General features: G+C 46.0%; 1 long non-coding RNA gene across 1 annotated transcript; it reads left to right on the forward strand.

The window, feature by feature from the left end:
• Window positions 1-31,335: 31,335 nt before the first annotated feature.
• Window positions 31,336-37,981, forward strand: LOC130310210 (uncharacterized). Its single transcript, XR_008858756.1, has 3 exons — window positions 31,336-31,468; window positions 35,792-35,913; window positions 37,793-37,981. It is a non-coding gene; the product is annotated as an uncharacterized LOC130310210 (long non-coding RNA).
• The last annotated feature ends 34,108 nt before the right edge of the window (window positions 37,982-72,089 follow it).

Consider the following 72,089-nt stretch of genomic DNA (forward strand, 5'->3'; position numbering starts at 1 on the left):
GGCCCTTTAAGTCTCAGGGAGCTGGCGCGCGCGCGCCCTAGAGAGCGGAGCCGCGCGCGCCAGCACATGACAGCAGGGGACGGGAACGGGTAAGTGACCTGGGATGCGATTCGCGAGCGGGCGCGTCCCGCTGTGCGAATCGCATCCCCAACGGCCATGACAGAGCAGCGCTCCCGGTCAGCGGGACTGACCGGGGAGCTGCAGGGAGAAAGACGCCGTGAGCGCTCCGGGGAGGAGCGGGGACCCGGAGCGCTAGGCGTAACAACTATGTGTTGAGAAAAAGAGGCACAGAACACCAACATCAAAACCTCATCCCAACTGTGAAGAATGGTGGTGGGGGCATCATGGTTTGGGGCTGCTTTGCTGCGTCAGGGCCTGGACGGATTGCTATCATCAAAGGAAAAATGAATTCCCAAGTTTATCAAAACATTTTGCCAGAGAACTTAAGGCCATCTGTCCACCAGCTGGGTTCACATACTTTTTCCACCTTCACTGTGAATGTTTACATGGTGTGTTTAATAAAACATGGTAACATTTAATTCTTTGTGTGTTATTAGTTTAAGCAGACTGTGATTGTCGATTGTTGTGACTTAGATGAAGATCAGATCACATTTTACGACCAATTTTTGCAGAAATCCATATAATTCCAAAGGGTTCACATACTTTTTCTTGCAACTTTAGTGTCCAAATAATTACACCGTATAAGCAGTCTAATAACACCAACAGTGCCATCCTTTGTATAAATAATACTGCCATACAGTGAGTGCCCATATAATACTATCTTTCAGTAGCAATATACTACAGTGCTTCTGCTACAACCTCAAGCACAAAGACTCTACCCAGTTGTTGAGGAGGTTGTTTATACAGTTATAAACTGCACAGACCCTTCTCTGACTGCACCAGTATTAATGGGGTTTTCCAACATATGGGGATTTTACTAATAACCTTACAGACAGAAATAGACATGCTTACCAAGGATTTGTGCTTGCGTTGGTGATAAATTGCCGTGTCCTTTGTCCCCAATCACACTGCTTGTTTGGTTGGAACTGGCATTTCCATTTTCTGTGCCCTCCCTCCAACTACAATCTCCAGGATCCCTTGTTTCTAGGTGTGAGGTGACCTATCTCCCACCAACACATCAACCACCCTACCCTTTTTTTACGCCGAGCGCTCCGGGTCCCTGCTCCTCCCCGAAGTGCTCGCGGCGTTTCTCTCCCTGCAGCGCCCCGGTCAGACCCGCTGACCGGGAGCGCTGTACTGACATGGCCGGCGGGGATGCGATTCGCATAGCGGGCGCGCGCGCGCCATCGCTCTGAGATTTAAAGGGCCAGTGCACCAATGATGGTGCCTGGCCCAATCACCTTGATTAGCTTGCACCTGTTCCTTGCCCTACTTATACCTCACTTCCCCTGCACTCCCCTGCCGGATCTTGTTGCCTTAGTGCCTTGAGAAAGCTATTACTGTGTTTACCCATACTGTGTTCCTGACCTCCTGCTATTGCCATATTGACTACGAACCTTGCCGCCTGCCCCGACCTTCTGCTACGTCTGACCTTGTCTCTGCCTAGTCCTTCTGTCCCACGCCTTCTCAGCAGTCAGCGAGGTTGAGCCGTTGCTAGTGGATACGACCTGGTTGCTACCGCCGCAGCAAGACCATCCCGCTTTGCGGCGGGCTCTGGTGAATACCAGTAGCATCTTAGAACCGGTCCACCGGCACGGTCCACGCCAATCCCTCGCTGACACAGAGGATCCACAACCAGCTAGCCGAATCGTGACAGTAGATCCGGCCATGGATTCCGCTGACGTGCCGCTGCCAAGTATCGCTGATATATCCACGCTGGTCGCCCAGCAATCCCAACTGATCGCCCAACAAGAAAACCAGTTGTCGTACTTGACCACCATGACACAGCAACTTCAGCCACAGCTACAGCAACTTCAGTCACAGTTACAGCAGCTGCAACAGCAACAACCATCTCCTCCGCCGGCTCCTGCACCTCCTCCGCAGCGAGCGGCCGCTCCTAACCTCCGCTTGTCCCTGCCGGACAAATTTGATGGGGACTCTAGACTCTGCCGTGGTTTTCTGTCACAATGTTCCCTACATTTGGAGATGTTGTCGGACCAATTTCCTACAGAACGGTCGAAGGTGGCTTTCGTGGTCAGTCTCCTGTCTGGGAAGGCTTTGTCTTGGGCCACACCGCTCTGGGACTGCGATGACCCTGTCACCGCCTCTGTACACTCCTTCTTCTCTGAGGTTCGCAGTGTCTTCGAGGAACCAGCCCGAGCTTCTTCTGCCGAGACTGCCCTGCTGAACCTGGTCCAGGGTAATTCTTCAGTAGGCGAGTACGCCATCCGATTTCGTACTCTCGCTTCCGAATTATCTTGGAACAACGAGGCTCTCTGCGCGACCTTTAAAAAAGGCCTATCCAGTAACATCAAAGATGTGCTGGCCGCACGAGAGATTCCTGCCAACCTGCATGAACTTATCCATTTGGCCACCCGCATTGACATGCGTTTTTCGGAAAGACACCAGGAACTCCGCCAGGAAAAAAACCTTAATCCCTGGGCACCTCTCTCTCGGTATCCCTTGCAATCTACCCCTGTGCCTCCCGCCGAGGAGCCTATGCAAGTAGATCAGTCTCGCCTGACTATTGAAGAGAGGTCTCGCCGTAGGGATAAAAATCTATGTCTGTACTGCGCTAGTACCGAACATTTCTTGGTGAATTGCCCTATTCGTCCTCCACGTCTGGAAAATGCACGCACGCAACCTGCTCATGTGGGCCTGGCGTCTCTGGGTACGGAGTCTGCTTCTCCATCTCTCTCTGTGCCCGTACGGATTTCTCCTTCTGCCAACTCCTCCTTCTCTGCTGTGGCCGTCTTGGACTCTGGTTCTTCTGGAAATTTTATTCTGGCCTCTTTGCTTGATACGTACTGCATCCCGGTGACCCGTCTCATCAAGCCGCTCTATATTTCTTCGGTCAACGGGGTCAAGCTGCACTGTGCGTTATCGCACAGTGCCCCTGCTTATGAACATTGGACCGCATCTCGAGGAAATTGAATTTTTGGTTTTGCCCGGCTGTACCTCTGAAATCCTCCTCGGTCTGCCATGGCTCCAGCACCATTCTCCCACCCTTGACTGGACCACCGGGGAGATCAAGAATTGGGGTCCTGCTTGCCGCAAGGAGTACCTCACGTCTGCTCCCAGCCCCGTCTGTTGGTCCTCAGTGTCTCCTCCTGTGCCTGGTCTCCCCAAGGCCTGTCAGGACTGTGCCGTGCCCCCTCATAGTCCCCGTCCTGGTGACACTCTGCCCCGTGTCAAGCCTCACCCTCTGCCCCCCCTCCCCATTCCCACTCCTTCTGGACTGTCTGCCATGCATGGGCATACCCAGGACTTTGCTGTCCCCTGGAGGGAGACTCTACAGTCGCTCCCGATGTCCTCGTCCTCTGTGGAGCGACATCCCGACAAAAAGAGGGGGAGACCTAAGGGGGGAGGGGTACTGTTACGCCGAGCGCTCCGGGTCCCTGCTCCTCCCCGAAGCGCTCGCGGCGTTTCTCTCCCTGCAGCGCCCCGGTCAGACCCGCTGACCGGGAGCGCTGTACTGACATGGCCGGCGGGGATGCGATTCGCATAGCGGGACGCGCCCGCCCGCGAATCGCATCCCAGGTCACTTACCTGTCCCAGTCCCCGGCTGTCATGCTCTGGCGCGCGCGGCTCCGCTCTCTAGGGCGCGCGCGTGCCAGCGCTCTGAGATTTAAAGGGCCAGTGCACCAATGATGGTGCCTGGCCCAATCACCTTGATTAGCTTGCACCTGTTCCTTGCCCTACTTATACCTCACTTCCCCTGCACTCCCCTGCCGGATCTTGTTGCCTTAGTGCCTTGAGAAAGCTATTACTGTGTTTACCCATACTGTGTTCCTGACCTCCTGCTATTGCCATATTGACTACGATCCTTGCCGCCTGCCCCGACCTTCTGCTACGTCTGACCTTGTCTCTGCCTAGTCCTTCTGTCCCACGCCTTCTCAGCAGTCAGCGAGGTTGAGCCGTTGCTAGTGGATACGACCTGGTTGCTACCGCCGCAGCAAGACCATCCCGCTTTGCGGCGGGCTCTGGTGAATACCAGTAGCATCTTAGAACCGGTCCACCGACACGGTCCACGCCAATCCCTCGCTGACACAGAGGATCCACAACCAGCTAGCCAAATCGTGACACCTTTGATGCGCAGCAACAATTCCCTGTATCCCTGTGGAGAATGACCTCCCTCCCACTCAGCGATCACTCCACCCATTGAAGCACAGACAGACTTCCTTTCAACACCTGACTAGCAATATAATGTCTCAGGCTGCACTGCAACGCTGTGCAGCTTTTAGTCTGTGCAGCAGCTTTCAGTGAGACTCTTTGCAGCTGTCAATGAAGCTCAGTGCAGAGAAACACTTCCTGAGTTTGGTCTCCTGCCATTACAAGCAGGAGACCAAAATCTGAGATTTTGAACAGACGAAATGTGTTTCGGCCAAGAAAGGAGACCCCTGGTAGCCAGAAGTATACAGCAGAAAAACTAACATAATTATTATTATTTTTTTTTTTATGGAAGCCAGTTACAAAAGTTATTTATTTGGCATAAGGAATCAAATATTAAAAATCATGTTTAATGACAGTGCCCATTTAAGCATGGACTACAGACAAATGTGTATCCCAGGCAGCATCATAATATGGTGTAATAATACATTAGTATTATGCCAATGTATTACTCTCTTATAGGGCCCACCTAGCTCTGACACCATGGCCTCTTCAAACAGCAAACAGCAGGGGAGTCTGACGGACCTGAAAGACTCCAGCTTTTTCTGCGTTGGCCTGTGCACTACTTCAACTCTTTTCCCAGATACATATTTTGTGAGAGAGATTAATGACTTGTTGTTGTTTTCATACTTGGTATGCAGAGGGGCAGCTGTGTTGAGTGAAACCATTATGGTCTGCAGACACATGGAATCATCGAACAAGTCATTTTTCATATGTCTTTTTCAAGAGTAAAGTAAAAACGTTAGTTATATATGCGATAATGAGCAGCCAACAAGTAGATGGATTTTGTTTTATTTTTTTTATTCAGCTAGTGGGGCTTGTTTGTTGTTTGTAACCAACAGGTTCTCACACATCTGACATTGTCATTGCAGCTTAGCCGACACTCACATACTTTTTTCTGTTCAGTTATAAAGCTAGAATATTTGAATGCATACAAAATGAAAAGCTTAGGGTTCGTGGTAGCAGAACCATTTGTCAGCATTGCCTCAGCATGCCTATCCCCTAGGCTATATGATGATAAATACCGAACATGAAAACTAGGATTAAATATTTTTTTTTTTTACATTTGTAATGTTCTTACTTTATTTCTCAAATCATTTATAGCAAAAAAATATTGGGGGAGATTTATCAAAACCAGTGCAAAGGAAAAGTTGCCCAGTTGCCCATAGCAACCAATCAGCTCGCTTCTTTCATTTTTAACAAGGCTCTTCAAAATTAAAGAAGCGATCTGATTAGTGGCTATGGGCAACTGGGCAAATTTTCCTCTGGACAGGTTTTGATAAATGTCCCCCAATAATTTTAACCCCTTAACGACCATGGACGTTTATACACGTCCAAGCAGGATGAACGTTCCCGCACCAGGACGTGTATACTCGCCCATGGTTCTCGTGGGTGCTGCCCAGTGCACCCACGAGATCGCAGCAGGGACTCGGCTGTAACACACAGCCGGGACCCTGCGGCAATGCCGGGACCGAAGTAAACTTCGGTCCCGGCAGCTTAACCCTTACAGCTGCAGTCGGAAGTGACCGCGGTCTGTAAGTGCTATGACAGAAGGAGGGAGCTCCCTCTGTCCCCCCTGCAGCACCCCGCAGCGTGATCGCGGGGTGCTGTGTGTAATCCCCGGCGGGCGGGGACTTGCCGCACTGCCGGGATCGAAGAAAACTTTGTTCCCGGCAGTTTAACCCTTACAGCTGCGGTCGGAAGCGACCGCGAGCTGTAAGGAGTTTTGACAGAGGGAGGGGGCTCCCTCTGTCTCTCTCCTGTAGCAACCCGCAAGGATCGCGGGGTGCTGCTGCTTACCTGGGCAGCCGGGGGTCTTTACAAAGACCCCCAGGTCTGCCCTGGATATTGCCGGCCAGGATGTGCCAGAGGCACGTCCTGATATGCTGTCTGCTAGTGTAAAACTAGCAGACAGCATATATCTGCAATGCTTTGGAATACTAAGTATTCCAAAGCATTAAAAAAAGTTTAAAAAAAATTAAATAAATAAAAGTGTATAAAAACAATAAGTATAAAAAAGTGTAAAGAAAAAGTAAAAAAAAAGTGTAAAAAAATAAAATGTAAAAAGTGTTAAAAATTATAAAACATATTTATTAAATAAATATAATAAAAATGTATAATGTGTAGTATCACAAGGCGCACATCCGCAAGCATATTACATCATATTACAGCATATGCCCGCTGTTACGCCGAGCGCTCCGGGTCCCCGCTCCTCCCCGGAGCGCTCGCTACACTCTCGCTACTGCAGCGCTCCGGTCAGATCCTCTGACCCGGTGCGCTGCGATACCGCCTCCAGCCGGGATGCGATTCGCGATGCGGGTGGCGCCCGCTCGCGATGCGCACCCCGGCTCCCGTACCTGACTCGCTCTCCGTCGGTCCTGTCTCGGCGCGCGCGGCCCCGCTCCCTAGGGCGCGCGCGCGCCGGGTCTCTGCGATTTAAAGGGCCACTGCGCCGCTGATTGGCGCAGTGGTTCTACTTAGTGTGTTCACCTGTGCACTCCCTATTTATACCTCACTTCCCCTGCACTCCCTCGCCGGATCTTGTTGCCATTGTGCCAGTGAAAGCGTTTCCTTGTGTGTTCCTAGCCTGTGTTCCAGACCTCCTGCCGTTGCCCCTGACTACGATCCTTGCTGCCTGCCCCGACCTTCTGCTACGTCCGACCTTGCTTCTGTCTACTCCCTTGTACCGCGCCTATCTTCAGCAGTCAGAGAGGTTGAGCCGTTGCTAGTGGATACGACCTGGTCACTACCGCCGCAGCAAGACCATCCCGCTTTGCGGCGGGCTCTGGTGAAAACCAGTAGTGACTTAGAACCGGTCCACTAGCACGGTCCACGCCAATCCCTCTCTGGCACAGAGGATCCACCTCTTGCCAGCCAGCATCGTGACAGTAGATCCGGCCATGGATCCCGCTGAAGTTCCTCTGCCAGTTGTCGCCGACCTCACCACGGTGGTCGCCCAGCAGTCACAATAGATAGCGCAACAAGGCCACCAGCTGTCTCAACTGACCGTGATGCTACAGCAGCTACTACCACAGCTTCAGCAATCATCTCCTCCGCCAGCTCCTGCACCTCCTCCGCAGCGAGTGGCCGCTCCAGGCCTACGACTATCCTTGCCGGATAAATTTGATGGGGACTCTAAATTTTGCCGTGGTTTTCTTTCCCAATGTTCCCTGCACTTGGAGATGATGTCGGACCAGTTTCCTACTGAAAGGTCTAAGGTGGCTTTCGTAGTCAGCCTTCTGTCTGGAAAAGCTCTGTCATGGGCCACACCGCTCTGGGACCGCAATGACCCCGTCACTGCCTCTGTACACTCCTTCTTCTCAGAAATTCGAAGTGTCTTTGAGGAACCTGCCCGAGCCTCTTCTGCTGAGACTGCCCTGTTGAACCTGGTCCAGGGTAATTCTTCCGTTGGCGAGTACGCCGTACAATTCCGTACTCTTGCTTCAGAACTATCCTGGAATAATGAGGCCCTCTGCGCGACCTTTAAAAAAGGCCTATCCAGCAACATTAAAGATGTTCTGGCCGCACGAGAAATCCCTGCTAACCTACATGAACTCATTCATCTAGCCACTCGCATTGACATGCGTTTTTCCGAAAGGCGTCAGGAGCTCCGCCAGGATATGGACTTTGTTCGCACGAGGCGTTTTCTCTCCCCGGCTCCTCTCTCCTCTGGTCCCCTGCAATCCGTTCCTGTGCCTCCCGCCGTGGAGGCTATGCAGGTCGACCGGTCTCGCCTGACACCTCAAGAGAGGACACGACGCCGCATGGAGAATCTCTGCCTGTACTGTGCCGGTACCGAACACTTCCTGAAGGATTGTCCTATCCGTCCTCCCCGCCTGGAAAGACGTACGCTGACTCCGCACAAAGGTGAGACAGTCCTTGATGTCAACTCTGCTTCTCCACGTCTTACTGTGCCTGTGCGTATATCTGCCTCTACCTTCTCCTTCTCTACTATGGCCTTCTTGGATTCCGGATCTGCAGGAAATTTTATTCTGGCCTCTCTCATCAACAGGTTCAACATCCCGGTGACCAGTCTCGCCAGACCCCTCTACATCAATTGTGTTAACAATGAAAGATTGGACTGTACCATACGTCTCCGCACGGAGCCCCTCCTAATGTGCATCGGACCTCATCACGAGAAAATTGAGTTTTTGGTCCTCCCCAATTGCACTTCCGAAATTCTCCTTGGACTACCCTGGCTTCAACACCATTCCCCAACCCTGGATTGGTCCACTGGAGAGATCAAGAGTTGGGGCCCCTCTTGTTTCAAGGACTGCCTTAAACCGGTTCCCAGTACTCCTTGCCGTGACTCTGTGGTTCCCCCTGTAACCGGTCTCCCTAAGGCCTATATGGACTTTGCGGATGTTTTTTGCAAAAAACAAGCTGAGACTCTACCTCCTCACAGGCCTTATGACTGTCCTATTGACCTCCTCCCGGGCACTACTCCACCCCGGGGCAGAATTTATCCTCTCTCTGCCCCAGAGACTCTTGCTATGTCTGAGTACATCCAGGAAAATTTAAAAAAGGGCTTTATCCGCAAATCCTCCTCTCCTGCCGGAGCCGGATTTTTCTTTGTGTCCAAAAAAGATGGCTCCCTACGTCCTTGCATTGACTACCGCGGTCTTAATAAAATCACGGTAAAGAACCGCTACCCCTACCTCTCATCTCTGAACTCTGTGATCGCCTCCAAGGTGCCCATATCTTTACCAAACTGGACTTAAGAGGTGCTTATAATCTCATCCGCATCAGAGAGGGGGATGAATGGAAAACGGCATTTAACACTAGAGATGGACACTTTGAGTATCTGGTCATGCCCTTTGGCCTGTGCAACGCCCCTGCCGTCTTCCAAGACTTTGTTAATGAAATTTTTCGTGACCTCTTATACTCCTGTGTTGTTGTATATCTGGACGATATCCTGATTTTTTCTGCCAATCTAGAAGAACACCGCCAGCATGTCCGTATGGTTCTTCAGAGACTTTGTGACAATCAACTTTATGCCAAGATGGAGAAATGTCTGTTTGAATGCCAATATCTTCCTTTCCTAGGATACTTGGTCTCTGGCCAGGGACTACAAATGGATCCAGACAAACTCTCTGCCGTCTTAGATTGGCCACGCCCCTCCGGACTCCGTGCTATCCAACGTTTTTTGGGGTTCGCCAATTATTACAGACAATTTATTCCACATTTTTCTACCATTGTGGCTCCTATCGTGGCTTTAACCAAAAAGAATGCCAATCCTAAGTCATGGCCTCCTCAAGCGGAAGACGCCTTTAAACAGCTCAAGTCTGCCTTTTCTTCGGCTCCCGTGCTCTCCAGACCTGACCCATCTAAACCCTTCCTATTGGAGGTTGATGCCTCCTCAGTAGGAGCTGGAGCGGTCCTTCTACAAAAAAATTCTTCCGGGCATGCTGTTACTTGTGGGTTTTTTTCTAGGACCTTCTCTCCGGCGGAGAGGAACTACTCCATCGGGGATCGAGAGCTTCTAGCCATTAAATTAGCACTTGAGGAATGGAGGCATCTGCTGGAGGGATCAAGATTTCCAGTTATTATTTACACCGATCACAAGAACCTCTCCTATCTCCAGTCTGCCCAACGGCTGAATCCTCGCCAGGCCAGGTGGTCTCTGTTCTTTGCCCGATTTAATTTTGAAATTCACTTTCGGCCTGCCGATAAGAACATTAGGGCCGATGCTCTCTCTCGTTCCTCGGATGCCTCGGAAGTAGAGCTCTCTCCGCAACACATCATTCCTCCTGACTGCCTGATCTCCACTTCTCCAGCCTCCATCAGGCAAACTCCTCCAGGGAAGACCTTCGTCTCTCCACGCCAACGCCTCGGAATCCTCAAATGGGGTCACTCCTCCCATCTCGCAGGTCATGCGGGCATCAAGAAATCCGTGCAACTCATCTCTCGTTTCTATTGGTGGCCGACTCTGGAGACGGATGTCGTGGATTTTGTGCGAGCCTGCACTGTCTGTGCCCGGGATAAGACTCCTCGCCAGAAGCCCGCTGGTCTTCTTCATCCTCTGCCTGTCCCCGAACAGCCTTGGTCTCTGATTGGTATGGACTTTATTACAGACTTACCCCCATCCCGTGGCAACACTGTTGTTTGGGTGGTCGTTGATCGATTCTCCAAAATGGCACATTTCATCCCTCTTCCTGGTCTTCCTTCAGCGCCTCAGTTGGCAAAACAATTTTTTGTACACATTTTTCGTCTTCACGGGTTACCCACGCAGATCGTCTCGGATAGAGGCGTCCAATTCGTGTCAAAATTCTGGAGGGCTCTCTGTAAACAACTCAAGATTAAATTAAACTTTTCTTCTGCATATCATCCTCAATCCAATGGGCAAGTAGAAAGAATTGTCACGATGCCGGCTGGCAGGTAGTGGATCCTCTGTGCCGGAGAGGGATTGGCGTGGACCGTGCTAGTGGATCGGTTCTAAGTCACTACTGGTTTTCACCAGAGCCCGCCGCAAAGCGGGATGGTCTTGCTGCGGCGGTAGTGACCAGGTCGTATCCACTAGCAACGGCTCACCTCTCTGGCTGCTGAAGATAGGCGCGGTACAAGGGAGTAGACAGAAGCAAGGTCGGACGTAGCAGAAGGTCGGGGCAGGCAGCAAGGATCGTAGTCAGGGGCAACGGCAGGAGGTCTGGAACACAGGCTAGGAACACACAAGGAAACGCTTTCACTGGCACAATGGCAACAAGATCCGGCAAGGGAGTGCAGGGGAAGTGAGGTGATATAGGGAAGTGCACAGGTGAACACACTAATTGGAATCACTGCGCCAATCAGCGGCGCAGTGGCCCTTTAAATCGCAAAGACCCGGCGCGCGCGCGCCCTAGGGAGCGGGGCCGCGTGCGCCGGGACAGGACCGAGGGAGAGCGAGTCAGGTACGGGAGCCGGGGTGCGCATCGCGAGCTGGCGCTACCCGCATCGCGAATCGCATCCCGGCTGGAAGCGGAATCGCAGCGCCCCGGGTCAGTGGATCTGACCGGAGCGCTGCAGTGGGGAGAGTGTAGCGAGCGCTCCGGGGAGGAGCGGGGACCCGGAGCGCTCGGCGTAACAGTACCCCCCCCCCCCTTGGGTCTCCCCCTCTTCTTAGAGCCTGAGAACCTGAGGAGCAGACTTTTGTCTAGGATGTTGTCCTCAGGTTCCCAGGATCTCTCTTCTGGACCACAACCCTCCCAATCCACTAAAAAAAAGGTTTTCCCTCTGACCTTTTTAGATGCTAGGATCTCTTTGACGGAGAAGATGTCCGAGGAGCCGGAAACAGGAGTGGGAGGAACAGATTTGGGAGAGAAACGGTTGATGATGAGTGGTTTAAGAAGAGAAACGTGAAAGGCATTAGGGATACGAAGAGAAGGAGGAAGAAGAAGTTTGTAAGAGACAGGATTAATCTGACACAAAATTTTGAAAGGACCAAGATAGCGTGGTCCCAACTTGTAGCTAGGGACACGGAAGCGGACATATTTAGCGGAGAGCCATACCTTGTCTCCAGGGGAAAAAATGGGAGGAGCTCTTCTTTTCTTATCCGCGAACTTCTTCATGCGTGATGAAGCCTGTAAGAGAGAATTTTGGGTCTCTCTCCATATGATGGAAAGGTCACGAGAAATTTCATCCACAGCGGGCAGACCAGAGGGCAAGGGGGTAGGGAGGGGGGGAAGAGGGTGACGGCCGTACACCACGAAAAATGGGGATTTGGAGGAAGATTCAGAGACTCTGAAGTTATACGAGAATTCGGCCCATGGAAGGAGATCTGCCCAGTCATCCTGGCGGGAGGAAACAAAATGTCGTAAATAATCACCCAAGACCTGGTTAATTCTTTCTACTTGTCCATTGGATTGGGGATGATATGCAGAAGAAAAATTTAATTTAATCTTGAGTTGTTTACAGAGAGCCCTCCAGAATTTAGACACGAATTGGACGCCTCTATCCGAGACGATCTGCGTAGGCAACCCGTGAAGACGAAAAATGTGTACAAAAAATTGTTTAGCCAACTGAGGCGCTGAAGGAAGACCAGGAAGAGGGATGAAATGTGCCATTTTGGAGAATCGATCAACGACCACCCAAATAACAGTGTTGCCACGGGAAGGGGGTAAATCAGTAATAAAATCCATACCAATCAGAGACCAAGGCTGTTCGGGGACAGGCAGGGGATGAAGAAAACCAGCGGGCTTCTGGCGAGGAGTCTTATCCCGGGCACAGATAGTGCAGGCTCGCACAAAGTCCACAACATCCGTCTCCAGAGTCGGCCACCAATAGAAGCGGGAGATGAGTTGCACAGATTTCTTGATGCCCACATGACCTGCGAGATGGGAGGAGTGACCCCATTTGAGGATTCCGAGGCGTTGGCGTGGAGAAACAAAGGTCTTTCCTGGAGGAGTTTGCCTGATGGAGGCTGGAGAAGTGGAGATCAGGCAGTCAGGAGGAATGATGTGTTGCGGAGAGAGTTCAACTTCTGAGGCATCCGAGGAACGAGAGAGAGCATCAGCCCTAATGTTCTTATCGGCAGGCCGAAAGTGAATTTCAAAATTAAATCGGGCAAAGAACAGAGACCACCGGGCCTGGCGAGGATTCAGCCGTTGGGCAGACTGGAGGTAGGAGAGGTTCTTGTGATCGGTGTAAATAATAACTGGAAATCTTGATCCCTCCAGCAGATGCCTCCATTCCTCAAGTGCTAATTTGATGGCTAGAAGCTCTCGATCCCCGATGGAGTAGTTCCTCTCCGCCGGAGAGAAGGTCCTAGAAAAAAAACCACAAGTGACAGCATGCCCGGAAGAATTTTTTTGTAGAAGAACAGCTCCAGCTCCCACTGAGGAGGCATCAACCTCCAATAGGAAGGGTTTGGAAGGGTCAGGTCTGGAGAGCACGGGAGCCGAAGAAAAGGCAGACTTGAGTCGTTTAAAGGCGTCTTCCGCTTGAGGAGGCCAAGACTTGGGATCGGCATTTTTTTTGGTTAAAGCCACGATAGGAGCCACAACGGTAGAAAAATGTGGAATAAATTGCCTGTAATAATTGGCGAACCCCAAAAAGCGTTGGATAGCACGGAGTCCGGAGGGGCGTGGCCAATCTAAGACGGCAGAGAGTTTGTCTGGATCCATTTGTAGTCCCTGGCCAGAGACCAAGTATCCTAGAAAAGGAAGAGATTGGCATTCAAACAGACATTTCTCAATTTTGGCATAGAGTTGATTGTCACGAAGTCTCTGAAGAACCATACGGACATGCTGGCGGTGTTCTTCTAGATTGGCAGAAAAAATTAGGATATCGTCCAGATATACAACAACACAGGAGTATAAAAGATCACGAAAAATTTCATTAACAAAGTCTTGGAAGACAGCAGGGGCGTTGCACAGGCCAAAGGGCATGACCAGATACTCAAAGTGTCCATCTCTGGTGTTAAATGCCGTTTTCCACTCATCCCCCTCTCTGATGCGGATGAGGTTATAAGCACCTCTTAAGTCCAGTTTAGTAAAGATGTGGGCACCTTGGAGGCGATCAAAGAGTTCAGAGATGAGGGGTAGGGGGGTAGCGGTTCTTAACCGTGATTTTATTAAGACCGCGGTAGTCAATGCAAGGACGTAGGGAGCCATCTTTTTTGGACACAAAGAAAAATCCGGCTCCGGCAGGAGAGGAGGATTTACGGATAAAGCCCTTTTTTAAATTTTCCTGGACGTATTCAGACATGGCAAGAGTCTCTGGGGCAGAGAGAGGATAAATTCTGCCCCGGGGTGGAGTAGTGCCCGGGAGGAGGTCGATAGGACAATCATAAGGCCTGTGAGGAGGTAGAGTCTCAGCTTGTTTTTTGCAGAAAACATCCGCAAAGTCCATATAGGCCTTAGGGAGACCGGTTACTGGAGGAACCACAGAGTCACGGCAAGGGTTACTGGGAACCGGTTTTAGACAGTCCTTGGAACAAGAGGGCCCCCAACTCTTGATCTCCCCAGTGGACCAATCCAGGGTTGGGGAATGAAGTTGAAGCCAGGGAAGTCCAAGGAGAATTTCAGAAGTGCAATTGGGGAGGACCAAAAGTTCAATCCTCTCGTGATGAGATCCGATGCTCATTAGAAGGGGCTCCGTGCGGAAACGTATGGTACAGTCCAATCTTTCATTGTTTACACAATTGATGTAAAGGGGTCTGGCGAGACTGGTCACTGGGATGTTGAACCTGTTGACGAGAGAGGCCAAAATAAAATTTCCTGCAGATCCAGAGTCCAAGAAGGCCATAGTAGAGAAGGAGAAGGCAGAGGCAGACATCCGCACAGGCACAGTAAGACGTGGAGAAGCAGAGTAGACATCAAGGACTGTCTCACCTTTGTGCGGAGTCAGCGTACGTCTTTCCAGGCGGGGAGGACGGATAGGACAATCCCTCAGGAAGTGTTCGGTACTAGCACAGTACAGGCAGAGGTTCTCCATGCGGCGTCGTGTCCTCTCTTGAGGTGTCAGGCGAGACCGGTCGACCTGCATAGCCTCCACGGCGGGAGGCACAGAAACGGATTGCAGGGGACCAGAGGAGAGAGGAGCCGAGGAGAAGAAACGCCTCGTGCGAACAGAGTCCATATCTTGGCGGAGCTCTTGACGCCTTTCGGAAAAACGCATGTCAATGCGAGTGGCTAGGTGAATGAGTTCATGTAGATTAGCAGGGATTTCTCGTGCGGCCAGAACATCTTTAATGTTGCTGGATAGGCCTTTTTTAAAGGTCGCGCAGAGGGCCTCATTATTCCAGGATAATTCTGAAGCAAGAGTACGGAATTGTACGGCATACTCGCCAACGGAAGAATTACCCTGGACCAGGTTCAACAGGGCAGTCTCAGCAGAAGAGGCTCGGGCAGGTTCCTCAAAGACACTTCGGATTTCCGAGAAGAAGGAGTGTACAGAGGCAGTGACGGGGTCATTGCGGTCCCAGAGCGGTGTGGCCCAAGACAGGGCTTTTCCAGACAGAAGGCTGACTACGAAAGCCACCTTAGACCTTTCAGTGGGAAACTGGTCCGACATCATCTCCAGATGCAGGGAACATTGGGAAAGAAAGCCACGGCAAAACTTAGAGTCCCCATCAAATTTATCCGGCAAGGATAGGCGTAGACCAGGAGCGGCCACTCGCTGCGGAAGAGGTGCAGGAGCTGGCGGAGGAGATGACTGCTGAAGCTGTGGTAGTAACTGCTGTAGCATAACGGTCAGTTGAGACAGCTGTTGGCCTTGTTGCGCTATCTGTTGTGACTGCTGGGCGACCACCGTGGTGAGGTCAGCGACAACTGGCAGAGGAACTTCAGCGGGATCCATGGCCGGATCTACTGTCACGATGCCGGCTGGCAGGTAGTGGATCCTCTGTGCCGGAGAGGGATTGGCGTGGACCGTGCTAGTGGATCGGTTCTAAGTCACTACTGGTTTTCACCAGAGCCCGCCGCAAAGCGGGATGGTCTTGCTGCGGCGGTAGTGACCAGGTCGTATCCACTAGCAACGGCTCACCTCTCTGGCTGCTGAAGATAGGCGCGGTACAAGGGAGTAGACAGAAGCAAGGTCGGACGTAGCAGAAGGTCGGGGCAGGCAGCAAGGATCGTAGTCAGGGGCAACGGCAGGAGGTCTGGAACACAGGCTAGGAACACACAAGGAAACGCTTTCACTGGCACAATGGCAACAAGATCCGGCAAGGGAGTGCAGGGGAAGTGAGGTGATATAGGGAAGTGCACAGGTGAACACACTAATTGGAATCACTGCGCCAATCAGCGGCGCAGTGGCCCTTTAAATCGCAAAGACCCGGCGCGCGCGCGCCCTAGGGAGCGGGGCCGCGCGCGCCGGGACAGGACCGAGGGAGAGCGAGTCAGGTACGGGAGCCGGGGTGCGCATCGCGAGCGGGCGCTACCCGCATCGCGAATCGCATCCCGGCTGGAAGCGGAATCGCAGCGCCCCGGGTCAGTGGATCTGACCGGAGCGCTGCAGTGGGGAGAGTGTAGCGAGCGCTCCGGGGAGGAGCGGGGACCCGGAGCGCTCGGCGTAACAAGAATTAACCAGGTCTTGGGTGATTATTTACGGCATTTTGTTTCCTCCCGCCAGGATGACTGGGCAGATCTTCTACCATGGGCCGAATTCTCGTATAACTTCAGAATCTCTGAATCTTCCTCCAAATCCCCATTTTTCGTGGTGTACGGCCGTCACCCTCTTCCCCCCCTCCCTACTCCCTTGCCCTCTGGTTTGCCCGCTGTGGATGAAATATCTCGTGATCTTTCCACCATATGGAAAGAGACCCAAAATTTTCTCTTACAGGCTTCATCACGCATGAAGAAGTTTGCTGATAAAAAAAGAAGAGCTCCCCCCATTTTTTCTCCTGGAGACAAGGTATGGCTCTCCGCCAAATATGTCCGCTTCCGTGTCCCTAGCTACAAATTGGGACCACGCTATCTTGGTCCTTTCAAAATTTTGTGCCAGATTAATCCTGTCTCTTACAAACTTCTTCTTCCTCCTTCTCTTCGTATTCCTAATGCCTTTCACGTTTCTCTTCTTAAACCACTCATCATCAACCGTTTCTCTCCCAAACTTGTTTCTCCCACTCCTGTTTCCGGCTCCTCGGACATCTTCTCCGTAAAGGAGATACTGGCCTCCAAGAAGGTCAGAGGGAAAACTTTTTTTTTTAGTCGATTGGGAGGGTTGTGGTCCTGAAGAGAGATCCTGGGAACCTGAGGACAATATCCTAGACAAAAGTCTGCTCCTCAGGTTCTCAGGCTCTAAGAAGAGGGGGAGACCCAAGGGGGGGGTACTGTTACGCCGAGCGCTCCGGGTCCCCGCTCCTCCCCGGAGCGCTCGCTACACTCTCGCTACTGCAGCGCTCCGGTCAGATCCTCTGACCCGGTGCGCTGCGATACCGCCTCCAGCCGGGATGCGATTCGCGATGCGGGTGGCGCCCGCTCGCGATGCGCACCCCGGCTCCCGTACCTGACTCGCTCTCCGTCGGTCCTGTCTCGGCGCGCGCGGCCCCGCTCCCTAGGGCGCGCGCGCGCCGGGTCTCTGCGATTTAAAGGGCCACTGCGCCGCTGATTGGCGCAGTGGTTCTACTTAGTGTGTTCACCTGTGCACTCCCTATTTATACCTCACTTCCCCTGCACTCCCTCGCCGGATCTTGTTGCCATTGTGCCAGTGAAAGCGTTTCCTTGTGTGTTCCTAGCCTGTGTTCCAGACCTCCTGCCGTTGCCCCTGACTACGATCCTTGCTGCCTGCCCCGACCTTCTGCTACGTCCGACCTTGCTTCTGTCTACTCCCTTGTACCGCGCCTATCTTCAGCAGTCAGAGAGGTTGAGCCGTTGCTAGTGGATACGACCTGGTCACTACCGCCGCAGCAAGACCATCCCGCTTTGCGGCGGGCTCTGGTGAAAACCAGTAGTGACTTAGAACTGGTCCACTAGCACGGTCCACGCCAATCCCTCTCTGGCACAGAGGATCCACCTCTTGCCAGCCGGCATCGTGACACCCGCCAACAGTCACAATAATGAGCTCCCTGCTGCGGCTTGGTAGCTTTGTGTGTCCACTAATAGCGGTGGATTTCCCGCTGGCAGTCATGAGCGGACACACTGAGCCATCCAGCCACAGCAGTGATCTCACCCTTGTGACTGCTGGGGGGCATCTGCAGTATGAAATATGCTGCGGATGCACTCTATGTGACCCTACATTGCGTCCCATTCATACTGCGTTTCCGCAGTGTTAGAGGTATCCGTCAGCATCATGTCACAAAGAGTGATGCTGACGTATACTGTAGCAGCTCCATTTATTTCTGAATGAGACTACTATAGTATACATTGGCATCCCTTTTTTGACATGACAACGGACACCTTTTGGGTCCCACCGTGTGGCCATGCAACCAAATATGGTCTAAGCGGGGGTATTACCGAACTCGGGAAAAACAGCGTAATAAAATATGGGGCACATTTTCTACTTTTTAGATGCAATGTACAAAAAATATGTCCCACAAATGATGCATTTATGAATAAAAAAGAAAATTAAATTTTTTTTCACTGACTTTGTATCCATTCCAGCCACACAAAAAGGACTCAAAATACTCACTTTTGGTCTAGATGAATACTTTAGGAGGTATAATTTCCAAAATAGGGTCACTTGTGGGGGCTTTATATGGTTTTGGCAGCTAAAACCCTTTGCAGGCATGAAATGCGGCCTATAATCCATTTGGCCTAAAATGATGCCCTGAAAGCCAAATGGCGCTCCTCTCCTTCTAGGTCATACCACGCGGCCAAGGAACCAAATATGGCCTAAGTGAGGGTATTTCCAAACACGGGCCGAGCAGCTTAATAAAATATAGGGTGCATTTCTTGCAATATCAGAAGTGATGTGCAAAAAATATGCCCCACAAATGATGCATTAGTAAAAAAAAAATGCAAATTTCGAATTTTTAACACTGACATTGTAATAATTCCTGCCTAAAAACTATGGTGTTAAAATACTCACTGTACCCTCTAGCGAATACCTTGAGGGGTCTAGTTTTTAAAATGGGGTCATTTGGGGGGGGGGGGGGTGTTCCTACGTTCTACTACCTTCAAACTTCTGCAAACCTTGCATAGCACATAAAAAAGTATGTACTTTTCAAATTTAAAAAAATTTCACATTTTCAAGTTAAATTGTTAGGCTTCTAATTAATTTAAAATGTTAATTAAAAACAAAAAAATGCTGTCAAAATAAATTAGACATCTGAAAGTTTAAGTTTTATAAGCTATTTGGTCAGTAAGTATAAATATATCCAACCTATTAGTGTTAAAATAGCAAAGAAATCGTAATTTCTTTTTAAATTTCATGATTTTTTGCATTGTAAAAAAAAAACTACAAATATCGGCTTACTTTTACTATGTACATGAAGGACAACTTGTGACAAAAAAACAATGTCAGAATTATCGTGATTGGCAAAACGTTACCAGAGTTATTCTCTAATAAAGACAGACATCCCCGATTTGAAAAAACAGGCCTGGTCTTTCAGGGGTGTACAGGTTTATTTGGGCTGGTCCTTAAGGGGTTAAGAGTAGCAGGAAAAGCTGATTAAGGGTGCGTTCACACGCTAGTAGCACTGCTGGAAACCAACTGCGAGGTACGCTACCATTGAATTAAATCTGACACTATTGCAGACTGTCTGTGGACCCATTCAAATCAGTGGTAGTGTAACTCACAGCAGGTTTCCCGCTGCTAGTAATAGCCTGTGAACACACCCTTAAAATGATGTGACTAGGCTGACAGGTCTCTATGGGGAGTATTTTTTACTCTAGACTTTTAAAAAAGATTACAGAGATATAACCACTTAGGGACCAAGGGCATACAGGTACGCCTATGCTAACTGGTACTTAGGGACCAAGGGCGTACCTGTATGCCCGTAAGAATTTCGGTCCCCGCCGCGCATCGGGCAGGCACCCCGTGCAAATGCCCAGGGGGGTCCTGTGACCCGGTGACCCGGAAAATAAGGGGGATCGGGTTGTCCAAGACACCCACGATCCCCCTGAAGTGATGGGAGTGAGGTGGCAGGGGTGCCACCCCTCCTATCCCTGCTATTGGTCATTCAGAAGCAACGACCAATAGCAGATTGGGGGTGGGGGGGTTAACGTTCGGTTATTAGGGAATGAGGGAACCGACGCAGAAAGCTTACTTACCATCGGCAGCGGGCGACGATCGGCGTCAGCAGCAGGTGACGATCGTCGGTGACAGAGGATGGCGATGCGGCTCCTTGGATTCTACGGAAGCCGGTGAGTTTCCTTGCAACATCTGGAGGGCTACAGTTTCTATAAACTGTAGCCCTCCAGATGTTGCAAAACTACAACTCCCAGCATGCCCAGACAGCTGTTTGCTGTTTGGGCATGCCGGGATTTGCAGTTTTGCAACAGCTGGAGGGCTACAGTTTGGAGATCACTGTGCAGTGGTCTCTAAACTGTAGCCCTCCAGATTGTTGCAAAACTGCAAATCCCAGCATGCTCAAACAGCAAACAGCTGTCTCGGCATGCTGGGAGTTGTAGTTGTGTACCTCCAACTGTTGCATAATTACATCTCCAGCTGTTGCATACTACAAGTACATGCTGGGAGTTATAGTTTTGCAACAGCTGGAGGCACACTGGTTGGAAAATACTGAGTTAGATAACAGAACCTAACTGAAGGTTTTCCCACCAGTGTGCCTCCAGCTGTTGCAAAAGTACAATTCCCAGCATGCATGGTCTGTCAGTACATGCTAGGAGTTGTAGTTTTGAAACAGCTAGAGGTTTGCCCCCCCCCCCCCCCCCATGTGAATGTACAGGGTACATTCATACGGGCGGGTTTACCAGTGAGTTTCCTGCTTCAAGTTTGAGCTGGGGCAAATTTTCTGCCTCAGCGCAAACTCCTAGCGGGAAACTCACCGTAACCTCCGCCAGTGCGACTGTACCCTAAAAACACTACACTACACAACACTAACATATAATAAAGGGTAAAACACTACATATACACCCCTTACACTGTGCCCCCCAATAAAAATGAAAAACATATCATACGGCAGCGTTTCCAAAACGCAGCCTCCAGCTGTTACAAAACAACAACTCCCAGCATTTCCGGACAGCCACTGACTGTCCAGGCATGCTGGGAGTTTAGCAACAGCTGGAGGCACCCTGTTTGAGAATCACTGGCGTAGAATACCCCTATGTCCACCCCTATGCAATCCCTAATTTAGTCCTCAAATGTGCATGGCGCTCTCTCACTTCGGAGCCCTGTTGTATTTCAAGGAAACAGTTTAGGGCCACATGTGGGGTATTTCCATACTCGGGAGCAATTGCACTACAAATATTGGGCTTTTTCTCCTTTTACCCCTTATGAAAAGGAAAAGTTGGGGGCTACACCAGCCTGTTAGTGTAAAAAAAACATTTACACTAACATGCTGGTGTTGCCCCATACTTTTTATTTTCACAAGCGGTAAAAAAAAAAAAAAAAACTAAATTTGTAACGCAATTTCTCCTGAATACGGAAATACCTCATATGTGGGCGTAAAATGCTCTGCGGATGCCCAACAAGGCTCAGGAGTGAGAGCACACTATGTACATTTGAAGCATAAATTGGTGATTTGCACAGGGGTGGCTGATTTGACAGCGGTTCTGACATAAACGCAAAAAAAATGAATACCCACATGTGACCCCATTTTGAAAACTACACCCCTCACGGAATGTAACAAGGGGTATAGTGAGCCTTAACACCCCACAGGTGTTTGAAGAATTTTCATTTAAATTTGGATGGGAAAATGAAAAAAAAAAATTTTCACTAAAATGCTGGTGTTACCCCATACTTTTTAATTTTCACAAGGGAAAATAGGAAAACAGCCCCCCAAAATTTGTAACCTCATTTGTTCTGAGTAGGAACATTCCAGATATATTGATGTAAAGGGCTCTGCGGGCGAACTACAATGCTCAGAAGAGAAGGAGCATCATTGGGCTTTCGAAAAGAAAATTTGTCTGGAATTGAAGGCCACATGTGTTTACAAAGCTCCCATAGTGGCAGAACAATGGACCCCCCACATGTGACCCCATTTTGGAAACTGCACTTGATGTCCACACATGGGGTATTTCCATACTCAGAAGAAATGGGGTTACAAATTTTTGGGGTCATTTTCTCCTATTACCCCCTGTAAAAATGTAAAATTTGGGGAAAAAACAGTATTTTAGTGAAATAATACTTTAACAAAAAGTTGTCAAACACCTGTGAGGTGTTAAGGCTCACTGTACCCCTTGTTAAGTTATTTGAGGGGTGTAGTTTCCAATATAGTATGCCATGTGGGTTTTATTTTGCTGTCCTGGCACCATGGGGGCTTCCTAAATGTGACATGCCCCCCCAAAAAATCCGTTGGTAAAAACTGCACTTTAGTGAAAATTTTTTTTTTCATTTACACATCCGAGTTTAATGAAAAGTCATCAAACACCTGTGGGGTGTTAAGGCTCACTGGACCCCTTGTTACGTGTCTTGAGGGGTGTTGTTTATAAAATAGTATGCATGTGTTTTGTTTTTTTTGCTGTTAGGGGCTTCCTAAATGTGACATGCCCCCCAAAAACCATTTCAGCAAAATACACTCTCCAAAATGCCATTGGTGCTCCTTCTCTTCTAGCCCTCTACTGCGCCCGCCAAACACTTCACATACACATATGAGGTATTTCCTTACTCAAGAGAAATTGGGTTACAAATATTGTCAGGCTTTTTCTCCTATTAACCCTTGTAAAAATAAAAAAAAAACTGGGTCTACAAGAACATGCAAGTGTACAAAATGAAGATTTTTAATTTTCTCCTTCACTTTGCTGCTATTCCTGTGAAACACCTAAAGGGTTCACAAACTTTCTGAATGTAATTTTGAATACTTTGAAGGGTGCAGTTTTTATAATGGGGTCATTTATGGGTTATTTCTAATATGAAGGCCCTTCAAATCCACTTCAAAACTGAACTGGTCCCTGAAAAATTCTGATTTTTAAAATTTTGTGAAAAATTAGAAAATTGCTGCTGAACTTTGAAGCCCTCTGATGTCTTCCAAAAATAAAAACATGTCAATTTTATGATGCAGACATAAATTAGACATATTGTATATGTGAATCAATATATAATTTATTTGGACTGTCTATTTTCCTTACAAGCAGAGAGCTTCAAAGTTAGAAACATGCTAAATTTCTATTTTTTCATCAAATTTGGGAATTTTTCACCAAGAAATGATGCAAGTATCGATGAAAGTTTACCACTAACATAAAGTAGAATATGTCTCGAAAAAACAGTCTCGGAATCAGACTGAAAAGTTAATGCATCCAAGAGTTCTTAATGCTTAAAGTGACAGTGGTCAAAAAACGGGCAATTCTGGGCAAAAACATTCTATCCCCTATCCAAAGGATAGGGGATAACATGTCTGATTGCGATCTCCCTGCAGCACCCGCATTCTATGCTGGACCTGTGTCTCCAGTTTCGGAAACCTCTGGGTTTCCGGGACTGGGGACGTGATGTCATGCCATTCATGTCTATAGGATGGGGTATGAAAATGGGCTTGGTCGTTAAGGGGTTAATAAAGAGTTGAAGGGGTACTCTGGTGGAAAACTTTATTTTTAAATTTTTTTATCTACTGGTGCCAGAAAGTTAAGATATTTTAATAGAAGGAATTTACAAATCTGTTTAACTTTCTGGCATCAGTTGATAAAAAAAAAAAAAAAAAAGTTTTCCACCAGAGTACCCCTTTAAAATCTAAAAAAAAAAAAAAAAAACACAGATCAATGCTCTCCTATGGAAAAGCATTGATCAGTGTATGCAATCTAAAGATTGCATGTTATAGTGCTCTATGGCGTCTAAAAAATGTGTTAAAAAAGTAATTCCTTCCCCAATAAAAGTTTAAATCACCCACCTTTTAAAAAATAAATAAATAAATAAATAAAACCTAAACATGTGTGGTATTTCTGCATGCGTAAACGTCCGAACTATTAAAATAAATTGTTAATTATATATAAATTAGTATCCTTGTAACCATATGGACCTACAGAGTAAAGATAAGGTGTCATTTGTACTGAAAAGTGCACTGCGTAGAATCGGAGCCCCCAAAATTTACAAAATGGCGTTTTTTTTCTGTATTTTGCCCAACAAATATTTTTTTTCTTGTTTCGCTGTAGATTTTGTGGTTAAATGATTAAAGTCATTACAAAGTAAAATTGGGGTGCAAAAACAAGCCCTCATATGGGTCTGTAGGTAGAAAATTGAAAGTGTTATGTAAAGTGCAAATATGAAAAATGGCCCGATTGGGAAGGGGTTAAGTTTATTTGTTATCAAACTTTCCGCTCTTTTAACAGAGAATATTTTATTTTTTTGTATATTTCCTTAATAATGATTTTAATTTATCCGTAATTTTTGGGATCTGTATTTAGTTTTTCATACACCATTACATTTCCGAATTTCCGACTCCATATGACTACAGCTCCTCCTTTGTCGGCCTTAGTGATGACCATATTATATATTTTACTAAGCCTATCCAGAGCCTCTCTTTCCTCTTTGGAAATGTTACTCTGAATCTTCGGATAAATAAGGGCCATTACCTCTTTTGTAAAAATATCAATACTACTATCACTAGTTGTAAGGGGAGTAAAAGTTAAGGGACTTCCACTTCTAAACGGTTTGTCAGTCTATCGTAGTCTATCAGGGATTCAGGGATTGTGTCAATATCCAACAATATCCATTTCCAACAGTGTTAAAGGAGAACTCCAGACCATAAAACTTGTCCCCCATAGTGCCGGCAGTAAAAAAATAAAGATGTACATACCTTCCTCCGCTCCCCCAGGGCCTCCGGTACCGGCTCCGGTTTCCGCCGCAATCCACTTCCTGGTTGCCGGTGGTCGGATGAATCAGCCAATCACCAGCAGCAGCGCAGTACGACTCGGCCGTAGATAGGCTGAGCGGCAGTGTGACGTTTTCGGCCCCGGCCGCAGGTGCCAGTGTAGTGAAGAATTTTGTGTCCTGAAGCGTTTTCACATTGCCGCTCAGCCTATCGCCGGCCGAGTCGGACTGCGCTGCGGCTGGTGATTGGCTGATTCATCCGACCACCGGCAACCAGGAAGAGGATTGCGGCGGAGACCAGAGCCGGTTACCAGAGGCCCCGGGGAGCGGAGGAAGGTATATACATCTTTATTTTTTTACTGCCGGCACTATGGGGGACAATTTTTATGGTCTGGAGTTCTCCTTTAACAAACTCTGTCTCTCTTCTTTACTAAACTTTTTGGAGTACATGATGACGAAGATTGCACCCTGAAGATTCCACCCTGACATGAATTGTCACCAACGGGATGTACACCACTACTTGAACAACCAAGTTGATACATACTAAGCTGTACCCTTTCTTTGACATACACCATGGGCTTCTGGGACACCAGATTAGACCATTGACCAGAACTTGCCCAGTTTGTCATTGATGTTTTGTCTTGTCCACCCTCCAGTGTAGCATCAGAGTGACTAGTTAAGAACAGCAGTCTTCTGAAGAAGGTTGCTTTTCCTCTTCCACAAAGTTTAGAGAACTGACAATGTTGAGTACTCAGCAAGTGTAAAATAAATCAATATTTTTAAGCACTCTTTATAAGAAAACAATATATATATATATATATATATATATATATATATATATTCAGGTAGAAGAAACAGACATCTACACGCACATCTACATATTGTATATTGATCTAATTGCTTCTCAGCATAAAAAAACTAACAGGTTGTTAGTATACGTTTTGATCAAAAGGTACAAGCCCACTCGCCACGTCAAGGCCACTTAATTTGAGTGGGTCCCTAACGTCCCTAGCATAAAATGGTATAGCACTGGGCGGCGACCACCACCGCCGTGACACCAGTGCCCACAGGGGGAACGAACCACTGGCAGAGCGGCCCCAATGCCACTCAAACCAGTCCATGGGTCGCACCTCCCCACAGACACGGTGCCACGGCAGCAACGGACGCCGCACAGCACCACACCAGTGTGAACAGAGTGCAAAAGCTCACTTACCATGCGCTCCAAGTCATACTGGGAGGCTGCTAGGAAAGAAATGGCCCTTGTGTAGCTAACTATTACTTATATAGGGTTGGGCTGAGGGGGTGGGGCAGAGTGCAGACACATGTTAAAACAAAAAAAAAGGAGGGGATAGAAAACACAATGTGAATTCAGGTAGAAGAAACAGACATGGTTGCACATCTACATATATATACAATTATACAGTCAGTAAAATTAAAGCTTCAAGATGCCTCATGTATAGAGAAACAAGTCAGGTGCATTGATCTTGTGGGAATTTGGCCCATTCTTACATACAAACAGTCTTCAAATCTTGCAGATTCCATGGGCCTCTTTTATGAATTATGATCTCCAGTTTTTCCATAGATTTTCATTCTAGCAGCTTTATTTTCTTTCTTTGAAACCATTTGATAGTTTCCTTGGCTGTTTGTTTGGGATCATTGTCCTCCTGAAATTTCCACCCTCGTTTCATCTTCATCAGCTTGGTAGATGTCAGCAGATTTTTGTTAAGAATGTCTGGGTAAATTTGCCCATTCATCCTTCCTTACCATATGTGAAGTTTGCCAGTACCATGTGCTGGAAAAAAAAGATATATATATATACATATATATATATATATATATATATATATATATATATATATTAAGTTTAGTAATTTGGTGATCATATTTTAGCAAACAATGAAGAATATTTATTTCAAAAGCACCTGAAATATACTCTCTTGGTAGGTCTCAATCATTTTAATACATTCGTTGGAATAAAGAAATTCATATGCACAGTTTTGCATTGAGAAAATATTGCATTAAGAAAAAAGTGAATTATGACAAAGATGGTACGGATTTAATTTATTATAATACATTTATGCGTTCATCACTGAGCAAAAATCTCATTCTAATCTTTCTATTGAAGACTCTAAGGTATTCAGCACTTTCCAAAACTAAGTTATTTCAGATGAGAACGATAAAACAAAATCCTAATAATGTTATATATAATTTAACATTGATGAAACACTGAGTTATTATTACCCTCCCAAAAAAATATTCTATCATTATCTGCCCAGCAGATACAAGGGGACTGGATCATGGTTATAAAGTCTTCATACCATATCAAACATTTTTTTTTAAATCAACTGGCTCCAGAAAGTTAAACAGATTTGTTAATTACTTCTATTAAAAAAATCTTAATTCTCCCAGTACTTATTAGCTGCTGTATACTACAGAGGAAGTTCTTTTCTTTTTAAATGTATTTTCTATCTGACCACAATGCTCTCTGCTGATACCTCTGTCTGTCTCAGGAACTGTCCAAAGCAGGAGAGGTTTGCTATGGGGATTTGCTCCTACTCTTGACAGTTCCTGAGACAGACAGAGGTGTCAGCAGAGAGCACTGTGGTCAGACAGAAAATAACTTTAAAAAGAAAAGAACTTCCTGTGGAGCATACAGCAGCTGATAAGTACTGGAAGGGTTAAGATTTTTAAATAGAAGTAATTTACAAATTTGTAACGTTCTGGCACCAGTTAATAAAAATAATAAAAAAAACTTTTTTCACTAGAGCACCCCATTAAGGGTACGTTCACACATACAGGATCTGCTGAATATTTTTGCTGCATATTTCGGGCAGCTGATTTTGCTATCCATTAACTTCAATAGATTGCAAAGTCAGCTGCAGAGAATATTTAGCAAAAATATCCAGCAGATCTTATCTGGTATTGCCATCTTAAACAAGGACAGGATATGTCAGGTTATCCACAGGATATTCCATAAATATCTTATAGATGAAGGTCTTATATCTGGGCCTCCTCTATCTAAAAAAATCGAGGCATCCACAGCCACATCTGGTCAGGCTAATATATATATACTCATCACATACACAATCAATTGATATTTAAATATGCATCTATGGAATAGATAGATAGTTAGTACAACTCAATAAAAAATAGATAACAAACTCCAAATGGGAGATTTATGAAAACTTGTACAAAGAAAGATTTGCACGTAGAAACCAATCAGATTGCTTCTTTTATTTTTCAGAGACTTTTCAAAAATTAAAAAAAGCAATCTGATTGGTTGCTATGGGCAACTGGTCGACTTTTCCTCTGCACAGGTTTTCATAAATCTCCCCCTTAGAATTATAAGTATAATAATAGTACATTACAATAATAAGGACTCCTCCATTGAGGTAACCAAAATCCTAAGAAACATTAGAATAGAAAGAAGTGTCATGATTTTGTCTCCAAATTGACCATCTTTGTGCATACACATGTGAGGATGACATTCTAGCCGCTATCAATCCTTTCATGGTATAGTTGAATTTCACAAAAGCTATAACTGCACACAGCCATGGGTTATCCTCAGATATCCACCGTTTAGCTACTGCAGTTCTAGCTGCTCATAAGATTTAAAATATGACAGTAAGATGAGAAAGTCTATCTAAATTAAGGAACAGAAAGGCAACTTCTGGCCGCTAAGGAATTATATATTCTAAGTTTTTACATAAAACAAGATATATACAACCCAGAACTGTTGCACCGAAGGACACTGTCACCAAACATGCATTAATATAATTATTTCGGTATCGCATCATCAACATAAGGGAGATGCATCAGAGTAGATAGACTAGATAGAATACAAATTGCTAGAAGGAATACAAATTCCCAAGTCTTTTTCCTAATATGCTTGAAAATGACAGCTGGGAGTGCTTGTAATAAGCTGAAGTTAAGTATAAGCCACTGAGATACCCCTTTCATCTTACTTATATTCAGGGAAATAGTGTCATAAACAGATGTAGTCCCCCATTCAACATAGGAAAGAAGTTGGTGTAATTGGAGATATTTATAGAATTCTTTAGATAACATGTTGTACATAGAACTAATATCACTAAACGAGAAAAATAAATTACCCTCAGATATGTCTCCCAGGGAAACAACTACCATGGTCACCCATGAAGTGAAACCAGAGAGTGGGAGGAGATATTGAATGACAGAGAATGGGGTACTACCAAATTAAAAATAGGGGAGGCCTATGATTATTGCCACTGAAGAGTTAATGTGTAACTTGTTCACACTTACAACACTGTGTCAAGTGACTATGTCATTACGTGACCAAGTTAAATAATCCATACCCTACTTCCAGTGGTATAGTATTCTTCCTGGCACTACCTTTAGTAATGCTTTTTCAGAATCCTAATACACTTTGCATTTCTTGTGCTTATTTAGAACTATATGTTGTTTGAGTGTGAATAGGTGCTTAAATTGACATATGTTTAACTTTTACTACAATATTCATTAACCTCTTAAGGACGCAGGGCGTACCTGTACGCCCTGTGCCCGGTCCCGGTATATAACGGGGGGTCACGCTGTGATCCCGCGTCATACCGGGTTGGTCCCGTTGGCTAATGACAGCTGGGACCCTGAGCTTGCGGCACCGATCGTAAAAATCGTAAAAAATGAAAGTGAAAGCTTCCCGGCAGCTCAATCGGGCTGATCAGGACCATCGCAGTGAAATCGCTATGTCCCAATCAGCTAGAACGCGAGAGGAGGTCCCCTTACCTGCCTCCGTCGCGTTCGATCGGCGATTGATTGCTCCAAGCCTGAAATCCAGGCTTGAGGAATCGACCACCAATAACAATGATTTTTGCCGTGTCAATGCATGGCAATGATCTGTGTATGAGATCGGTATGTGCAATGTAATAGCCACTAGGGGAACTATAACACTGCAAAAAAAGGTGTAAATAGTTAATAAAAATCATTTAACCCCTTCCCTAATAAAAGTAAGAATCACCCCCCTTTTCCCATTTAAAAAAAAAAATGTAACTAAAAATAAACATATGTGGTATCAACACGTGCATAAATGTCCGACCTATAAAAATATATCGTTACTTAAACTGCATGGTCAATGGCGTACGCGCAAAAACATTCCAAAGTCCGAAATAGCTTATTTTTGGTCACTTTTTAGATCATGAAAAAATTTATATAAAGCGATCAAAAAGTCCGATCAATATAAACATCGTACCGATAAAAACTTCAGATCAGGGTGCAATAAATGAGCCCTCATACTGGCCTGCACGCAGAAAAATAAAAAAGTTATAGGGCTCAGAAGATGACAATTGGAAACGTATTGTTACGTTATCTGCTCTGTCCGCACATGCTGGCCGTGAGCGCATGGTCCTGTTACCTGCTGCTGCCGGGGGAACTGGGACTTGCTTTGCGGGATGCGCCCGCATGAGAGCTCCAGTCTATTAATCACCTTTTGCTTCTCCTGCCCCAGCCTCTGCCTCACTACTCTAGCGCGCATGCCCCCATCCCCTAGGGCGCGCGAGCGCGCCGGAGCTTCTTTAAGATTTAAAGAATTTATATATTCCTCCACCCTCCTCACTCCCCTGCCGGATCATTGTTTCCTTGATGCTGACAGAAAGCATTCCTGTTTCTGCCTTGCCATGTATCTGATCCTTGGCTTTTTGACCCGACCTTGCTTCTCTGCTTCCTGTCTATTGACCTCCTGCTATGTCCTGACTACGCAACCGTGCCGCCTGCCCTGACCTTCTGCTATCCAGACTATGAGCTGCCTTATCCCTCCTGTGCTGCGCATCTCCCCAGCTGCCTGTGTGGTCGAGCCGTGCCAGGGGTAGAGACCTGGGTGCTGCCTGCCGCAGCAAGTCCATCCCGCTTTGCTACGGGCTCTGGTGAAAACCAGCGGCACCTTAGACTCCGCTCCCTGGTACGCACCGAGTCATCTGCCACACAGTTCCAGTGGATCCACATCTACCTGGGTTCCTGTCTTCTGAAACATGAGAGTTACACGTACTGTATACATTTTCCTGCATGTAGTTATGATTTTTTTTTGAAGTAATACAAAATCAAACCTATATAAGTAGGGTATCATTTTAACCGTATGGACCTACAGAATAAAGATATGTCATTTTTACCGAAAAATGCACTGCGTAGAAACTGAAGCCCACAAAAGTTACAAAATTGCATTTTTTCTTCAATTTTGTCGCACAATGAATTTTTTTCCGCTTCGCTGTATATATTTTGGTAAAATGACTAATGTCACTGCAAAATAGAATTGGTGGCGCAAAAAATAAGCCATAATATGGAATTTTAGGTGCAAAATTGAAAGCGTTATGATTTTTAGAAGGAGGAAAAAAATGCAAAAACGGAAAAACCCTGTGTCCCTAAGGGGTTAAGATTGTGTTATATGCTGTATTATTGTGGTATTGCATGTAGATGGTGCAAAGCAAACCCAGCTTTCCACACACATGCATGCACGCACACACATTCTAATTGTAGGCTAGACATCAGTGGCATAGCTATAGAGGCCGCAAAGGTCGCAATTGCTACCGGGCCCCATAGCCAGGGGGCTCGCAGACCCCTGCCATTACCATATCTCCCAGCCACCCATTACCACGTAGTGCTTCCTGGCTTTACACAGTTTGCTTGCAGAGCGGAGATTAGCAGTGCTGCTGCAAGGAGACAGTACTTGCCAGCAGCCAGGGGGTTCACTTTTAGTATTCCTGACTTATGCTTCTCTGTATGGGAGACACACGGAGGTTACGTGCACTGCTGCATGGGGACGTCCATCTCGAAGTGTGTGAGGAGAAGCGCAGAGCCGGAGTATAAACTTAGTGATTTATTTACGTGTGGGGGAGACTGTTATACAGGGTGTATGCAGGAGTCACAAGAGCCCCCCCTGGTAAGTCACAATCCCCCTCCTCCCCATAGCTTTTAGCTTCACCATTCAGCCAGCCTTGGACCCCCCTGTCACTACAGACCCTCTGAGCATCTATCCCACCAAGCAGTCTGCTCACCCCTGCCTTTTCTCTACCCATGACAAAAAACAAGCAAACAAAACTATTCCTTACATTGCAGGCAGATCAGGGAGAGGGGGCATGGGGGGCCCCACAGTAAATATTAGGGAACATAAGTAACTAAAGTTCAGGAGGGAAGCATTCTGCCAATAAGACAAATAGATAGGAATGGAAACAAGACATATATACACTACTACCTTCATCTGAGGCAGTGTTTCCCAACCAGGGTGCCTTCAGGTGTTGCAAAACTACAACTCCCAGCATGCCTGGACAGCCTTTGGACAGATCTTTGCTACATAATTTTCTACTTGGCTCAGTATAGAAAGTGGTTCTAACTGGTAGGCCAGTATACACTGAGAATTTGCTTTGCAACAGCCCCATATTGCTGTCAATGGGATTCTGCTGCTGAATTGCAACAGCAGAATTTCCTCTGCAGGATTTCTGCCAAAAGAATGAACATGTTCATTCTTTCAGCAAAATTACAAATTATATGGAGAACGATCCATTGTGTATGATGATCTCTCACAGATCCAGTACTATTTCAATATCATTATGGGGTAAATGTGCAGGAAGAGTGTGAAAATCACATGGAAAAGTGGGACATATATCAAGGCGCTTCTCCAAGGGATAGATGATGTGCCAATTCATATGGATAATAAAATTAGCTTGCACTTTAGTGTTTCTGGCCCAAACAGGGATATTTATCAGACATGAAACAAACAGAGAAAAGGATGCATTTTAAATGCCAATACGGAAGAATGGTTCCAGGTCACTAGTGTGACTGAACAGGAAAAAAAATAAGGCTGCATCCACATCACGATTTCTCCATCCGACCCGAGTACACGATTTTTATAACTTAAAATCGTATGAAATCGTATATTAAGTCGGATCCATTGACCTCCATTAAAAATTCGGATCCATTACACACATCCGATTTGATCCGCATCCGATTTCACACGATTTTTGTTCGGGTCTGAAATCGGGGTTGACCACGATTTCAGACCTGAACAAAAATCGTGTGAAATCGGATGCGGATCAAATCGGATGTGTGTAATGGATCCGAATTTTTAATGGAGGTCAATGGATCCGACTTAATATACGATTTCATACGATTTTAAGTTATAAAAATCGTGTACTCAGGTCGGATGGAGAAATTGGAGAAATCATGATGTGAATGCAGCCTAAGTAACAATAACACAGAAATATAAATACTACATAAAAAAAAAAAATTGAAGTAGCTTCATAGCATGGATAAAATATAAAGGCACATTCAAAATGAAAATGCACCAACACAATTGCCATAGGTTGAGGTGATTTTTATTTTATCTATTTATAATGGTCATAAATTTTATTACGGTATTATGGTGTTCAGCTACGAATCTACCTTATATTTTATCCATGCTAAGAATCTACATTATATTATGTTGTATTTATGTTCCTGTGTTATGACTTATTGTTTTCTTTTTTTTGGAATCACTCTTCCGTATTGGCACTTTTAATGCTTTTTTTTTATCTGTATGTTTCATGCCTGATAAAGGGCCCCATTCAGGCCAGAAACGTTTGAGTGCATGGTACCTTATAGTTGGGGGGCCCAGGGCAATTTTTTGCACTAGGGCCTGGTGGTTTCCAGCTACACCCCTGCTAGACATAGATGCTTATTAACTCAAACTTCCCAGTTAGATCTTTTGTATTTACTACTTTCTGGTTGGAGGTGTGGTATTTTGATCAAATGTTATTTAAACCTGGTTAGGTTGCTGGATATTTGAATAGTATGAAGTAAAGAATAGAAGAGTAGAAGCATTAGAGAGAGTATGAGAAGGAGTTAGTTTCAAAGGCCTACCCTGGGTCACTTGGGACCAAATTTGGTTGCTGCCAGGACCTTCTACAAATTCCCTGTGTACCAGCTTTCCCCTGGCCTGAGAAACATTTTGTTCGATAAATACCAACTATCCTACTGATTGAAAACTCCTCCTGCAAGTGTACACCTCTTCTCCTGAGATCACCCCCGCATTACTACAAAATACAAGGGATTTTCTGTCTGCTTTCTCTGTAATCATGTTCTCTCTCTATCTGTACTAAAACTATAAAAATTATCTTCTGGTGTTTCCAACTTCCGATCTATTGACTTACTTAAAACTCACGTTTCCATTCCACTGTGTGATATAACTCCAAGCAGCACATCCTTTGTCTAGGAGTTATATAGAACTCCCATCTGTCCTACGTTTAATCTGTACACATGCCATCTGTACCTCAAAAACATCCTAGAATCTATACTTTTTCTATGGAACCAGCTCAAACTGTTCTTGTTCATTCTTGATTCTTCATTCAGTAGTGTTGCTCGTGAATATTCGCAATGCAAATTTTATTTGCGAATATTGCATATTCGCAAATTCGCAAATATTCGCGAATATAGCACTATATATTCGCAATTACGAATATTCATTTTTTTTTTTTCACAGTACACATCACAGTGATCATCCCTCTCTGCTTTCAGCTTGTGTGGTGTAAAGAAGGCTCTAATACTACTGTGTGAGACTGGCGTGCGAATTTTCACATATGCTAATTTTTGTATATGCATTTTTTTTATATGCTAATTTTCGGATATGCAATTTTTCGCATATGCAAATTTTCGCATATGCAAACATAAAACGTGAATATTACGAATTTGCGAATTTAGTGAATATATGACGAATATTCATCCATATATTCGCGAAATATCGCACATTCGAATATGGCCTATGCCGCTCCACACTATTATTCAGTCTTAAATACTTTAAGTCGATACTAATCCGTCCTACCCCTCATCCCCTCACTAAACTCTCCCCTTTCCAATCTATACTGACTGCAGCAGCAAGGTTCATCTTTGTGTCCAACCAGTCCATAGTAGAACATAGTTAGATAACAAACATTATTTCAATGTAAGTACAGCATAAGACAATTTACCCACCCAAATACCTTATTTTGAAACCTGACCCCTGACTGATATCTATTTCTGACACCTGGCTCTTACTCCTGACCTTGATACCTGACTGATAAATCACTCTGATACTTGGCTTTGACATCTGACTTTGATACCTGTCTAGTCACTTAAAAAGGTCACCTGTTTTTGATATTTTTTGTTTTAATGTCCTACATATTGGTCCATATTTATCAATCAGTTTGAAACCCTAATTGCATGGTTTTTCCCATAGCAACCAATCACAGCTCAACTTTCACTTTACAAGAGCTTGTTAAGATATGAAATCTGAGCTGTGATTGGTTGCTATGGGGAAAACCAGACAATTAGGGTTTCAAGCTGATTGATAAATCTTCCCCATTATCGAGCATTTAAATGTATTGGTTGGCTAACAGATGAGACCCTGCCCTCTATATACATGTATTCACAGACACTTCATCTCTTGATGACTGCAGAATCGTTATAAAAAGAGAAAAGATTTCTGAATTATTATTTTTTTTGTGTAATAATACAAAACTCTCCACTTTCTCCCTTGATGTTTTTAGAGAAGACGATGTCTTGTTGTGTAAAGTAGTTTTAATTCTAAAATAAGGATAAAAATCACGTGGTTTGAACATTCTGGGCCCACATTTATCGGGCAACAAAGCTCATCTGAACCTCAGTCCCTCAGGTGGGCAGACCATACACAAAAAATAGATGTAGTATACTGTTACTATAGGAATGAAATAATTGGCTTATGGAAATTTGGTGACAAATATGTCATTTATATAGACATTTGAAGAAAAATACTTGGCAGTTTTACCAGCAAGTGATTAGCCTTCAATAAGTACATGTTACATGTGTTATAACAAAATGATGCATTTATTACTGCTACAATAAAGATGGATAAAGTAATCTTGTGAATCTTTAGTTTTAATTAAAAGTTTACAGCTCAATGAAAAATTGATTTTGAAGCTTTAGAGGGCAAGCACTTAAAATTTTGGTACTGGCATGTCAATAATAATTAATAGAATCTCAAATGCCAAAAACCACTGAGAGGAAAATAATTAATCTTAATTCATGACTGCTGGCCACCCAGATTCGATTGGCAGATAACATGAATAATTAATCATGTTAGACAAGAAAACTTCTTTTAAATATACAAGGCATCTTTAGCCTTTGATAGTTTTCACTTTGTAAAATTTTCTAAATGGTAAAACATTTTATTCAACCAAGATATTAAAGGGGCTGAACGTTTTGATCTTTTGTACAGGATGATATTCTAATAGGAAAATAAAGACAGGATCTTTCCAATCTCTGATTCTACATTTTAATTCAATGAATTGAAATATCAGGTTTTTACATTAGATGGATAGCCAATGGGGAGTGCCCATGGTAAGTACATCCACAGATTCTTCATGAAGCAAAAGTAATCATGTAATTGTTTTCTCTATAAGCTTTATTAGTTGTTTGATCACGTAAAATTACAACACAACAGTTTTGCAGAGATTTTATTTCTTATTATTTTTGCTATTCTACATACCTTTCCAAATTTCCTTCAGGCTTTTAAACTTCCCCACAAAATGTAATAAAAAAAAAGGGTTAAAGAGGTACTCTGATGCCCCAGTCTGAACGGGGATCGTGATGTCACGGCCACACACCCTAGTGATGTCACGCCTTGCCCTCTCAATGCAAGTCTATGGGAGAGGGCTTGATGTCTGCCATGCCACCTCCCGTAGACTTACATGGGGGGGCATGGCATGACATCACAAGGGGTGTGGCCATGATGTCAGGACCACTGCTGCCCACACCTAGCGTTCTAAATGAACGCCAGCTGCTGCACAGAGATTGTGGGGTCCCAGCTGCGGGACCCCTGCAATCAGACATCTTATCCCTATCCTTTGGATAAGGGATAAGATGTCTAGGGGTGGAGTATCCCTTTAATAGCAGAGTGACTCACCTCTGCACCTTTTGGGACTTTTTTCATTTTATAGAGATGCCTGAGGGCTATAGATTTATTGGTAAACATTTTGCTAACTTTTTTTTTTAAGATAAAATTTGACCAAGGATTGGTAATTCTGGCATTTAAACTGGTTGGGCATTTCTTACCATGTTGATAACAATTGTCTTTCTCTTTTTTCTTGTAATTCAGATTATATTATTTCACAAAATGGGAAAATGTAGTAGTTATGGGGCATTTTGTATATTTAAGCTTTAGAGTTCAAGTGCACTTACTAAGTGTGCCTAGACGACTGTTTCTTGCAAGAACTGGCTAATGCTTATACTCAGACTTGTCTACTTATAATATTGTTCTGTATTGTAATAATCTCCCACGCAAAAAGCACATTATATGATGGTACATTGGAAAACAAATTAATAATAACAAGTTAATAGTTAGTGCCAAATCTAAACTCCCACTTGTAGAGTTAACTAGATATCTTTCACTAATCTGATGTCAATAGGACTTTTATATGATAGCATAAAGGAAAAGGGTCCAGGCATATTTATTAGATTAATTTTTAGAAAGCCGGCAGCAGTGAAGCCAAGGTACAAATAGTTTGCCATACATAATAGTTTGCCATATCAATGATCATAAAGCATGTCAAGAATCACTGACCACAATTTGTATTTGCATTTATGTTTTGTTATGAGAAATAATTCTTTTTTTTAATTGATTTTTAATATGTTTTCTTTTACTAATATTGTTATCATTTTTATTTCTGTACTTTTCATGTTTCTTTTTTTTTTATGTTTTGTTTCTATGTACCTTAGTTTCACATCTGGCCAATAGGAAACTATTGATATAGTTATATGTTGTGTGAGCAAATTAATAAATCCAATATTTCTATGCTATGCATTTACCACAACTAATCTTTGTTTATAAAATACTTTTAGGTTTTATATATATATATATATATATATATATATATATGTATATATGTATATATATATATATATATATATATATATATATATATATATATATATATGATCTATCTTATCCATCCTGCCTAAGGGCTTTCATAATCCTTAAAATGTTATATAGATTGTTTAACTAGATATACAGTTTCTTAAGATTATCTTATTGTAAAATTTATATGTATATATTTTGGGCAATTTATCAATGCTCCTAATTTTCTCTGCTAGCATACTGCATGATTTATGGTGCATTTTTCATTACCTGGAATAATTAATTCTTGAAGTGATTGCAAAAGTAATTTTTTTTTAGAAAATTATCAGATTCACTGCTGTTTATCAATCTTCTAAATCATAGATGTTAAGAATCTCACTTCAAAAAAGATGACTTCATATGACAAAGCGGAATAAACTTTCCACTGGGCTTCTTAATTTTCCTTCAAAACCAAGCTGATGCAAAGAAAATGAGACACCTATTCACCTCCAAATATCTTTGGGTGGAACTTCTATCCAATGGGACTTGAGATTTATTGCTGTCATACCGAGATCTCAATCATTAATAAACACAAGTACTAAAAACGGTATATGTCTTGAATCTGCATGTAGCCTGTATTATCAGAAGTACTATTTGCCATCATTTTGAAAAAGTAATTGAAGATTTATTATGCAAAACAAATTTTTTATTTTACAATCCATAACATTTTCATATTTTCCATATGGCCTTTCCTGAAATTATACTTCTAAATTATACAGATTCAGTTCCATCTGCTCCTGTTATATGCCTGAGGGGCACACAGTAATTTATAGCACAGGAGTTTCATGAATACTAATATCGACAGCACTACATTTATCTTTAAGGAAAATATTTTATTACTTGAAACAGGTAATATATTTTTTTTCCAAATCAGCAATGTCATGTTGCTTTCATACATGTGTCATAGTATAAGATAACACTTTTTATTTATTTGAGATCAACTAAAGTAAATCGATTATGTATTTTTTTTCCCACCACCAATTGGAAAGAACATACATTCATTATCTTTTCAATTTGACCAATGTATGCTTTGCTTGAGGCTATCCTACAGCCTGAACTCTTTTGCTCTCTAAGTATATGTGTGTGTGTATATATATATATATATATATATATATATGTATATATATATATATATATATATATATAGATATATATATATATATATATATATATATATGTGTGTATATGTATATATATATATATATATATATATATTTATATATATATATATATATATATACAGGGTGGGCCATTTATATGGATACACCTTAATAAAATGGTAATGGTTGGTGATATTAACTTCCTGCTTGTGGCACATTAGTATATGTGAGGGGGGAAACTTTTCAAGATGGGTGGTGACCATGGCAGCCATTTTGAAGTCGGCCATTTTGAATCCAACTTTCGTTTTTTCAATAGGAAGAGGGTCATGTGACGCATCAAACTTATTGGGAATTTCACAAGAAAAATAATGATGTGCTTGGTTTTTAACGTAACTTTATTCTTTCATGAGTTATTTACAAGTTTCTGACCACTTATAAAATGTGTTCAATGTGCTGCCCATTGTGTTGGATTGTCAATGCAACCCTCTTCTCCCACTCTTTTTTTTATTTTAAATATTTTTATTGGTTTACAATAAAAGAACAAACAATCTGATACAGTCGGTAAAGTGCAACCATATCAGGCAAACGGGTAAACAGAGATACAAAACGCACACCTAGTGCTCCAAACAAAACAAGGGAGGTGCAGGTACCCTCAAGTGGCAACTCGCCGAACTAGCACCTAACAAAGGACAATGAGAACAGAATAGCCATCAACAAGGTGGCAGTAGGTAAATACATGTGAAAATACACAGGTCAGAAGTAAAATCAGGTGACCGCATATAAACAGCAGAATCATTCTTAGTGGATGGGGCGTTGCAAGGCAGGCTCCCTCAGGGAAAACATGGGGAAAAAGATGTAGAGGGGATAGAAAGGATAGAAAGAAGGGAGAAAAGGGAGAAGAAAAAGCAAGGGGGATTGCAGAGGAAAAACGTGAAGTTCACAGATTTTTCAAAGAGGGGAAACATAATGGGGGCTGTGAATCCAGATATCCCAATGTTTCAAAAACTTTATTTTTATGTGCGTTCAAGTTCACACGTGTGGTTCACACAGTGTAGGACTTCTGACAAAGTGGGTGCAGTGGACGTCTTCCATTTACGATTAATACATAATTTCGTAGACATGCAGAGGTGTGCTAAAACAGTTCTGGCAGCATGAGAATATTCCTCCAAATCTATCAAGAGGAGTGCAGTGGAAGGGGGAATCACAGTTGGTATGCCTAACAGTCTGGATACTACCATTTCTATACCCCTCCAGACGGGGTTGACAAGAGGGCAGTCCCACAGAACGTGTAGTAGTGTACCCACCTCCACGCACCCCCTCCAACAAAGTTCAGAGCAGGTCGGCTCAATTTTGTGTAGTCTAAACGGGGTGTAGTACCATCTGTGTACAGTTTTAAAAATAGCTTCTTGGTGGGTTACACTCTTGAATATGCAAACAATGTGCTGAAAGGCTGAACGCCATTTCTCAAGTGAGATTGTACAATTCAGATCTTTTTCCCACTTAGACATGAATGGGAGGTCAGTCATGGTGAGTTTGTCATTCAACAGGTCGGAAAAGAAAGAAATGCCCCTGAGTGATCCCCCTGAAGAGTCGAGAAAGCCTTGCAGTCTCGCATATATTTTCATGCGTCCTAATATACCAGTCGCTAGTAGGCTCCTAATTTGTAATCCTTTGTAAAAATCCCTAAATGGGACATGAAATCTTTCCCTAATTGTGGGAAAGTGGACCAGGTTGGGGTCATCCAAGATATCCATGTCTGTAGTGACACCCGACCTGTTCCAAGGGAGAGGTAGTCAATAGGGACGGTACTAGGAGGACAAGCTATCGGGTTGGGGAAAGAGCCTAACCTGTGTCTCCATATTGTGTCCGAGGTCTCTATCGCTGACAGAGGAGTGTGGGCTAACGATGTATTAGAGAGTGGAGCTAACATTCTGGATTTCAAAGAGCATTCCTGGCTCTATGATTGTTCCAAAGCCACCCACAGCTTTTCCTGATTGCCCCACCAATGCCTCATCTGATCTAAAACTGCCGCTCTATAGTAACCCTCGATGTCAGGCCTACTTAACCCACCCGCCTGCCTATGGTGGTTCATTACCCTCTGGGGCACTCTATGGCGACTCAAAGTCCAGATAAAATAATCTGGGATTTTGTTAACAGATTTGAAAAAGGACTTGGGTATCACTATAGGTAGAGTTTGGAACAGATATAATAATTTGGAAAGCAAAAGCATTTTAAACGTCGCCAGTCTGCCGAACCAGGAAATCATGTGCTTGTTGAAACTTGCAATAGAGGAAAGAAGGATCGATAGCATTGGGGGGAAGTTAGCCTGGAAGAGGGAGGTGAAGGGAAAGGTGAGTCGAATGCCTAGGTACGAGATAGTTTGGAGCTGCCAGTCCAGGGGAAATTGGAGCCATAAGTATGCAAGGTGCGCAGGGGTAATATTGAGTGGCAGCATGATCCGACCACGTTGTTTGACCGATACGAGAAGAGGCCACCCTGTCCACAAGGCTCCTGTCTACCAGGATAAGGTCAATTCTGGAATAGATATGGAACCTGGCCGAGCAGTGGGTATAGTCCCGTTCGGAAGCATGCTGCAGTCTCCAAATGTCAAATAAATCAATGTCAATAAGCGCATCTGTGAAGTAGAAAGGTCGCCTCCTCTCGTTGGAGGACAGGACCAAGGAGGGTGACACCACAGCGTAAAAGTCCCCGCAGACTAGTAGAGCCCCCTTACGAACTGAGGCTACTCTACGTAGCAGTCTCCTTAAAAACCGTCTCTGCCCAAGATTAGGTGCGTATAAGTTCACTATAGTGCAATCGACATTATCGATTCCTTTGAAATGAGGAGGTGATAATTGTAGGAAATCCCCTGCATCCCCATCTGCAGAGTCAAGTCAGGGCTTTTTTTTAAGGGGGCTGACAAATGGGAGGAGGAGAAGTATGCAGGTGAATCCCCATCTCTTACAGGAGTAGCTGAGATCTTCAGGAGGGACAGCGGCAGAGTGTCGTCGGCCTCTACATCAGCTGCCATGTTGGTGCACTCCAGCGGGGCTGGGGGGTCCCAGGTCTTAAGGAGGAGGCAGGAGTTGTGGGCTCTAGAGGATCGGGGGACAGCTCCTACCTCGGTCGAAACCCGCCCGGTCCTTCTCTGAGGCAGCGGCAGGTAGGATCCTCGTCCATCGGTGGAGTCCTGCGCTGCAGCAGGAGAGTCCGCGCCATCTTGGATCCCCCGCGCTCCGGACTTCCCTGCAGAGAAGTAGTGCTGAATGGGCTTAGGATCGCCCGGTTTGTTCGTTCTTTTTCTGCCCACCATTGCCATAGTGGACACAGGGTCCGTGCAGGTCGCTATAACAGTCCCTGGCAGGGAAAATAACACAAGTTGCGAGTGTCTGCTATGGAGCAGTTAGTTCAAGCGGCCATCTCTGTGCATGGCCAAGCCACGCCCCCCTCTTCTCCCACTCTTCACAAACTGATAGCAACATCGCAGGAGAAATGCTAGCACAGGCTTCCAGTATCCGTACTTTCAGGTCCTGCACATCTCGTATCTTCACAGCATAGACAATTGCCTTCAGATGATCCCAAAGATAAAAGTCTAAGGGGGTCAGATCGGGAGACCTTTGGGGCCATTCAACTGGCCTACGATGACCTATCCACTTTCCATGAAACTGTTCATCTAGGAATGCTCGGACCTGACACCCATAATGTGGTGGTGCACCATCTTGCTGGAAAAACTCAGGGAACGTGCCAACTTCAGTGCATAAAGAGGGAAACACATCATCATGTAGCAATTTCGCACATCCAGTGGCCTTGAGATTTACATTCATGAAGAATGGCCCCACTCTCTTTGTACCCCACATACCACACCATACCATACATTTTTGTGTTCCAACAGTCTTGGAGGGATCTATCCAATCTGGGTTAGTGTCAGACCAATAGCGGTGGTTTTGTTTGTTAACTTCACCATTCACATAAAAGTTTGCCTCATCACTGAACAAAATCTTCTGCGTAAACTGAGGGTCCTGTTCTAATTTTTGTTTTGCCCATTCTGCAGCACCTGAAACTACGGATAATGGAAGCCTGTGCTAGCATTTCTCCTGCGGTGTTGCTATCAGTGTGTGAAGAGTGGGAGAAGAGCGTTGCATTGACAATCCAACACAATGGGCAGCACATTGAACACATTTTATAAGTGGTCAGAAACTTGTAAATAACTCATGAAAGAATAAAGTTACGTTAAAACCAAGCACATCATTATTTTTCTTGTGAAATTCCCAATAAGTTTGATGTGTCACATGACCCTCTTCCTATTGAAAAAACAAAAGTTGGATTAAAAATGGCCGCCATGGTCACCACCCATCTTGAAAAGTTTCCCCCTCACATATACTAATGTGCCACAAACAGGAAGTTAATATCACAAACCATTCCCATTTTATTAAGGTGTATCCATATAGATTGCCCACCCTGTATATATATATATTTAAAACATAAAAAAAAAAAACTGACAGCTAAAATGAATAAGGGTGTTCACATCCCGTCTCCACTCTTCAACAGCTGGTAGACCACACTTTTCAGTCCTAGCCAAAAAACGGATACGTTTGGAAAATGAGCCAAACTGTACTATTGGCTCATTGAAATGGATGGACAGGGATACAGCAGCAGGCAGTTTAGAAATTCTCCTGCTAGATTCGACTGTCAGAGAGTAAAAACGATATGTGAATGCACCCTGGCATTGGTCCCAGGTTCCCAGTGCTATTTGATGGAAGAAATAAATGCTGATTATTATAAAAAGCTGTCACACACAGGAAGGAATAAATTCACAAGTGTCTAACACTTAGCTTAGTTTAGACATTCTACAAATGCACCAGATTTAAAAAATTGGAATAAGCGCATGTTGTTTAAATAATCATGGGCATATTTAGATGGTGTAAATTTAGTTTGCAGAGATAATTAGATATAGAATTAGGTCTCCCAGAAATATCAAATGACCATATAGAAAACCTTTAAAACTTAGCTTTAATTGTACCATTATAAAAATTAGAGATGAGCGAACTTACAGTAAATTCGATTCGTCACAAACTTCTCGGCTCGGCAGTTGATGACTTATCCTGCGTAAATTAGTTCAGCCTTCAGATGCTCCGGTGGGCTGGAAAAGGTGGATGCATTCCTAGGAAAGAGTCTCCTAGGACTGTATCCACCTTTTCCAGCCCACCGGAGCACCTGAAAGCTGAACTAATTTATGCAGGAAAAGTCATCAACTGCCGAGCCGAGAAGTTCGTGACGAATCGAATTTACTGTAAGTTCGCTCATCTCTAATAAAAATGTATCAAAAAATGTGTACAAAAAATATAGTAAAAAGTGCAGATTAGGTCGCCATCATCTAAGCCGTCTTTCATATGTACACAAGATTATAGCAGTAGGAAGAAAGGGAATGTCCAGCGCAGGTACAGGAACAGATTCTTTATTGTAAAACTTCAGCACATAAGGCCCGACACTAGGGCCGAAACGCGTCACTCTGTGTCTGTGTCATCCATGTGCTGAAGTTTTACAATAAAGAATTCGTTCCTGTACCTGCGCTGGACATTCCCTTTCTTCCTACTGCTATATCTTAGGCGCTGCCCAAGCAAGTCCAGGTGCTACGGGTCTGGGAGGAAGCTGGACTTTCTCTCTGTTTGCTTCTGTCTACACAAGATTATACATCTATTGGATACATAAGATGTGTCACACAAAATATATATGCTCAACACATGTTCACACCTCCATTGGCATCACTAGATATAATAGTCCATTAGTGTTGCACAATATCAAGATTGGAGAAACAGTATTGGCATATAGACCAATGTAACAGTCCTATTATATACGGATCAGATACTTCTCCTCAATGACATTCATTATAGTAATGCTAAAATACAAATCACATCAGTGCGTTATTCTATATAGCAGCAGTGTTCAATAAGTAGGCTCAGAACACAGTTCATGCTCACAGTACGGTGACAATTACTATGGCCGCAGCATATACTATAGCAATGTTGAAGTGCAATTCACAATGGTGCGTTTTCAGTTTTACAATAGTGTTCAATAATTCCATTTACAGGCTCAGAACACAGTTCACGCTCACAATATATTCACAATTACTGTGACCACAGCATATATTAATAAAACATTTCACTTAGGCATGACTTGTCCCATTACATATGATCTTTAGGACGTAGTTCATACTAGTAGTGCATGTACGATTTTCGTGACTACAGCTTATATTCAAATCATAGTTCACATTCATGATGTATTTAGCAATTCCGGATAAAGCAATGAAATTGTGCTGCTCACTCAGCCAACTGACTCACGGTTAGGGTGGGTTCACACTACGTTTTCTCCCATACGGGAGCGCATACGGCAGGGGGGAGCTAAAAGCTGGCGCTCCCGTATGTCACCGTATGCGCTCCCGTATGTCATTCATTTCAATGAGCCGACCGGAGTGAAACGTTCGGTCCGGTCGGCTCATTTTTGCGCCGTATGCTCTTTTACAACCGGACATAAAACCGTGGTTGACCACAGTTTTAGGTCCGGTTGTAAAAGCGCATACGGCGCAAAAATGAGCCGACCGGACCGAACGTTTCACTCCGGTCGGCTCATTGAAATGAATGACATACGGGAGCGCATACGGTGACATACGGGAGCGCCAGCTTTTAGCTCCCCCCTGCCGTATGCGCTCCCGTATGGGAGAAAACGTAGTGTGAACCCAGCCTAAACTGGATAGGTCTATATCCCACAGACCTAGGTTATATATAAGAGAGTGTTATATACAAGAACCAGTCCTCAAGAGACAGTGAAATGTAGATAGAAAGAAACAAATTAAGGAATAAAAAATATGGAATAGAAAATTGCTAATTATGATGTTGAAGAAATATTACTGGGGTGTATACTTGGTAGTGAACCCGAAGAGAGGTTGGAAACTTATAAAGTATAATTCACATTTCTTAATTTATGATACACTATACATCAGTGCAGGGCCCTTGCACAAGATGTATTTAAGAGTAAAACTGATAAAAACATTCAGATAAAAATATAAAAATAATATGATATAATCAGCCACCTTTTGATAAAAGTCAACTTATAAAACTGGAGTCTATGATATCGGTAAAGTGATATCCGTGCAGCAAGTTTGTCTTATATTCAATGATGGTGCAAAGGATTAATATGCCAGGTCGTTCACAGTAATATAGGCAATATTCTCAAGATGCTGTAATAGTTCATACAGAGTGGTACCTGCAGTCCGCAATGGAGTGTAGCTCACAGTGAAATTGCTGATCTTAGTACGATGTCCTGTGAAGCAGTTCTGGATGGTGTCAACAGGTAAGTGAACTGGCGTCCTCGTGCTGGATCGCGCGCGCGATCTCAGTGGTGGTCCAAAATAAGGTTGAGAGCCAGAAATCATCCCGCTGCCGAATGGTGACAATTCGGCAGTAACTACGCAAGCAATTGAGCATGCATCCTGCCATTTGTGCAAGTAACTCGGAGTGACTCCCTGCCTCCATCTCCACTGCATACTGCCACGGTGTGTATGGGTCCTCTGTCTTGCCTTCCTCATAACCCTCTAGCTCCTCTGGCTGCTCCTGCTCCTCCTCTCCTGTCAGATGACTAGAAAAACCACCCATTTCGTGAAACCTAAACTGTGCTCCACTGTGCCCCTCCTCTAATTCAGGCCCCATAGGGCTCATGTGGCCATGAGATTTAGGCACCACGTCTGCAGTGCCCTGACCAGCAATCATTTCCAACACGGGTTGTAGGAAATAAAGCAGTGGAATGATGTTGTTCATCCCGTAATCCTGGCAAATGACTAATAAGGTGGCTTCCTTAAAGGGCCTGAGCAAATGGCATGTGTCACGTATGAGCTGCCACTGGTTGACATTGAGGTTACACAGGGGAGTACCCCTATTGGCTTGGATCATCAAGAAATCGGTGATGACTTTCCTCTGTTTGTATAGTCGGTCCAACATATGGAGGGTGGAATTCCAACTATGTTGGGGGATACCGTTCTGACGCTGCAGCTCAATGAGGGTGTGCTTTGCCGTGTACGATTGGCTGAAGTGCATGCAAAGTTTCCTTTCCATTGTTAGAATGTCTTGCAAATAGGGGGAACACTTTAGGAACCACTTGAAAACCAGATTGAACACGTGTGCCATGCAGGGCGCATGGTTCAGCCTTCCTTGTCGCAGTGCAGACAAGATGTTCTTCCCGTTGTCGGTCACCATGGTTCCCATTTCCAGTTTTCGTGGAGAAAACCATGCTCCGATTTCTTTATGAATGACTTTTAGCGGTTCCTCCCCTGTGTGACTCGGTTTGCTAAGGCAAACTATGTGAAGAACAGCGTGACACTGCTGTGCCATGCACACATGGTATGCTGAAGGGGCACTGAGACTTGTCCTTGCAGTGGAGGCTGAGGACACGGTGGTGGATGAGGAGGCGCCACTGGCACCTGTTGTCAAGGGATACAGATTCATTACCGGTCATTGGCAACTCACCTAGTGTGAAATTTTGCAGGGGCCCTAGCCTTAGGGACCAGTTGGTGCAGAGTCCCCTAAAAACTGGGAGTAGTGGGGGTAACTGGTTATCTAGTGGAACAGTGGGCACATATTCATGTGGCCACTGTAGTTTCTGCCGACATGTCAAGAAAACAAAGAAAATAGTGAATCCCGTAGACCAACTGGTTTTATCAGATTAGACAATTTATTAATTGTGGATCATGGAATATCATTTATGTTGCCCGCTGTTTGTGCCCCAAAATTTATGTGGGGAAAACTACTCAGGAGTTCCACCGAAGGATCTCGCAACACCTGAGCAATATTAGGACAAATAAGGACACTCCCTTATCGAGGAACATTCTCGCAATCCACAATGGCATGTTACAAGATTTGGAATTTATGGGACTGTGTCAACTGAAGCTTGGTCCCCGGAAGGGGAATATTGAAACTTGTCTTTGCAAAAGGAAGCAAAGTGGATCTGGCGACTACGCAGTCAAGCACCATTAGGGATGAATGAAGGCTTCTCATTTGCAGCCTTTCTATAATTTCTTGTTTCTATACATGTATATTTTCACTTTGTCTATTTTCCCCATCAGTGTTTTTAGGCTGGCTGCTACAGACAATATATTATGAAGGGCCTATTAATCCCTGTTATCTTTGAGCTTGGACTATTAGTCTTTACATTGACCTTTGATCGTGTTGGGATCATGTGCGAAGCAACCATTAGAGAAGCCCTGGGACCACGATAGATGGCTAGTTGCCGAAATGCTCACTGAAGCATGGTAACTTCATGACATCACTGAGAATGAGTACTGCCAAGGAGAAGTATTCAGTGGAGGGAATTTAATATCATAGTAAACCGACAAGTGACAGCTGTAGGCACACAATCATTGCTCTGGTCCTGTATGTCGGTCTACAAGATCATAGTCTGAGTTTTTATCCACACCTGAACAGTATATGAGAGGATCTGAGATACTGATATTAATAATTGTGTTATGCCATTTAAAAGATATGAAGTGTCTTTGCTCATGTGTGTGAGGGAATGAATATTTATCATGTCTGACTGGACATATGATTGCAATATAATGGATAATTGCCCCCTGAACGTAGATTACACCTACACATCACTTATGTACAATATGGATAGTACTTCTACAAAGCATCTGAGCCATAGAAACATTAGTGAAAACACAGTGGTGCTGATGCTGCTTTATTCTAAGTTCTAACACATGCGCAGTCTCTCTGCCGATGCGGCTTTCAGGCTAAATATTAGCACGTGCGCAGCAGCAGCTGATTTGACAGATGGAGAAGTCTCCCGTGCTGCTTAACTGGCATATGCGGCGCATTTAGATGACACAGGCATTCGGGATCGGCGCATGTGATTGACAGAGGGTGATGAATGGACGTCATCCCCTGATGTCAGCAACCTCTTATTATGTGACTGGTGAGTTCCGGATCGGCACAGGTGAGAATGATTGTGAAAGCCGCAGGATAGGCAGATTAGTCAGCAGAGCATGTGACGCATATTTTGATTGGATAGAGATGAAAGTCCAAGGATGATGATGTCACAGGGATGGGTTATAAATACCCCCATCGCCATTTTGGAGCAGCCATTTCCATAGCCACCATTGTCTCTTGAGAAAGCCGTAGTTACCGCAAAACATGTAGAGGCGGCAATAGTGTTATATTTTAGGTGATACCAGAGTGATCAGGTTGTTTAGCGGCCACTGCAAGGCTGCATAACAATTCATTGGAGAGCATTTTCTCTCTAATATGTTGCATATTAAGATCACTTGGTTATCAGTTTTAACCAATAATTCTGTTGGGATTACCATTTTAATCGTACACAGTAAAATGTAAGTTTTAGGGGTTGCACAGTAGGGGTTTAAACACAGGGCCAAGGCCCTGGGGTTTGGTATTACAGGAGTCGCACACTGTCACAGGACCAACGGCCTTAGAGCACAGAGGAGGAAGCGGCGTGACCTGTCCAAGTTGGTGTTGTGGCTGTGCAGGAGCCACAGTCACCCAGTGAGCCGTAAAGGACATATATTGTCCCTGACCATAGTTACAGCTCCAGACTTCGGCATTGCCGTGCACTTTGGTACACACTGACAGGTTCAAGGACTGGCCCACCTTCTCTTCCACAAAATTGTACAGGGCTGATACTGCCATCTTTGCAAAGAAATGATGATTTGGGACTCACCACCTTGGCTCGGCATAAGCCATCAGTTCTCTGAAAGGTGCAGAGTCCAGCACTTGAAAAGGGAGGGACTGCAGCACCAGCAACTTGGACAGGAGCACATTCAGCTTCTGTGCCTTTGGATGAGTGGGCGCATACTGTTGTCTCTTGGACATGGCTTCGCCGATGGATTGCTGGCAGAATGACTGACTAAAAGTAGGAGGAGCAGGAGCATCTAGAGTGACAGAAGTAGGGTATGACACACAGCTCCCTTCGGCTGAGGTGGTGGAGCCTTGGCTGGTTGAAAGAGGGAGCAGCGTGGCCACTTACTACTCTCAGAATAATAAAACGGGTAAGCTACTTGCAAATAGATTGAAGCAATGGCATATTAAATCCAGAATACCTTTCCTGCTCCACCCACTGTCTCATAAGAAACTCTACACTCCCACCGACATTGCTAACGGCTTTCAATCTTTCTATGCCCAGTTTTACAATCTCGGCTCTTCCAATCCCCCCCCCCCCTTCAGATTTACATAATCTAACTGTTTCATTTCTGTCTCGTCTAAACCTCCCCTCTCTCTCTGCCCAACAACTTGTTTCCCTCAATGGGGAGATCACTCCGGAGGAAGTTCGCAACACGATTAACTCATTGCCCCCAGACAAAGCCCCAGGCCCAGATGGATTTATAAATTCTTATTACAAAAAATTCCAATTGTTGCTATCCACTCATCTGGTGGCAGCCTGTCATCTAGCAATAGAGAGAGGCTCCTTCCCCACTGAGAACTTACAAGCCATCATTACCGCCCTGCCCAAACCTGGCAAGCCACCAGACTGTCCAAAAATTTTTCGTCCTATCTCCCTTTTAAACCAAGATGTCAAAATTTTTGCCAAAATTTTGGCCTCTCGGATATCTGTGGTTTTACCATCCTTGATCAACCCAGATCAATCTGGTTTCGTAGCTGGTCGTCAGGCGTCCGACAATACCAGACGTCTTCTTAACATTCTCCACCATCTAGAGCTATCTCCCACCCCTGCCTTGCTAGTGGCTTTGGACGCCGAGAAGGCTTTGGACCGCCTTCGGTGGTCGTACGCCTTTTCGGTGCTTCAGCATATGGGGTTTTCCGGAGCAATCTTCTCAGCTATCTCCTCCCTGTACTCTTGCCCCTCCGCTAGAGTCCTAGCTAATGGCTCCTTCTCTGACTTCTTTTCTATCACCAATGGCTCCCGTCAAGGCTGCCCACTCTCACCCCTGATCTATATTTTGTCCATGGAGCCACTGGCACAGGCCATCCGACAACACGCTTCCATTACGGGAGTTAACGTGGGTCACACGAACCATGTCATATCCTTATATGCTGACGATGTTATTCTCTCTTTGACGAACCCCCGGGTTTCTGTGCCGGCGGTTATGGACACTATATCGAAATTTGGACAGCTATCCTATTATCTTCTAAATGGGACCAAAACACAAGCCTTACCTGTACACATCCCCCTTCAGACTTAGGACTCCTTCAAGCGGCTTACCCCTTTGAATGGCGCACTACTACTCTACCTTATCTAGGCATTCATCTCTCCTTCCCGCATAAAACTTTGTACAACTACAATTATATTCCTCTCCTAGCGACTTTAACTAAGGAGACGGAACATTTGGGGTTGACAGAAACTTCCTGGGTGGGCAGGGTGGCATCCTTCAAAATGTTCCTTCTACCTCGCTTTCTTTATCTTTTTCGCACCTTACCTATCTCTCTCCCGTCTTCCTTCTTTAAATCTGCACATCAACTTCTCTCCTCATATGTATTGGCAGGTAAACGCCCAAGGGTGGCTCTGACACTGCTCCCAAAGGACAGGCATAGGGGTGGACTTGGTCTTCCCAATATTCAATTTTATTACGTGTCGACACTGGTCTCTCAATTGAAGCATTGGTGGTGCAATCTGACTACTCTCCCATGGGTGGAAATGGAGGGTATATCAGCCTTACCACACTCACTTCGTGATCTTATGCACCTACCGTATTGGAACCTACCTCCCCCACCTTGCATAACCCTCTACTTAAAGCCTCATACGCTGCATGGACAACATACGTAACTGCAACTACATCCCTCTCTACTCCTTCTAGGGAATACTTACCAATCACGCTTCTCCAAGCGTCTGTCCCTGGATTAGATCTTTCTTCCTGGATTTCCGCAGGGCTCATGCATACGCAACTGCTTTATGATCCCAACCAGCTCTTACCCTTCCAATCTATCTGTGAAAAATATGCTATCCCCGTGAGAGATTTTTATAAATATTTGCAAGTCCGCCACCTTTTACACAATCTGACCCCCTCCGCCCCTCATATTGACACACTGGCCCTGCGTCGCATGGCTAGACCCACTAAGGGTTTGAAAATATATTACGATACTCTTAATCAAGTTGCTGCATTCACTAAATCATACCCTATGAGACTATGGGAACGGGACTTAGCACAGTCTTTTACAGCAGAGGAATGGCAACACGCACTCAAACAAATGCACAGAGCATTTCAATGCTCATCACACGTGGAATCCGTGCAAAAAACGGCACTTCGTTGGTATTATACCCCGGATCGCCTCTCCACAATGTATTCGGGGGTCTCACATCTTTGCTGGCGGGGGTGTGGGGCCAGGGGAACTCTATACCACATACTATGGCAATGCCCAATACTCAGACCCTTCTGGACTTCCTGCAGACGACTTCTGGTAGAATTGTTTGGTAGGCTTCTCCCGTGGTACCCCCAATCTGTTTTGCTCTTCTTGGAGCTTGGCACTCTCCCACCAGATAATCGTGACTTGTTCTGTATAGTGTGCATCCTCGCTAAAATTCTAATAGTCAGCCTTTGGAAGACAGCAACGATCCCTTCTAAAGACACCCTGATCAATAAAATTAACATTACTTACTCGTATAAAAAAAATCATAGCCCTGGGACCTGGGACTCTACCTAAATTTCAGAAACGTTGGAGGTTGTGGCAATCCTCAACTCACTGTAGGGATATCTAACCGCCCTCAGCTACTCATACTTACTCAATATAGCTACTTCTTTTCCATTCACCCACTAGGTAGTAACTGTTAGTTGATACACAGGAGAACCATTTCGCTATGTAGCTATAGACACTGTTTGCCTAAATTACTTAGTTCGTACTAACGTATGCTCTGACCGTGGTATATGCACTCAGCTATCTCCTACCTACCATGTACCTGTTGTTGTTTAGTTTATGACTATTTACGGATTAGTAATACAGGAGCCACATGGTACTCCTCACGCATATTGTGTAAACATGTATATTCCTGGCTACAATTTCTGTAGTACAGTCGTGTGTTTGTTTTAAAATGAAAAACTTGAATAAAAAACGATTTAAACAAAAAAGAAAGAGGGAGCAGCGTGCCACTGGGTGATGCAGCAGGCTTGACCACCACTTCGGAGCCACGGTTCTCCCAGGCCCCTTTATGGTGGCACAGCATATGTTGACGCAGGGCCGTGGTGCCAACATTGGGACCCTGGCCCTGCTTCACCTTCCGCCGACACATCTTGCATGTGGCTATGTTAACCTCCTCCGAATGCATGATGAAAAACTGCCACACCGCCGAGTAGCTGATTTTCCCACCAACAGTCCGCACTAATTGACTGATGCTGTCTCCAGCAACCCCTGTTCCACTACCTCCTGGGAAGGTAGGCTGCCACAAAGCAGGTGGTCTCACCCGGGCAAGTTTGGCTCCAGAATTTACACTTCTGCCACCATGCTGACTGCTAACCGTGCTACCACCTTGCTGGCTCAGCTGCTGCCTCACCGGCAACCTGCAACCCTCTTCTCCTGATAATGATGAAGCCCCTTCTGCACCCGGCTCCCAATTGCGATCGACATGTGTCTGCACATCACTGATGTCCTCGGTTCCTCAACAGTGTCTGCTTCAGGACCCTGAATGCTGGCAACACTGCGACTCCTGCTGCCACTCGCCCCTAGTCTGCTGTGACCTCTGCCTGCGCCTAATGAATTTAGGCCTCTGCCACTCCTCTGTGCATGTCCTGGCACTTCTCTGCCTGACATACTTAGTGCGTATATGAGGGGAGTATAATACGCTTCACTACGCTTAAAAGAGTATTTGTCTAGAACAGCAGCAGGTGTGTACTTTTGGCTGGTCTTTTACAGTAACTAGGCCCTTAAGACTTTATCAGGAACAAAATGGTACAACACTTAGATGTACGTATGTGGTGTGCACTTATGAGGGAAGAAAAATGAAATACAGTACGCTTAAAAAAGTATTTGAGTACAACGCCAGCCAGTGAGTACTTTTGCCTGGCCTTTCACAGTATCTTGGCCCTTGACATATTAACAGGTACAAAATAGTACACTATTTAGATGTTTGTATGTGGTATGCACTTATGAGGGCAGAAAAATGCGCTACAGTGCGCTTATAAAAGTATTTGAGTACAACACCAGCCGGTGAGTACTTTGCCTGGCCTTTTACAGTATTTAGGCCCTTGACAGATTAACAGGTATAAAATAGTACACTACTTATATGAAGGTATGGGTTATGCACTTATGAGGGCAGAAAAATGTGCTATAGTATGCTTAAAAAAGTATTTGAGTAAAACACCAGCCAGTGATTACATTTGCCTAGACTTTCACAATATCTAGGCCCTGGAGAGTTTAATGGGTACAAAATAGTTCACCACTTAGATGTTGTTATGTGGTATGCACTTACGAGGGCAAATTAATGCACTACAGTATACTTAAAAAAGTATTCGAGTACAACACCAGCCAATGAGTACTTTTGCCTGGCCTTTCACAGTATCTAGGCCTTTGACAGATTGACAGGTACAATATAGTACACTACTTAGATGTAGGTATGTGGTATGCACTTATGGGGGCAGAAAAATGTGCTACAGTACGCTTAAATAAGTATTTGAGTAAAACACCAGCCGGTGATTACTTTTTCCTGGACTTTCACACATCTAGGCCCTTGAGAGTTTAACTCGTACACAATAGTATAAAAACTTAGATGTAGGTAAGTGGCATGCACTTATGAGGGCAGAAAAATGTGCTACAGTACGCTTAAAAAAAGTATTTGAGTAAAACACCAGCCGGTGATTAATTTTGCCTTGCCTTTCACAGTATCTAGGCCCTTGACAGATTAACAGGTACAAAATAGTACACTACTTAGATGTAGATATGTGGTATTCACTTATGAGGGCAGAAAAATGCACTACAGTACACTTAAATAAGTATTTGTGCACAACACCAGCAGTACACAACAGAGCTGCAGCACACAGCTGTGTACTAACCCCAAAATTGCACTTTCTCTCTCAAAGACTATTAGGAATGGACTGCTGGGTATGTATTATACCATCTAATTGTCACGATTCGGCTTACGGGTTGTGGATCCGCTGTGTCAGCGAGGGATTGGCGTGGACCGTGCTAGTGGACCGGTTCTAAGAGGCTACTGGTTTTCACCAGAGCCCGCCGCAAAGCGGGATGGTCTTGCTGCGGCAGTAGCAACCAGGTCGTATCCACTAGCAACGGCTCAACCTCACTGACTGCTGAGAAGGCGTGGGACAGAAGGACAAGGCAGAGGCAAGGTCAGACGTAGCAGAAGGTCGGGGGCAGGCGGCAAGGTTCGTAGTCAGGATGGATAGCAGAAGTTCAGGTACACAGGCTTTGGACACACTAAACGCTTTCACTGGCACAAGGCAACAAGATCCGGCAAGGGAGTGCAAGGGAGGAGATCAGATATAGCCAGGGAGCAGGTGGAAGCCAATTAAGCTAATTGGGCCAGGCACCAATCATTGGTGCACTGGCCCTTTAAGTCTCAGAGAGCTGGCGCGCGCGTGCCCTAGAGAGCGGAGCCGCGCGCGCCAGCACATGACAGCAGGGGACCGGGACGGGTAAGTGACCTGGGATGCGATTCGCGAGCGGGCGCGTCCCGCTGTGCGAATCGCATCCCCAACGGCCATGACAGTGCAGCGCTCCCGGTCAGCGGGACTGACCGGGGCGCTGCAGGGAAAAAGACGCCGTGAGCGCTCCGGGGAGGAGCGGGGACCCGGAGCGCTAGGCGTAACAGTACCCCCCCCCTTAGGTCTCCCCTTTTTTTTGTCCGATAACTGCCTCCCCTGGGATGAGGACACCGGGAAAGAATGGATGGTTTCCTCAATGGCAGGCAGTACAGCAGGAGTAGGAATGGGGAGGGAGGGCAGAGGGTGAAGCTTGGCACGGGGCAGGGAGACACAAGGACGGGAGCCATGAGGAGGCACAGAGGCTTGCCTGACGGGACTGGGAGGGGGAGAGAGGCATTTCCTGTGGCAGGCAGAGTCCCAGTACTTGATCTCCCCGGTGGTCCAATCAAGGGTGGGCGAATGAAGCCGGAGCCATGGCAGACCGAGGAGGACCTCAGAGGTACAGCCAGGGAGAACGAAGAGCTCAATCCTCTCGAGGTGGGGTCCAATAGACAAGAGGAGGGGTTCTGTGCGGTAACGCACGGTGCAGTCCAATCTGGCTCCGTTGACCGCGGAAATGTAGAGCGGCTTGACGAGACGGGTCACCGGGATGCTGAATTTATTCACAAAGGACTCCAATATAAAATTTCCAGAGGCACCAGATTCCAAGCAGGCCACGGCTGAGAGGGAGGAGTTGGCTGAAGAAGAGATCCGCACGGGCACCGTGAGACGTGGAGAAGCAGACTTAGAGCCAAGAGACGCCACACCCACGTGAGCTGGGTGCGTGCGTGCGTTTCCCAGGCGTGGAGGACGGATAGGGCAATCCACCAAGAAATGCTCGGTACTGGCACAGTACAGACAGAGATTTTCTTCTCTACGGCGATTCCTTTCTTCCTGGGTCAGGCGAGACCAATCCACTTGCATGGCCTCCTCGGCGGGAGGCCCAGGCGTAGACTGCAAAGGATGCTGTAGAAGAGGTGCCCAGAGATCTAAGTCTTTTTCCTGGCGGAGCTCTTGGTGTCGCTCAGAAAAACGCATGTCAATGCGGGTAGCCAAATGGATGAGTTCTTGGAGGTTGGCAGGAATCTCTCGTGCGGCCAGCACATCCTTGATGCGACTGGATAGGCCTTTTTTAAAGGTCGCGCAGAGAGCCTCGTTATTCCATGATAACTCGGAAGCAAGAGTACGAAATTGGATGGCGTACTCGCCCACTGAAGAATTACCCTGGACCAGGTTCAACAGGGCAGTCTCGGCAGAAGAAGCTCGGGCTGGCTCCTCGAAGACACTCCGGAGTTCAGCGAAGAAGGCCTGGACTGTGGCTGTGGCAGGATCATTGTGGTCCCAGAGCGGTGTGGCCCAAGACAAGGCCTTTCCTGAAAGAAGGCTTACTACGAACGCCACCTTAGACCGTTCTGAAGAAAACAAGTCCGACAACATCTCCATATGCAGGGAACACTGAGACAAAAATCCACGGCAGAGTTTAGAGTCCCCATCAAATTTGTCCGGCAGGGACAAGCGGAGGTTAGGAGCGGCCACTCGCTGCGGAGGAGGTGCAGGAGCTGGCGGAGGAGATGGTTGCTGCTGTAGCAGAGGCAGAAGTTGCTGTAACATGGCGGTCAACTGCGACAGCTGCTGTCCTTGTTGGGCAATCTGCTGCGATTGCTGAGCGACCACCGTGGGAAGATCAGCGAGACTTGGCAGCGGCACCTCAGCGGGATCCATGGCCGGATCTACTGTCACGATTCGGCTTACGGGTTGTGGATCCGCTGTGTCAGCGAGGGATTGGCGTGGACCGTGCTAGTGGACCGGTTCTAAGAGGCTACTGGTTTTCACCAGAGCCCGCCGCAAAGCGGGATGGTCTTGCTGCGGCAGTAGCAACCAGGTCGTATCCACTAGCAACGGCTCAACCTCACTGACTGCTGAGAAGGCGTGGGACAGAAGGACAAGGCAGAGGCAAGGTCAGACGTAGCAGAAGGTCGGGGGCAGGCGGCAAGGTTCGTAGTCAGGATGGATAGCAGAAGTTCAGGTACACAGGCTTTGGACACACTAAACGCTTTCACTGGCACAAGGCAACAAGATCCGGCAAGGGAGTGCAAGGGAGGAGATCAGATATAGCCAGGGAGCAGGTGGAAGCCAATTAAGCTAATTGGGCCAGGCACCAATCATTGGTGCACTGGCCCTTTAAGTCTCAGAGAGCTGGCGCGCGCGCACCCTAGAGAGCGGAGCCGCGCGCGCCAGCACATGACAGCAGGGGACCGGGACGGGTAAGTGACCTGGGATGCGATTCGCGAGCGGGCGCGTCCCGCTGTGCGAATCGCATCCCCAACGGCCATGACAGTGCAGCGCTCCCGGTCAGCGGGACTGACCGGGGCGCTGCAGGGAAAAAGACGCCGTGAGCGCTCCGGGGAAGAGCGGGGACCCGGAGCGCTAGGCGTAACACTAATGACTAGTATAACTCGCAGACCATTTGTTTTCAAATAAAGACACAGAGTTGTGCTAAAAACTTATTTCTCCCTCTTCTGCTAACAATTCTCCAGCTGAGCCAGCTTGTTCAAACGTATGAGGCAACGCACAGCTCTCTGCCCCTCTCTGTAATACATTGCTGTAGACAATGACTGTGAGGATAATCGCTGCAGTAAAAAAAAAAAAATTCGGTGAAAAACGCACTGCTCTCTGTCCAGAGCTGACATGACTAGGATTTGAAACACTGCTGGAAAAAGCTATTCTGTATAACACACAGCGCTGTCTGTCCTATCTCTCTGCAGTGAATGGATGAAGTGACTAGCCGGAATATGGCTGCCGATTTTATAGGGCTGTGACATCACCGGGGTGACTGATAGGCTGCATCCTGCATGTGATTCAGGGTCATCCCGCCAACCATTGTTCCCGCCTTCCCAGGATTCCTTGCCCCATTTCCTCACATGTGGAACTGCCATTTTAGATGCCCTGGAGCCTAGACCGCACTAAATGGAGTTTAATGCAGCGATTCGCGTGATAGAATCGCAGCAATATTTGCATTAGTTGCAAATCAAATTTTTCCTGAAATGCGTAACGAATTTACATTCGTCAAGTTCGATTTGCTCATCTCAAGTAAACACTATTCACACTACTGGTATGGATGGATTTTATACAGCCATTGCACTTATATTTCATATATCCTCCATTTAGAGAGTATGTATTCTCCGTTATATACTAAACATGGATATCTGGGCACTCAATAATTATCCATTATGGTCATAGAGTATCAATTCGAAGATGTATCATATCCATATCTTAATTGAACAAGAGAGAAAGAATTTCTCTTTGTATATGCTGGAGTCACACTTAGCTTGTAATCCTTGGTGCGGTCATGTAGAAAGGGTAGCGTTTCTTGTGCAGTCATGTGCGGCGATTTGAAGTTCAGACTTCCAATAAGATGGCTCTATTTGTCAAACGAATCCAGAGGGTCCTATGCGTTTCAATAGCTTGTACCATCAGGGACCTATTGTAGAGCTTGGTCTCCTTGTTGCATTACAGTGCACCTAGCACTATATGCGCGGCACTGATGGCGGTCGTACTAATTTAACATACCTGTCCTCACTATATACCTATAAGCTCTTGACCACGTGGTCTACCTCTTCCAATCAGCGACGCCAACATCACATTCATGTGACTCCCTTTCTTACTGTCGATCAGGTATGATGCAGACCATGTGACTCAAGGTGCTACATCATCTGATCAGGGGGTGGCATTCCACACCTCGTTCTGATCTTGCATTTAGGACAAGGTGCGTAATCCTATGCGTTCCAGAAATCAGGAAGTTCTATGTGCTCAGACAATATATGTTCAAATGTGAGATTATTGGGTTTTTAAACCAGCTAAATTTATGGGAATATCTAGACATCTAGACCCCACAATATCTAGACATCTAGACCCCACAAAACAATTCAGTTAAGAATTGATTACTATCCTCAACACTGCATTATCAGTGAAGTTGATTGATAAAACAGAGTATGAGTTTTTGAAACATGCGTTCCCAAAAGTGGCCTCCTTCTATGCAACCCCAAAAATACACAAGGGGCATCCGCCCCTTCCTGGTAGGCACATAATGTCCAGCATGGACAATTTGACCCAAGCACCTAGTCAATATGTTGACTTGGTGCTGAAGTCTTTTGCATGTGTAGTGCTTATTTGGGGAGGAGATGAAAAATTGAAAGAAGGCAAGCTGGCGGAGGCAGGGTAATGCTATGAGCAGTCTTCTGCTGGAAAACTGTAGACAATGTGAGTACCACCTACCAAAACATTGGTGCAGACTGGGCGAAACAAAAATAGGAGGGGTCACGCTCATAAAAAAATTAAAGCATAACTTTCACTGCTTGAGGTTTAAACATGAACAAAAACATGTACAAAAACAAAAGTGCATTATGACTAAGAACTCTTAGGAAGTTCGAAATGCGTCAGCCTTTTGTTTTTAATGCCCTTATAGGTTTCTTTTGTTTTTGTTCATGTTTTAACCTCAAGCAGTAAAAGTTATTTTTTTATTTTTTGTGAGCTGAACCCTTCCTATTTTTGTTTCTGTCCTGCCTCAGGCCAAGAGCTCAGAAGAGTGTGATTCTCCCTGATTGGCTAAGGCCACACACACTTCCCCCAGCTCTCGGCAGTGCAGGTAGCCCTGAGCAGAGAGGGGAAAGGGCGCATAAATGCTTAGAGCTGTGTTTCCCAAGCAGGGTGCCTCCAGCTGTTGCAAAAATACAACTCCCAACATTTGGCAAAAATACAACTCCCAAAAGCCTTTGGCTGTTTGGGCATACTGGGAGATGCAGTGCAGCAGGAATGCCTAGTACAGTGTTTCCCAACCAGGGTGCCTCCAGCTGTTGCAGAACTACAACTCTCAGGTGTGTGGCCTCAGTTAATCAGGGCGGATCACGATCTGCAGAGCTCTTGGCCTGAAACAGGACAGATTTTTGTCTGAGGGAGGAGCGAGTTTTGGATGAAAGGGGAGGGAAGACAGAGTTTGGCCTGAAGTAGGAGGGAGGAGTTTAGGCTGAAGGAAGAGGGAGTCTTACCTGAGGGAGGAGGGGTTTGGGATGAGGAAGGACAGAGTTCAGGCCGATGCTTGAGGAAGCCCTAATATGGACATTGTAACACGTATTATTTTGGTAGAAAACAGGTCATCGGAAAACTATTATTCTTATTTGTTGCAAATGACGGAATAGGGCAATCCTAAGGCTAAGTTTTTTCTTGCGTTTTTTTCTGGCGTTTATGCCTTTGAATGGAAATTGCATTTTTGGCCCCTGGATGGAAAAAATGTATTTAATGAAATCTATATTTTTTTAATAAAATGTTTATTAATTTTTAAACAGGGATCAATTTATGTTGGCAGGCAGGGAGTTAGAAATGTAGCCGACAATAATAAAATTGTAGAAAGAGGCCATTTAAATGTAAAAATAATATATTTGTTATAATTAATGTTGTTAAACTTTTTATTAGTAATGTAGTTTAATAATGTGTTTAATAAAGTGTGTGTTTTTAACTTTTTTTTCCCTTTTTTTCGTAATTTTTTACATTTTTTAGGTAGTACTACTACTCCCAGCATGGAAGTAGTACCTTTACTAATAGACAGATCGCCTTATATATTGCAGAGATGCGTGGTGGCTTTCTCTGGTCCCTGGCATCTCTGCACTATACTCTGGCCGGCCAGTGATAATAAAATTCACATCACTGATTCATATTTTCCGCCCAGAGTGGTGATTGTCCGAATGGTGGCAGGCAATCACCGCTCTCAGCGGGAAATATGAATCAGTGATGTGAATTTATATTCACATCACTGGCCGGCCAGAGTACAGTGCAGAGATGCAAGGGCAGGAAAACTGTTCAGGGCAGGATAGGTTTGCAATGGGGATTTGCTCCTGCTCTGGACAGTTCCTGACATGGAAAGAGTTGTCAGTAGAGAGCACTGTGGTCAGACAGAAAAGAAATTCAAAAAGAAAAGAACTTTCTCTTTAGTATACAGCATCTATTGTCCTGTACAACGTATCGATGCGGGCAGCACGGCCGCTATTCTCTGGTCCCCCGAACTGTAGTATATGCCGTAAATGCAACAGCAGAAGGCACAACTACAACTCCCAGCATGCCCTTTGGTAGTTTGTGCATGCTGGAGGCACCCTGTTTGGGAAACACTGTCGTAGGGTATTTTTAGTATCGGAGGCAAGTGTAATGCTTGCATCTGGGTCCGTCCCTATGCAAATCCCTCATTTAGGCCTCAAATGCGCACGGCGCTCTCTCACTCTGGAGCCCTGTCGTATTTCAAGGCAACAGTTCAGTGCCACATATTTCTGTACGCGGGAGAAATTGCCTAACAAATTTTGGTGGTCTTTTTCTCCTTTTATCCCTTATGAAAAGGTAAAGTTGGGGTCTACACCAGCATGTTATTGTAAAAAAAAGAAATTTTTTTTACACTAACATGCTGATGTTGACCCATACTTTTCATTTTCACAAGATGAAAAAGGAAAAAAAGACCCCCAAAATGTGTAACCCAATTTCTCCTGAGTACGAAAATACCCCATATGGGGACATGGTAAGAGCACCATATACATTTGACGTTCTACACAGGGGTGGCTGCTGGTTACAGCGGTTCTGACATAAACACAAAAAAAAAGCACCCACATGTGACCCCATTTTGGAAATTACAGCCCTCACGGAACATAACAAGGGGTAGTATAATGAGCCTTAACACCCCACAGGTGTTTGACAAATTTTCATCAAAGTTGGACATGAAAATGGAAAAAAAAAATTCACAAAAATGCTGGTGTTACCCCAAATTTTACATGTTCACAAGGGGTATTAGGAAAAAAGCCCCCCAAAATTTGTAACACCATGGAAATACCCCATATGTGGATGTAAATAGTGTTGAGCACGAATATTCGTAATGCTAATTTTTATCACGAATATCGTCACTTCGTGATTTTGCGTGATTTTGTTTTTTTACATGCAAATTTTTCTGCAAATTTTCCTTGCGAATAGGGGTCTATCACATGGGTCTATCACGTGGGTCTGTTTTATTATTTTTTTTACATGCAAAATTTGATGCAAATGTTCCATGCAAATTTTCACATTGAAAAAAAAGGGAATGAACATAGCGAATATGCAAATTTTGCGAACATAGAATGAATAATCATCAATATATTCGCAAAATATAGCGAATTCAAATATGGCCCCTTCTGCTCATCACTAGATATAAAGTGCTCTGTTGGTGCACTACAGGGCTCAGAAGAGAAGGAGTGCCATGGAGCTTTTGGAGAGAGAATTTGGCTGGAATTGAAGGCCATGTGCGTTTACAAAGCCCCCATGGTGCCAGAATAGTGAACCCCCCCACATGTGACCCAATTTTGGAAAGAACATATGCTCAACGAATGTAAGAAGGGGTGCAGTGAGCATTCACACCACACAGGTGTCTGACAGATTTTTTGAACAGGGGACCATGAAAATGAAATATTGAATTTTTCATTTGCACAGCCCACTGTTCCAAAGGTCTATCAAACGCTAGTGGGGTGTAAATGCTCACTGCACCCATTGTTACATTTCATGAGGGTGTACTTTCTGAAATAGGGTCACATGTGGGGTTGGGGGGTTGTCCTACTGTTCTGGTAGCACAGGGGCTTTGTAATTGCACATGGCCCCCGACTTCCTCTCCAACCAAATTCTCTCTCCAAAAGCCAAATGGCACTACTTCTCTTCTGAGCCCTGTAGTGTGCCCGCAGAGCACTTTAACCCCTTAAGGACTCAGCCCTTTTGGGCCTTAAGGACTCAGGCAATTTTATTTTTACATTTTCATTTTTTCCTCCTTGCCTTCAAAAAATCATAACTATTTTATATTTTCATCCACAGACTATTATACGGGCTTGCTTTTTGCGCGACCAGTTGTCCATTGTAATGCCATCACTTTACCATAAAATGAAAAAAAAAAATATATAAATACTATTTGTGTGGGGAAATTAAAAAATTTTGCTAATTTTACTAATGACATGTGTTCTTTATTTTATGGGTCAATACGATTAAAATGAAAATGTTGCACTTAAAAAAAATCGCAAACTTTTTAACCAAATTAGTACATTTAAAATCCCCCTATTTTGAAGACCTATAACGTTTAAATTTTTCCGTATAAGCGGCAGTATGAGGGCTAATTTTTTGCGCCGTGATCTGTACTTTTTATTGATACTATATTTGCTTATATAAAACTTTTAATGCATTTCTATAAATTTTTGGGGGAATAAAATGTTATAAAAAAAGCAGCAATTTTGGACTTTTTTTTTTACGTTAACGCCATTCACCGTATGGTATCATTAACATTTTATTTTAATAGTTTGGATGTTTACGTACTTAGCAATACCAAATATGTATATAAAAAAACTTTATTTACACTTTTTGGGGTGAAATATTGACAATTTACGTTTTTATTAGGGGAGGGAGTTTTTCACATTTTTTTTACTTTTTTTAAATATTTTTTTACTTTTATTTTTACACTTTAATAGTCTGCATAGGGCACAGCACTGATCAGTGTTATCGGTCATCTTCTGCTCTGGTCGATATGTGTCACCAAGGCTCCTGGCCTTGGTGAAGTAAGAGCCGGTATTTATTCAGTGTCTATGCTGCGATGCAGACTGACACTGTGGCCGTAGTATGGCTAGAAGGCCAATCCGGGACAGCTCTTACTGGGAATGGTCAAGTGTAGGCTGGGGGCCATTCCCCACAATCCAGGCCATCTTTTGTTGGCCTTAAAGCTAGGCTGCCTCACCAGCTGAGAGGGGTTTGCTAGTTGCAGCTCACACTGCCAGAGAGAGCTGAGTGTGGAGTTCTTCCCTAAGAGTATGGAATTTGGTCAGCAGACTGCCTGGAGGCTTGGAAAAGACTTGCTTCATGCAGCATGGTGTGGACTGAGGTGTGAACAAACACCTAACGAATACAGGTGGACTTTTGTTACGTTTTCCTTTGTTCTGCATTTAAAGACTGTTTGCTGTTTGCAAAGTGTGAATAAAACACTGATCTGTGAGTTGAAAAGTCCTGTTTCCGTGCCTCTATACTACAATCGCAACTGTCTGCAAGAGCAAGTCATCACATTTGGTGGAGGATGCGGGCAACGCAGGGAGGTCAGCGATTGAGTTGCAGCACGCTGTTAACCCATTGGAGTTGTTGCTAGGGGCAACAATTCTGCCGACAAGTGACACATAGTACAGTGGGAGTCTTTTCTCCAGAGAGTTAAGGCAAGGCAGTGTTCCAGTGACCGCAGTGTTGCCAAAAGGGAGGCTGTTATAAAAGCGCTCATGGAGGCCAACTTGCAACAGCGGGAGACCACCAGACTCCAGCAGGAGTCCACCAAGCAACAACAGGAGTTCAACAGGCAACAACAGGAGTCCACCAAGCAACAACAGGAGTCCAACAAGCATCAGCAGGCTAACTGTCACGGAGCCGGCTGGCAGGTAGTGGATCCTCTGTGCCAGAGAGGGATTGGCGTGGACCGTGCTAGTGGATCGGTTCTAAGTCACTACTGGTTTTCACCAGAGCCCGCCGCAAAGCGGGATGGTCTTGCTGCGGCGGTAGTGACCAGGTCGTATCCACTAGCAACGGCTCAACCTCTCTGGCTGCTGAAGATAGGCGCGGTACAAGGGAGTAGACAGAAGCAAGGTCGGACGTAGCAGAAGGTCGGGGCAGGCAGCAAGGATCGTAGTCAGGGGCAACGGCAGGAGGTCTGGAACACAGGCTAGGAACACACAAGGAAACGCTTTCACTGGCACGATGGCAACAAGATCCGGCAAGGAAGTGCAGGGGAAGTGAGGTGATATAGGGAAGTGCACAGGTGATCACACTAATTGGAACCACTGCGCCAATCAGCGGCACAGTGGCCCTTTAAATCGCAAAGACCCGGCGCGCGCGCGCCCTAGGGAGCGGGGCCGCGCGCGCCGGGACAGGACCGACGGAGAGCGAGTCAGGTACGGGAGCCGAGGTGCGTATCGCGAGCGGGCGCTACCCGCATCGCGAATCGCATCCCGGCTGGAGGCGGTATCGCAGCGCCCCGGGTCAGTGGATCTGACCGGAGCGCTGCAGTGAGGAGAGTGTAGCGAGCGCTCCGGGGAGGAGCGGGGACCCGGAGCGCTCGGCGTAACAGTACCCCCCCCCTTGGGTCTCCCCCTCTTCTTAGAGCCTGAGAACCTGAGGAGCAGACTTTTGTCTAGGATATTGTCCTCAGGTTCCCAGGATCTCTCTTCTGGACCACAACCCTCCCAATCCACTAAAAAAAAGGTTTTCCCTCTGACCTTTTTGGATGCCAGAATCTCTTTGACGGAGAAGACGTCCGAGGAGCCGGAAACAGGAGTGGGAGGAACAGATTTGGGAGAGAAACGGTTGATGATAAGTGGTTTAAGAAGAGAAACGTGAAAGGCATTAGGAATACGAAGAGAAGGAGGAAGAAGAAGTTTGTAAGAGACAGGATTAATCTGGCACAAAATTTTGAAAGGACCAAGATAGCGTGGTCCCAACTTGTAGCTAGGGACACGGAAGCGGACATATTTAGCGGAGAGCCATACCTTGTCTCCAGGGGAAAAAATGGGAGGAGCTCTTCTTTTCTTATCCGCGAACCTCTTCATGCGTGATGAAGCCTGTAAGAGAGAATTTTGGGTCTCTCTCCATATGATGGAAAGATCACGAGAAATTTCATCCACAGCGGGCAGACCAGAGGGCAAGGGGGTAGGGAGGGGGGGAAGAGGGTGACGGCCGTACACCACGAAAAATGGGGATTTGGAGGAAGATTCAGAGACTCTGAAGTTATACGAGAATTCGGCCCATGGTAGAAGATCTGCCCAGTCATCCTGGCGGGAGGAAACAAAATGTCGTAAATAATCACCCAAGACCTGGTTAATTCTTTCTACTTGTCCATTGGATTGAGGATGATATGCAGAAGAAAAATTTAATTTAATCTTGAGTTGTTTACAGAGAGCCCTCCAGAATTTAGACACGAATTGGACGCCTCTATCCGAGACGATCTGCGTAGGCAACCCGTGAAGACGAAAAATGTGTACAAAAAATTGTTTAGCCAACTGAGGCGCTGAAGGAAGACCAGGAAGAGGGATGAAATGTGCCATTTTGGAGAATCGATCAACGACCACCCAAATAACAGTGTTGCCACGGGAAGGGGGTAAGTCAGTAATAAAATCCATACCAATCAGAGACCAAGGCTGTTCGGGGACAGGCAGAGGATGAAGAAAACCAGCGGGCTTCTGGCGAGGAGTCTTATCCCGGGCACAGATAGTGCAGGCTCGCACAAAGTCCACAACATCCGTCTCTAGAGTCGGCCACCAATAGAAGCGAGAGATGAGTTGCACAGATTTCTTGATGCCCGCATGACCTGCGAGATGGGAGGAGTGACCCCATTTGAGGATTCCGAGGCGTTGGCGTGGAGAAACAAAGGTCTTTCCTGGAGGAGTTTGCCTGATGGAGGCTGGAGAAGTGGAAATCAGGCAGTCAGGAGGAATGATGTGTTGCGGAGAGAGTTCAACTTCAGAAGCATCCGAGGAACGAGAGAGAGCATCGGCCCTAATGTTCTTATTGGCAGGCCGAAAGTGAATTTCAAAATTAAATCGGGCAAAGAACAGAGACCACCTGGCCTGGCGAGGATTCAGCCGTTGGGCAGACTGGAGGTAGGAGAGGTTCTTGTGATCGGTGTAAATAATAACAGGAAATCTTGATCCCCCCAGCAGATGCCTCCATTCCTCAAGTGCTAATTTAATGGCTAGAAGCTCTCGATCCCCGATGGAGTAGTTCCTCTCCGCCGGAGAGAAGGTCCTAGAAAAAAAACCACAAGTAACAGCATGCCCGGAAGAATTTTTTTGTAGAAGGACAGCTCCAGCTCCCACTGAGGAGGCATCAACCTCCAGCAGGAAGGGTTTAGATGGGTCAGGCCTGGAGAGCACGGGAGCTGAAGAAAAGGCAGACTTGAGCCGTTTAAAGGCGTCTTCCGCTTGAGGAGGCCAAGACTTGGGATCGGCATTTTTTTTGGTTAAAGCCACGATAGGAGTCACAACGGTAGAAAAATGTGGAATAAATTGCCTGTAATAATTGGCGAACCCCAAAAAACGTTGGATAGCACGGAGTCCGGAGGGGCGTGGCCAATCTAAGACGGCAGAGAGTTTGTCTGGATCCATTTGTAGTCCCTGGCCAGAGACCAAGTATCCTAGGAAAGGAAGAGATTGGCATTCAAACAGACATTTCTCTATTTTGGCATAGAGTTGATTGTCACGAAGTCTCTGAAGAACCATACGGACATGCTGGCGGTGTTCTTCTAGATTGGCAGAAAAAATCAGGATATCGTCCAGATATACAACAACACAGGAGTATAAGTGTCACGATGCCGGCTGGCAGGTAGTGGATCCTCTGTGCCAGAGAGGGATAGCGAGGACCGTGCTAGTGGACCGGTTCTAAGACACTACTGGTTTTCACCAGAGCCCGCCGCAAAGCGGGATGGTCTTGCTGCGGCGGTAGTGACCAGGTCGTATCCACTAGCAACGGCTCACCTCTCTGGCTGCTGAAGATACTGAAGATAGGCGAGGTACAAGGGAGTAGGCAGAAGCAAGGTCGGACGTAGCAGAAGGTCGAGGCAGGCAGCAAGGATCGTAGTCAGGGGCAACGGCAGGAGGTCAGGAACACGGGCTAGGAACAGACAAGGGAACGCTTTCACTAGGCACTAAGGCAACAAGATCCGGCAAGGGAGTGCAGGGGAAGTGAGGTAATATAGGGAAGTACTCAGGTGATCACACTAATTGGTGATTGGGAAGATTGGGCCAGGCACCAACATTGGTGCACTGGCCCTTTAAATTGCAGAGACCCGGCGCGCGCGCGCCCTAGGGAGCGGGGCCGCGCGCGCCGGGACAGGACCGACGGAGAGCGAGTCAGGTACGGGGACCGGGGTGCGCATCGCGAGCGGGCGCCACCCGCATCGCGAATCGCATCCCGGCTGGAGGCGGTACCGCAGCGCACCCGGTCAGTGGATCTGACCGGGGCGCTGCAGCAACGAGGATGAGGCGAGCGCTCCGGGGAGGAACGGGGACCCGGAGCGCTCGGCGTAACAGTACCCCCCCCCTTGGGTCTCCCCCTCTTCTTGGGGCCAAAGAACCTGAGGAAAAAAAAGTCAATTTTTCCGTGATGAGGTCCGATGCACATTAGGAGGGGTTCTGTGCGGAAACGCATGAGACAGTCCAATCTTTTATTGTTAATACAATAGATGTAGAGGGGTCTGGCGAGACTGGTCACAGGGACGTAGAACCTGTTGATAAGAGAGGCCAAAAAAATTTTTCCTGCAGATCCGGAATCCAAGGAGACCATAGTAGAGAAGGAGAAGGTAGAGGCAGATATCCGCACAGGCACAGTAAGGCGTGGAGAAGCAGAGTTGAGATCAAGAACTGTGTCACCTTTGTGCGGAGTCAGCGTACGTCTTTCCAGGCGGGGAGGACGGATAGGACAATCCTTCAGGAAGTGTTCGGTACCGGCATAGTACAGGCAAAGATTCTCCATGCGGCGTCGTGTCCTCTCTTGAGGTGTCAAGCGAGACCGGTCAACTTGCATAGCCTCCGCGGCGGGAAGCACAGGAACGGATTGCAGAGGACCAGAGGAGAGAGGAGCCGGGGAGAAAAAACGCCTCGTGCGAACAAAGTCCATATCCAGGCGGAGCTCCAGACGCCATCCGGAAGAACGCATGTCAATGCGAGTGGCAAGATGAATGAGTTCATGCAGGTTAGCAGGAGTCTCTCGTGCGGCCAGAACATCTTTAATGTTGCTGGATAGGCCTTTTTTAAAGGTCGCGCAGAGAATCTCACTATTCCAGGACAACTCGGAAGCAAGAGCACGGAACTGAATGGCGTACTCGCCAACGGAAGAAACACCCTGGGCCAGGTTCAGCAGGGCAGTCTTGGCAGAAGAAGCTCGGGCAGGCTCCTCGAAGACACCACGGACCTCAGCGAAGAAGGACTGGACTGTGGCTGTGGCAGAATCATTGCGGTCCCCATCAAACTTGTCCGGCAGGGACAAGCAGGGGTTAAGAACGGCCGGTTGCTGCGGAGGAGTTGCAGGAGCCGGCGGAGGAGATGGTTGTTGCAGCTGTAGCTGTGACTGAAGTTGCTGTATCTGCGGCAGCAGCTGCTGTGACTGAAGTTGCTGTATCTGCGGCAGCAGCTGCTGTAACTGTGACTGAAGATGCTGTGTCTCGGAGATCAAGTATGCCAGCTGTTGATCTCGTTGGGCGATCTTTACGCCAAATTTGTCCGGCAGGGACAAGCAGGGGTTAGGAAGGACCGGTTGCTGCGGGGGAGTTGCAGGAGCCGGCGGAGGAGATGGTAGTTGCAGCTGTAGCTGTTGCTGTATCTGCGGCTGCAGCTGCTGTATCTGTGACTGAATACGCAGTGCCTCGGAGGTCAAGTATGCCAGCTGTTGATCTCGTTGGGCAATCCGTTGGGCTTGCTGGGCAATCTGTTGGGCTTGCTGGGCAATCACCGTGGTGAGGTCGGCGACAACTGGCAGAGGAACTTCAGCGGAATCCATGGCCGGATCTACTGTCACGATGCCGGCTGGCAGGTAGTGGATCCTCTGTGCCAGAGAGGGATAGCGAGGACCGTGCTAGTGGACCGGTTCTAAGACACTACTGGTTTTCACCAGAGCCCGCCGCAAAGCGGGATGGTCTTGCTGCGGCGGTAGTGACCAGGTCGTATCCACTAGCAACGGCTCACCTCTCTGGCTGCTGAAGATACTGAAGATAGGCGAGGTACAAGGGAGTAGGCAGAAGCAAGGTCGGACGTAGCAGAAGGTCGAGGCAGGCAGCAAGGATCGTAGTCAGGGGCAACGGCAGGAGGTCAGGAACACGGGCTAGGAACAGACAAGGGAACGCTTTCACTAGGCACTAAGGCAACAAGATCCGGCAAGGGAGTGCAGGGGAAGTGAGGTAATATAGGGAAGTACTCAGGTGATCACACTAATTGGTGATTGGGAAGATTGGGCCAGGCACCAACATTGGTGCACTGGCCCTTTAAATTGCAGAGACCCGGCGCGCGCGCGCCCTAGGGAGCGGGGCCGCGCGCGCCGGGACAGGACCGACGGAGAGCGAGTCAGGTACGGGGACCGGGGTGCGCATCGCGAGCGGGCGCCACCCGCATCGCGAATCGCATCCCGGCTGGAGGCGGTACCGCAGCGCACCCGGTCAGTGGATCTGACCGGGGCGCTGCAGCAACGAGGATGAGGCGAGCGCTCCGGGGAGGAACGGGGACCCGGAGCGCTCGGCGTAACAATAAGAGATCACGAAAAATTTCATTAACAAAGTCTTGGAAGACGGCAGGGGCGTTGCACAGGCCAAAGGGCATGACCAGATACTCAAAGTGTCCATCTCTGGTGTTAAATGCCGTTTTCCATTCATCCCCCTCTCTGATGCGGATGAGATTATAAGCACCTCTTAAGTCCAGTTTGGTAAAGATGTGGGCACCTTGGAGGCGATCAAAGAGTTCAGAGATGAGGGGTAGGGGGTAGCGGTTCTTAACCGTGATTTTATTAAGACCGCGGTAGTCAATGCAAGGACGTAGAGAGCCATCTTTTTTGGACACAAAGAAAAATCCGGCTCCGGCAGGAGAGGAGGATTTACGGATAAAGCCCTTTTTTAAATTTTCCTGGACGTATTCAGACATGGCAAGAGTCTCTGGGGCGGACAGAGGATAAATTCTGCCCCGGGGTGGAGTAGTGCCCGGGAGGAGGTCGATAGGACAATCATAAGGCCTGTGAGGAGGTAGAGTCTCAGCTTGTTTTTGCAAAAAACATCCGCAAAGTCCATATAGGCCTTAGGGAGACCGGTTACAGGAGGAACCACAGAGTCACGGCAAGGGTTACTGGGAACCGGTTTTAGGCAGTCCTTGGAACAAGAGGGCCCCCAACTCTTGATCTCCCCAGTGGACCAATCCAGGGTTGGGGAATGAAGTTGAAGCCAGGGAAGTCCAAGGAGAATTTCAGAAGTGCAATTGGGGAGGACCAAAAGTTCAATCTTCTCGTGATGAGATCCGATGCACATTAGAAGGGGCTCCGTGCGGAAACGTATGGTACAGTCCAATCTTTCATTGTTTACACAATTGATGTAGAGGGGTCTGGCGAGACTGGTCACCGGGATGTTGAACCTGTTGACGAGAGAGGCCAAAATAAAATTTCCTGCAGATCCGGAGTCCAAGAAGGCCATAGTAGAGAAGGAGAAGGCAGAGGCAGATATCCGCACAGGCACAGTAAGACGTGGAGAAGCAGAGTAGACATCAAGGACTGTCTCACCTTTGTGCGGAGTCAGCGTACGTCTTTCCAGGCGGGGAGGACGGATAGGACAATCCTTCAGGAAGTGTTCGGTACTAGCACAGTACAGGCAGAGATTCTCCATGCGGCGTCGTGTCCTCTCTTGAGGTGTCAGGCGAGACCGGTCGACCTGCATAGCCTCCACGGCGGGAGGCACAGGAACAGATTGCAGGGGACCAGAGGAGAGAGGAGCCGGGGAGAAGAAACGCCTCGTGCGAACAGAGTCCATATCCTGGCGGAGCTCCTGACGCCTAGGTGAATGAGTTCATGTAGATTAGCAGGGATTTCTCGTGCGGCCAGAACATCTTTAATGTTGCTGGATAGGCCTTTTTTAAAGGTCGCGCAGAGGGCCTCATTATTCCAGGATAATTCTGAAGCAAGAGTACGGAATTGTACGGCATACTCGCCAACGGAAGAATTACCCTGGACCAGGTTCAACAGGGCAGTCTCAGCAGAAGAGGCTCGGGCAGGTTCCTCAAAGACACTTCGAATTTCCGAGAAGAAGGAGTGTACAGAGGCAGTGACGGGGTCATTGCGGTCCCAG

This window comes from Hyla sarda, chromosome 1 (genome assembly GCF_029499605.1).
Source record: "Hyla sarda isolate aHylSar1 chromosome 1, aHylSar1.hap1, whole genome shotgun sequence".
Taxonomy (NCBI): domain Eukaryota; kingdom Metazoa; phylum Chordata; class Amphibia; order Anura; family Hylidae; genus Hyla; species Hyla sarda.